Genomic DNA, 68,425 nt, shown 5'->3' with positions numbered 1-68,425 from the left:
CCAGCACCATGTCATCATTTCACCCCGGGAGCCACTTACCCTGCGAGTAGTGGCCGGAACTCGTCTTCAGGTTTTTCCGTTCCCACGTGGCCTCCCAATCCCGCCCACCCCCAGCTGCTTGTGTTCTCTGATGAGGCCTCAGGGCCCGGCTCCACCCCCCGGCCTCCCGGAGGACGGTTCTGGGGTCCCCAGCACCCTGCAATGTATGGAAGTACTGAGGCCACGGCCCCTGGAGACTCAGCCCTTCCGTTCACGTAGAAGTTGGTTATGGGCGAGGCTGCTCTGTTCCTCCTAAAAAGCCTTCCAGCGAGACCGCCATCCCTCCTTCCTCAATGTCTGCTCCTGGTCTAAGGGGATCCAGGTTGGATGGCCGCCCTAAAGAGGCGTCTCTGGCGGTTACTGCAGAGGCTCTTCAAGTCACATCTGGAGGAGGTTGGAGGCATCTCCCAGAGCCAGTTTCTCCTCCACCGTCCCCCTGCCCTCCACCCTCCCCGCTCCAAGTTCCAGGACCAGGATTTAAACCAGGCTTTGCTCCGGCCGCTGTGGCCGCCCCGGCCGCCTTCATTCCGGGGAAAACTCTGCTGTGGGCGCGGAGGCCGGCACCGCCCTTAAGCAGAAATAGCAAAGGGCCTCGGAGCCTGCGGATCCGCCTCCCTGGCCAGGGGCGACAGGGCCATCTTCTCGCAGCGGAAGAAGCAGCCTATGTCGGCCTGCCGCGCCCAGCTCTCCCCGCGCCGCCCGGCTGAGAACCCCGCGACGTTCTACACGCGCTCGCGAGCGCGCAGGGTCTCGGCTGGAGACCCGTCGTAGAACCTGAAGCCGTTCGCTACGCGACCGCGCCCGCGCCCGCGCAGGGACTCGGCGCAGACCTCGCGGAGTCGGTCGAGACTCACTTGCGCGAGCACGGAGCCTAGGGTGTAGACCTCGCGGGGACCACGCCCCGGAGGTCTCTCCTGAGCCCGAGAGGCTCTCCAGCCAGCGGGACTGTATTTTCATTTATTTTTAGCTAGTTAGTTTAATAGTTGTTTAATTTTGTAGTTTTCAGTTTATTTTCACAGTTACTTTTTTCAAAGTTCGTTTTTAGTTATTCCAGTTGTTTTTTGAATTAGTTTTGAGAATTATTTACTTAAAATTATTTTTAGATTTAGCGTCTGAGTTTAGTTTTCTATTATTGTAATTTTGATTTATTTATTTTTGGTTTTGTTTTTGTCTATTTTTGTTATTTAACTTTTGACTTAATTTTGAGTCATTTTCAGTGTGACTCTTAGTTATTGTAGTTTTAGCTATATAGTTTTACATTTATTTAGTTTTTGAATTATTTAGTTTTTAGTTATTTATTTTTTGAACTATATTTTCAGACTTATTTAATTTTTTGTTTTTATTTTCTGAAAATTTTGTCATAGGTTTTCACCTATTTAGTTTTAAGCTATCTTCACAGCTATTTATTGTATTTATTGTCAGTTATTCCCTCTTTTTTAAATTTTTTAACTTACTAAGTTTTAAAGTTTATTTTCAAGATTACTTAGTTACAGAATAACTTTCAGGGTCCAATCACTGATAGAGACCCCATATCGATTAGCACAGAGAAAGTATATATTGGAATATAATGGAGGTTTTAACTACAGGAAGCAGCTACCAGCTCAAGGGCTGAGGGAACAAAGGGAAGAGATTGATGTGGCCCCACATAGCTGGGGGTAGCCCTCTGAGAAGGAGGGCTTTTCATTAGGACAGGTGCCCCAGGAAGTCAAAGATGGACTTGGGAAATGGCTGCAGAACTCTAGGGAGGCGGCACTGCCAGCTGGTGCTGGAGGAAGGGGAGTGATGAGTCTGGTTGTGGAAGTGTTGGGGAAATGGCAGACTGCAGCTACTGGAACCAACTGTGACTCTCAGGATGAAGGCCAGTTGCTAGGGGAATGCTGACACCCAGGGAGGAGCATAACTCCCTCCCTTCCTTCAGCCTCTGGTCTTTTGCCCTGGCTGAGCCTGACACTACGAATCTGACAAAGGAGGTAAATGCCCCAACCACAAAGCAGAGGGCACAAGAGTGGGTGGGGAGCTGAGAGATCATGGCTAATAACCGGCACCCTGAGCTCTGGCGTTGTTTAGTCTTAGAGTTAGTTTTGGATTTAGTTCATCTGGGAATTGATTTGAGTTTAACTTTTCACTGGTTGAGGGATCTGGCTGAGTCCTGGGGTCCCTGATTCGTTCCTGGAATGGAGTGGGTCAGCAAACACCTGGGGAGATTTCCCTTGAGTCTCAAGAACATCACTGAAGAATTCAGGAAAACAAAATAGTGTGTCCACAAAGAAGCCCTTTGCTGTGTGGCTATTTGATTAGATGAGAAAGAATATAGAACAATGAGATCAAAATCCCCTAAAATTTTTGGAAGAATTTTTCATATTCTTTATGGTTTTATAATATTGCCTCTTGTCCCCTAGAGATAACATGCTCCAACTGAAGTAGTTGGACTAAAGACAGCCTTGATTCTGTAAAATTTAGTGGTAATCGGAATGCATCCTGACACTAGCCATGCATTATGCAATACTTAGAGGAAATAGAAATCATCTCAATCAGCATTTTCCAGATGTGTTTTTCAGAACCAGAAAGAGAATAGCAGAGATCAGCAATTTTCTCCCTCAAGTTGCAATATAGGAAAAAAGAAAGCATTTATCCAGGTGCAGAGAAGTCCTGTAGTAAGGAAACCTGCATACTTTTATCACCCTTTTCATTTCCCAGACTCTTTACAGAACTATTTCCTTTGTGGGATACCATGTGCTATGTAGAATAGTAAGCTGCTGCAACAAAAGCCCCAACAATATAATGGCTTAAACAATAGGTTTATTTTTATCTCAGGTACCAGTCCAGGGCCAATAGGAAAACTACTCTGCTCCACACGGTCATTCAGGACTCCCAGGTTTCTTTTGTCTGATTTTTCCGCCATCTGCTAAAACATCATCTTTGTTTGTATGATCAAAACAGTGTCCCAGGCCTATAGTTAATGATATGTGTTGTGTACTTGGAAGTTGCTGAGAGTGGATCTTAAATATTCTCACCACACACAAATAAAGAGAGTTACTTGTGTTTGGTGATGGAGGTGTTAATTATCTTAATCTTGGTAATCATTTCACAATGTGTATGTATGTATATATATGTATATGTGTATATATATATAATCATCACATTGTCTACTTTGAGTGTATACAATTATGTTTGTCAATAATTCTTGTAAAGTTGGGGGGAAAATGATATATAGTTCTAAAAAATAAACCCTTCCCCCACAAAACTTGGTCACAAGCATATCTGTGTCCTTGTTTACAGACAGGGAATAAATTGAAGGATCACATGTGTAATATTTTAAGATGCATCCGGAGTAGCATATATCACCTTCTCTCATATTCTACAGGGCAAAAGTTTGTCATATGGTAACTCCTATCTTCAAGAAAGGGTAGGAATTAAAGTTCGTATAATGGAGGCCATTTCTCAACTACCAGGCCATTCATATGTATCATGGTCACCCCACCAGCCTGCAGCGAAGCAGACACTAGAATCCATGTCTTGCAACTCCTGGTCCAGAGTTCTCATTGCCACACTAGCATTTCTGGACTCAGCCATTATATATGGAGTCCTCCTGTATGCCAAGCTCCATGTCAGAGTCCAAGGTTGGAAAGTTTTTTTTTTTTCCAAGGTTGGAAAGTTTTATTAAACACACTCTCCCAGTTACATATCTATGGTATTATGAAGCTTTATAAATGGATAAACTTTCAGGTATGACTTTAATAGTTATAACTTAGAGCTTTGCATCATGCTGCTTTCATTGGTCATGAGGATACATACTCCTGTTGAGGAATAAACACATGCAATGAACAGAATAGAGAATTATGAAATAGATACCCCCAATGCATTTGAAAAGTGAATGTATGAAAAAGACATTTAAAATTAGAATTAAAAAGATAAATGTGTATTAAAACGGGTGTTGAGTTCACTAAGAATACAGAAAAAAATTAAGCTGGATTTTACCTTATTTTTTAAAGTACGAAGAATTACTTATGCAAGAATCCAAAGCTCAGTTCTCTCAGTTGAATCAGGAAAACTCACATGACCCTACCCAGCCTTGAAAGCCCCCACTTACGTACAGGTAGATTGTGGACCAAAGACTGCCAAATGTACTTGAAAGCCATTCAGATAGCTTTCTGCACTTCCAAAAAAATCCCACCCTACTAGAAATAGAAAATCCCAGCCTAAAAGAACACTCACCAAAGACTGTCTTAGGATTTCCTCCTTTCAGTCTATAAAATTCACCCTCCTTTCAGTCCCCTTCCAGTGTCTACTAGAATGAAAATGATGGTGGTGAATTCGTTATAATAGAAAGCTTTGAATAAACATCCCTTGATTAACTCTATGGGTGGTCTTTCTCCTTTTGACAAAATTATTACAGGTTAATCAAATAGTGAATTGAAAGGAAAAGAAATCATGAGCATCTAGAAGAAAACATATTTTAAAGAATAACTTTAAAATGGGAGATATCTTTTAGGCAACACACAAACTCTAGAGGCAAAAGGAAAATGTTAAAAAGTTAGGCTAAACATGGGGGAAGGGTATAGCTCAGTGGTAGAATGTATGCTTAGGGTGCATAAGGTCATGGGTTCAATCCGCAGTACCTCCATTTAAAAAAAATGATAATAAACCTAATTACCTTCCCTCCAAAAAAATTTTTTTAATTAAAAAAAATACCTAACTACCAATTATATAGTTTTCTAACAGGAAACCAACATTTTTGTATAAAATATATTTTAAAAAGCAAGAGATATATAAAATTTCAAACCATATAACAAAGGATTAATTTCTTTGATATACAAAGAACTTTAAAAATTACTAAAAATAACTCAGTAGGAAAAATGGATAAATAGAAATAAACACACAATTCATAGGAACATAAATACAGATAACCAATAAATGTATAAAAATATACCCTCCTCACACACAATCAAAGAGATACTTTAAAAAAGATTTATTAGAATGTCAAATATTTAGGTGTTTGACAGTATCCAATATTGGTGAGGGTACAGGGAAACAGGTGTTCTCATACCATGTTGGAAGCAGTATAAATTGTTATTGAATTTTTGAAAGTCAATTTACAACAACTATCAAAATTTAAGACATGCACACCCCTTGATTCTGCAATTCCACTTCTAGAAATTTACCTTAAATATTGACTCATGCAAATGAACAAAGATTACATGTACAGAAATCTTCAGGTTTTTATGTATAGGTTTTTGTTTGGACATAGTTTCCATTTCTTTGGAATAAATGTTCAGTAATGGGACTGCTGCTTAATTTTTTAAGAAACTGCCAAACAATTTTCCAGAATGGCTGTACCATTTTCCATTCCCACTGGCAAATCATGAGTGATCCATTTTCATTGTGTCCTTTCCCAAATTTAGTATTCTTGCTATTTTTTTTGATCTTTAAAAAATTTTCCCCACCTTAAAAAATTATCATCCAAAGTCCATAGTTTATACTAGGATTCACTCTTGGTGTTATACATTCTGTGGATTTTGACAAATGTATAGTGACCAGTATAATGGCATGTACCCCCTATCATGGTGTTTCTTACTGTTTTTAATTTTAGCCATTCTAGTAGGTGTGTAGTGATCTCACTGCAGTTTTAATTTGCCTTTCCCTAATGGCTAATAATGTTGAAAACTTTTTTCATATGTTTGCCATTCGTATATAATAGGAAATAGGATATTCATGAAATATCCTTCATGTTTGTTGCCCATTTTCTAATTGGATTTTTGTTTGTTTTACTGTTTCATTTTGAGAGTTTGTTGAATAATCTAAACATAAATTCTTCATCAGATGTGTGGTTTGCTAATATTTTCTCCCGGTCTGTTGGGGGACTCATGGAGGGCCGGTGTCACGGGTTGGTAAAAGAATTTACCAAAGGCACGGAGAAATTTAAGAACAAAGGAAAGTTTAATAGGTTCTCTGCTACAGGCAGCTGTAGCAGAGGCTACACTGTAGGCACTTCTTGTCTGTGTGTCCACCGAGTGTGAACGTGCAGGGTCTTTTATTGAGGATGGGGCTGGGAACACAAAGGGCTAGGGGAACAGCTTTCTGATTGGCTATATGTGAGGTAAGGGGCTTTGGTACATGGGAGGATAGTGGATTTATGACTCCAGTAAGATGGAGACATGGGCTGACACAGACAAGGTAATGGAATTTATGATTTGGATAAGGGGGAGACGTGGGCTTGGACAAGTCAGCCTGAGCTACGGTGAGGCTAGCCATTCCCCAGGGCTGTTAATTCTGCGAAGGCAGACACCCGTCAGGACTTTATCTTCCAAAGAGGAGCAATCAGATGCCTAAGGGCTGGAAGTTTGGGGGACCGCAGGGCCTCAGCAGGCACCAGTTGGCACTGCACAGTCTCTAGCTCTGAACAGGGTCTTTGGCAGAGCAAAAGTTTTCATTGTGGTGAGGTCTCATTTACCATCCTTTTCTGGAATGGCTCAGGCCTTTGGTGTCATGTGTAAGAAATCTTTGCCTGGCTCTCAGTCCCTGTATTAGTTTCCCAGGGTTGCCATAACAATGCACCACAAGCTCGATGACTTAAAGAAGAAAAACTTATTTTTACCTCCTACTGTGGCAGAATATTTAATTTTCAGGTATGTTCTTTCCTGTTATCTCTCTAAATATAATAATTATACTTATATTTTTAAGTTTTACCCCCTCTCCTTTTTTTTTTTTTTTATGCTATTAGTTGGGTGTAAATTGGGTGTAAATTCTTCTGTTCATTAAAGTTGTGGCTTATGTCAGATCCCATCTGTTGGTACTTAGCCTTATATCCACTTTTCTGTATCCCCTTTGTATTCCTGAAGCTGGGTGTCTCAAATGACCTATCCTAGACTCCCTTGCTGGATCAGTTCCAGTTAGACTCCACAAATGGGAGGCAAACATGCAAGACTGAAGGGGGAGAAAGGGAGAAGCTATGGTGTTTCAGGCTGTGCCCCTGGGCAGTGTCAGTGGCCAGGCTCCTTCTCAGGGCAGTTGTGGAGGCTCCAGCAGCACAGGCAGGGTGTGCAGGTGCACAGCCCAGGGGCAGCAGCCACTTCCTGATCTCTGGGCAATGTCATCTCCCTCCCTTTGCATCTCCAGCCTTTCCAAAGTGATTGTGGGAAATTCCTTGACTAGTTACAGTATTTTGATATGACGAGTGGTCCAACATCACAGGCTCTCAAAGATACAAGTCTAGGGTTGCTTATCTGAACAGGCCTCCCTCCCAGTGGAAGCGGATTATTGTTAGTTCAAAGTACGATACTTAAAATTAGTATCTGAGTTTGCCTTGGATGGAGTACAATTTTAGCCAAGACTTTGGAAGAAATAAAAGAATTTTTTTTTCCATTTCTAGGGGTTTTGGGACGGAGTGGAAGGCTGCAGCATGTGCTTCCTCTCTTGTCTTGCTCCGATCTTCTGGATTATTTTTCAAAAACAGTGATTATGTGTAGTTATTTTGATTGAGATTATTTTTTTAAAAAAAATCACAATTAAGCAAGAATATGGCAATACTTAACCATACTTATGGGAACCAAATCACGTGACCTACTGTGTCAATATCCCAGTTCACATGCTGACAGGGGAGTGAACAGTAGCCATGATACCCTGGAGGAAATGATCACATTTGATTATTCCACTCGAGGTAGTAACAGTTCTGTTTTGGGAAAAAGACTAGCCTCAGGGCATCACTGGCTGAATGTTTTTCAGTTGTAGTCTCTAAACCAGTATGCCGCTGAATTGCCTCTCTCCACAAGACGGCCTTTGTGGTGAATGGCGATTTTCCTGAGGCCTCAGAATGACAGGCCTTCCCAATGTCACTGGCTGACAGTCAGACCAGCACAGTGTTAGTGTGATTTGGGGGCTAAAGTCATTCTATCTTGTGCAATAGTTAAAGCCTGCTGTAACCAGCTGTATTCCCATAAGATCAGAAATATTGGAATAAGATACTTTTTATGCCAACCCCAAAGCTGCCCTGAAGTATGTGCATGAATCTTAGGGTCTTATTAGGAGGGGTGAGGGACATAACATTCTAGAAAGCATATGTGTTTTGTTGTTGAACAGACTAGGTTCAAATCTTGGATCTCTGTCCTGGATAAGTCACTTACTTCACTGAACTCCAGACACTTGATTTGTAAAAGAGGAGACATCCGTAGCTGTCTCCAAGGGAAGATTAAATATGATCACTCCCTTATTTTTGATTCAGCATTTATCGTTGCCCATCTTGTCCCAGATCTTATTTTGGGGCTTGGGGATAAAACATGGAATAGGCAAGGCATGGCTCTCATGAAATTTATGTTCTAGAAAGGAGAGATAGCAACACAAACCCCAAATAATTAAGAAATGCTGCAGTAAAAATAAAGCAATGATGTAATTGAGAGTTGCTGCAGTTTCTCTGTCTTTTGTCCTCAGTCCAGTCTGTCCAGTAAACTATCTAGAACGTCATTTTCATAAGTCCCTCACCTAAGCCATTGAGCCCTTGGAAAGAGACTCATGATGGCTCCAATCTCAAAGGCCTACCTACTGTGACTTCTCTAGAAATACTTGCATAATAACAGGAGACCAAGACCTTTGCTTAGACTTTTACTTTACTTTGCTGGTAGATTTTTAGGCTCTGTGTGGCCAGTAGAGGTGGTATTCAGGGATAGGCAGACACTTGCTCAGCCTGAGAACATTCTGTTTCTGAATGTCTTGTAGGAGTTGGTGCCAGCATCCGGAGCCCTTGCTGGGGTCATGATTTAATGCATCAGAATTCGTGGCTTGCAGAAACTGGCTGTGATCCTGCCCTTCAAAAACAGAATGTGGGTTTGCTATGAAAGAGTCCAAGGTGTGAATATTGCCATTTTAAGCCTAAGCCTTCTAGGAACACCCATGTGGGTTACAGCCTCTGGTCCTCCATGCTGCTCCCAGCCCAGAGCAGGGTTCACCAATAGGTGGATCAGGCATATATTTAAGGTGCTGGCAAAATGAGGACTCATACATACATACAAAGGTAGTTTTCAAAAACTTATCCAAAATTTTGGAAACAGAAAAACCTTGAAAGATGGTATTCTATTATCCTATTTAATATGTTTTCTGATATATTGACTCTGAATCACACACAGGTGGGGACTCCAAACTCATTTGGAATACAGGGCCTTTAAAGGTCTTAATCTGGCCCTGACCCCAGAAACATCCCCTCACCTCAGTTCTCAAAATTAACATACAAACTCTTTCTCTAATCTGGGGTTCAGGCCAGAAAGCAGAGGATGTGTTGTAGTTCTTTTTTTAAATTGAAGTACAGTTTACAGTATTGTGTCAATTTCTGGTGTACAGCATAGTGTTTCAGTCATACATATACATATATATGTTCCTTTTCATGTTCTTTTTCATTATAGGTTACTACAGGATATTGAATATAGTTCCCTGTGCTATACAGTATAAACTTGTTGTTTACCTATTTTATATATAGTAGTTAGTATCTGCAAATCTCAAACTCCTAGTCCCTGGGATTTGGATTTATCCCTTGCTGTTGTATTTCTTGCTATATTGCAGCTCCCACTGACTGTTCCCCCTTCTGAAAGGCCAGTGGCTAAACCACACCATATCACATTTCATCATGCACAGTGAGCAGGAGTGTGATGGTGGTAATTGGTGCCCCAGACTTATTAGCGCAAATGAGGAGGGGGAGGCCTCTTGGACCAGTGGGCAATTCATTTTACATAAGGAAATATCTTGTTTTCCTCCTTCTGGTCTTGACCCTCGGCCTTGTCTTCTGTTGCTGTTGTAAGAGGCAAAAATAAGGGCCAAGGTCTGGAAACATGAGTGTTGTGACTGAAGCCCCACTTGGCTTCCCAAGACCAAACTGGGTTGCACCAGGTTACGCGGGGCGGAGACCTGAGGCATCTGCCAGGGGCCGGGGCCCGCCCATTGGTCTCTGGCTCTCATTGTGCTGGCCAATCAGAAGGGACAACTGTGGGGCGGGGACTGCCTGTCTCCATGAGTACCAGCTGCTGAGGCTGGGCCATCTCCTCCTTGCCTCCATTCCTGACGGCAGTCTGGGGCTCCGAGTCCACAACTGAGGGTAAGGACAATTGATTCAAATTCTAGGCTGGAGGTGAAGATGGCTGCCCTGCAACGGAGCCTCTGGCTGGGGTGTGCCCGCGCTTTCCCGTTGTAGCGGGGTGGGGAGGGATACAGTCAAAACCCTGGTGGGGGCAGCACTGGCGGAGGCAGACAGGCCTCCGGCTTCTTCCTTGATGCTCCCACAGCTCCAACAGAAAAGGGACTGTCCCTTCTGGTCAGAATGCCTGGGACCATCCTGAACTTTGCCCAGTTCACGTGTATTAAGAAGACTCACCAAAGAAAAGGTTGAGGTCAGTGAAGTGAGAGGGATGGCCCAGCAGTAAAGTCCAATTAAATAAGAGGAGAAGGGGACAAGTCACTTCTCAGCTTGACCGCAGAGGGCAGAGAAAGTAAAGCTCACGAAGAGGCAGCCTGAGGGAAGCCCGAGCGCCGACCTCAGACTGAGTTTGGAATCTAGCTCTACCCCTGATTCTACTCAGGAACGTTTATTGAGCAGATTCTACGGACCAGACACTGGGTAGAGTGGGTGAGATACAAAGGTGGGTGAGGCACGGTCGCGCTCTGTGGGCGTGGGGGTATCTGTAGATACGTGCGTGTCTACACCCATGCGGGGATATCTCCCAGGGTGCTTGAGGAGTTCTGGCGAGGTGAAGTGAGCGAGGGACCTGGTATATGCTGGGAGCTTATGAAAAATCTTATTTGTAGCAGACATCTTCTGACAAAAACAACTGACTCTGTCTTGCTTTTGCAAAGCCCAGTCCTGCTCGCCCTAGCGGCATTTGAGGCATCCTGGCTGTTTTCAGTTACAGTCGCAGAGGCCGGAGTGGGAGGGGTTTTAGAGATCAGGCCTGCCCTCAGGTGTCAGAGGACCCCGGCCCCTGGTCTGGGGATCAAGCCTCGCCAGGAGTACAGCCGCCTTACTCCTGGTGACTCCTCCCATTAGGGGTAAAGCAGGCTCCTCCCGACAGTGCTGGGGAGCAGGAGGGCCTTCATGCTGGCATGATATGCCTAGAGGAGCATGAGGGTGTCAGCCTTGTCCTTGAAGCAGAGCAGTGTAAAGGGAGCCCCACAGCTTAGTGGGCAGTCCATGTTGCCCCCTTCCCTCAATTCTCAAGGAGTTGTAAAGAGAGACACAGGACTTGCTTCTTGTCCTTTCTGAGGTGGCTGTAGGCCACCTTCCTCCTTCTCCTTGTCAAGCCGGGAGATCAATAGCCCCAGACACCTGGCTGAGGTCAGGAAGCAGAAGTAGAAGCTTTGAAGACTAGAAGCTTTCTTTCTTTCCTTTAAACAAGCAAAAAAAAAAAAAAAAAAAAAAGGCTTTTTTTAAAAAAGATTGAAATATAGTTAATTTACAATGTGTCAATTTCTGGTGTACAGCATAATGTTTCAGTCATACATATACATACATATATTCCTTTTCATGTTCTTTTTCACTATAGGTTACTACAAGATATTGAATATAGTTCCCTGTGCTGTACAGTAGAAACTTGTTTGTCTATTTTAAATATAGTAGTATCTGCAAATCTCGAACTACCAATTTATCCCTTCCTACCTCCTTCCTCCATGGTCACCGCTGAGTTTTAGACTAGAAGCTTTCTATCAGGAATTCTTTCACATGGAGAGAGACTGATCCCAAAAATGTGGTGGAGGAGTACTCTGATTTACCAGTTCCTTGGGAATACAAGTGAGAGAGAGAGAGAGAGAGAGAGAGAGGGAGAGGGAGAGGGAGAGAGTGTGTGTGTGTGTGTGTGTGTGTGTGTGTGTGTGTGTGTGTGTGTGTGTGTGTTGGGACCCAGGCATGCTGAGTGAAAGCCTTCAGGAAATCCTCCTGGGAGCCAGGCTGAACCTAGCTGATTCCTGGTTCTGCCATCTGTTATTAGGTTGTATCAGGTGAAACTGCTGATATTCTACCATTTTTGACCTTTAAAAATGGCAGTTTCATTTAATTCAATCCAAAAATTACAAGATCTTAAGTCAGCATCTTGGGGTTTCTGAATCTCAGATTCTTCTCTATAGTGGACTCAAAAGCAGGGCTATCAGGAGGATTAAACGAAATATGGTTTGAAACTGCTTTATGCAATTTATACTTCCAAGTACCCTTACCAACTTCAAGTCTTCTCGTGTCCCTCCTCTTAAACATGATCTCATGGAGCAGACTAAGAAGCTGAGTCTGAGAAGCCCATTTAGCAGCAGGGTAATGTGACAGGAAGCTCACTGGTTTGGAAGTCAGGTTGGGAATCTCTCAGGGATCATCTCCTTAATCTCTCAGTTTCCCCCTCTCTAGAGTTGGGGTTATTTTCCTTGCTTCTTGGAGTTCTTGTAAAGACTGAAATAAATAATAAATAGTGTAAGTAATGTGTGAAAGCTCCTAGTGTGAGAGCTAGTTTCAATGAGGCTCTAATAAATATATCCCTTTCTTTCCCCTTAGCCTCCCTTTGTAAAAGCAGGGCAGGGGTGAGATGATTTCTGGGGTCCCTTTCAGTTCTTGGGGACTCTAGGATCTGGGCTTTAGTGCCCTTTCCTGCTGGAGGAGTTGGCACTGGCTTTGGTGACCTCTTTCCCCCATCCCACTCTGTCTCCTGCCAGTCCCAAGGGAGACCTCATCCTTGCATTTCACAAGATTCTGCTATTGTTACTGAAATTCCAGCAGGTCAAAGTGGAATTTCTCATAAACTTAACATATGAAAATGAGAGATCATAATATGGCCCCTTAGGATCCAGAGTGGAACACTTCGTAAGTTTATAAAATACATCTTCATACTTTTAGTCAACTGATTCTCACAACAATACTGTGAAATAGGCTGGGTAACAATTCATTAATAATCACCTTTGCCTGCAAAGAGCATTGAGGTCTGGGAGGTGGCTTAGGGACAGGTAAGTCACCCAGTGAGTTAATGGTGGAGCCTGGACTAGAAGCCAGGCCACTTGCATCATAATCTGGAGGATTTTTTACACTATTTTCTCTTTTACGCCCCATCCTGTGGAGTGGAATAGGCAGATATGTGACCTTGATGCTGTTTTCCTCCTTTGGGTTATGTCTAAGGATCCATTGTTGAGCTTTGGAAGCCGATAGTTTGAGTTCCTCTACATTTAGCTCTGGAATCTTGGACAAGTCACTTAACCTCCCTGAAACCCACTTTTCTCATCTCTAGAATGGATACAGTCATAGACAGCATTTATTGAGCACTGACACATGTCAGGACTGTTCTAAGTACTTTACGTGGATTGTGCCTTTTAATCCTCCAACAAATGTATGGCTGAAACATGTTACAAGTGAGAACAAATTCTCCCTTATTCTGTCTCTCAAAATTGTTGTGAGAATTAAATGAGATATCGAGTGAGGTGAGGACTTACAAATGGCATTCTACAAAGACAAAGAATTGTAAGTGGTACTTGGGATTTAGCTTCATGGTTCATGTAAATGGTCTCTTTATAGGCATAACTGAGTCTTAGATTATAGTCTTAGATTACAGTTTCATTTAATAATGTTTTTCCCTATGGAAAAAGAGGTCTTTCAAAAATCGAAATATAATAATTGCTATATCTAAACAGAGAGCACAAATAATTTTGTAATAAATTTTTTCAAGAATTCAGCATCTCTGCACTGACCTTCAATTGTTATCAATTGCTGATTTTTCCATCCAGAACTCGGTTAGATGACAACCTTCTTCTTCAGTCAGAATCTGTTCTTAGCATCAGAAACATCCTAGGATTGAGTGTCCATCTACCCCAATCCCTCTTTCCAGTACCTCCACCCTATGTCACTGTCATGGAACCCAGACTGGTTGCCCCTGTGAGTGGAGAAATCTGTCCATACCACTGAAGTGTTTGAGGACCGAATGACTTTCCTTGGGCTGGGAGAATAGAATCTTGATTTTAAAAGAGGAGGAGGAACCAGAGAACTCTAGAGACCTAAAATTATACTCCTTCCAATGGTTGGAGGAAGCCCCCAGTCACCCTTTATCTTTGAGGCCCTTGGTAGCTGCCTCCACCAATTCTCGTGTTCTGGATTCTCTCCTCCTGTCTCCCTGTGGAAAAGAACACAGTCTATACATTCTTCCCTGCTCATTTCTGGAGAAAGCAAGCACAAAGCCTCTCTGTGGTCCTAGGAGTTTTATTGCTAACCCCATAAGGGGAAAGGATGGAGGTGACAAATCGTGGGAAATTTGAATGACATATGCAGCCTTAAAAGTCTCAGAACAAGTATACTCCTTAAATACAAAAGGGGCTTGACTGGTCTTTTCTTGGCTTCTCGTCTAACTTCCCTCTTTCTTTTTATCTTAGAACAAGCCAAGCCTAAACTCTCTCTCACTTCATTTCCAGCAGCTGTTGAGAATGCCCCTTGAGCCCTCCAAAGCCAGTAGGGGGCGACAAAGGTACATGTTGATGGCGAGAGAGTGCCTTGAGCAGCATCCAATCAATACGCACGTGTCTCAGTTGCTGTGCTGCCCCTGTTCTCTGCTCAGTTCTCACGTTATGAATAAGATGATATTAGAACCTGACATGTGATAAGCGATGCGTCAGATCAATAGAGACAGGAATGATTAACTTAATTAAAGGTGTCTTTTAGACAGCACGTCTTCAAATAGGAAGAAGTCACTTGTTGTCTTAGATCACAGCTCACACCAAAACAAAATATCAGAGATGAATTAAAGAGTGAAATTTAAAATATACCAAACAATAGAAGAAAATAAAATATTTACCAAAACTCTACTATGGATAAGAACAGTTTAACACTTAGAAGCAAAACAAACAAAAAAAAGAATCAACAGAGTTGACTATATAAAAACTAAAACTTCTGTCACCTAAAAATCAGGACAAACAAAACAAAAGAATAATCTTTACATTAGAGGTAGTTGTCATAGCACATATGACAAAGTGTTGATATAAATTAATTCAAAAAGCACATTGTGTCCCTAATAAAATGAGAAAGAACACTAACAGAGCTACCATAAATGAGGAAATTAAATTAGGAAATAGGCCTTTAATAAAATGTACAACTCACTAATGGTCAAAGCAGTGAGGTACCATTTCTTTTGCTCACTAAACTAAGAACAACAAAATGTTTGTGATGATTCTGTCCGAAGCTGGTGAGGGTGCAGTTCAGAAAGGCTGTCTTACACATGCGTTACTGTACTGCCGAGTGACAGAGGGACAAACCATAACTTGGGGACATGCATCAAGAGTCTTAAAATGTTCGTCCCTTTTGGTCCAGAAATTTTTCTTCTGGGAACATGTCATAGCAGAAAAATAATTTGGGGACAAGCTATATGCCTAAGGATGTTTCTTATAGATTTTAAAATAATGTTTTGAAATGGAAATATGTTCAAAGTTCAACAAAATGGAAATGTTGAAGTATATTTTGGCTATATCCACTTGCTGGACTAGCACGTGCACATTTACAATGATGGTTATAAAAACTGGAAAATGGCAAGGCAAAAATAGGGGAGTAAAATTTCTATGTAAAGTATGATTTCCACCATGTTTCAGAATAAAAAGAAAGATTCTTGGGAATGGGGATTGTTTTGTTTTCTGTAGTTCCCAAAGTATTTATCTTACTATTTTTAATGAACACACAAGTATATGTTTATATGAAAGATGAGCATATATATAAACATGTTATTTCTATATAACATTTATGTATATATATAAATGTATACATAAACTTACCATGTATGTGATGAGTTTCATATATCTGTATGTATGAAAGAGAAGCTGGTTGTGTCCCATGGAGAGGGCATTATAGGGCCCCCGGTAATGGGCATGTAAGAGTGGGATTCCAAGCACCACGCATGTCTTTGGGGGTAAGATTGCCAATCAGGGTCTTTTCTCTCAGAGGAACTGTCTCCTGAAGCCAAACTCAATTCTGGAGGCTTTGTGAAATCTATAAGAGACAAGCAAATGATGAAAAATAGCGAGTCTTTAGGATAAAAAAAGTACACATGGACTGTGTTTTGTTTAGAGTCAGGTTCTTGGGGCTAACTAACTACCTTTCAAACTCCACAGAGGGTCTTAGTGATGCCTGTTATCCAGGATCCTAGGACCCATTTCCCTCTGTGCTTTCTCTCAAGTCCTTGGTGAGAAAGGGATGAGGAGACCAAGACTCTGGCAATCAGACGTGGGGGGCTAAGGTCACCTGATAACAGGGGCAGAGATGGGTGGGGACCAGAGCCCTTATGCACGTGAAGGACTGTCTTCCAGGAGTAGGGTATGGAGAGCTGGTTCTGAGACAGGGAGCCCCTTGGCCCCCTGTGCCCCTTGAGCTTTTTGCTGGAGCTCCCAGAATACACTTTCTAAACATACTCCACCCTCCCCCTCCTCTTTCTCTCCTCCTTTCTCCTTTCCTTTCTCCTTCCCTCCTCTCTCTGGCTCTCTTGCTCTTTTTTTTTTTTTTTTTCCTATAAAAATATTTATTTAGTCCCTACTCTGTGCTGGTAGTGGGTTAGGCTTTGCCTCCCAGTGCTTGTAGTTTAATGGGGGAAATGGGTGAGCAAATTGGGAACTACAGTACAATGCAAGAAGTGCCATGCTAGAGGTAAGAGAGGGCGCTGGGGAGCGGAGATAAGGAATAGCACCCTGGAGTGGGGGAAGGAGGACCCGGAGGACTTCCTAAAAGACGACAGCCCATCATGTTCTGAAGGCTGTGTAAGGATCAGGCAGGTGAGGAGGTGCAGCTAAGAGTGGCCCAGGCAGAGGGTCAGTGGATATTCTCGTGGGATAATGTGTCTCTGCTGATGAAGGCTGTGTGTGTATATGCATGTGCATTGTGTGCGTATGTGTGTAAGGTGAATACGTGTGTGTGAGCGAATATGTGTGCACATGTGTAATATACCAAATGGCCTTACATGCGACCCAGGAGAGGAAGAAAAGAGAATGGGAGAGAAAGGAGGAGGAACAGGCATAGAAAATGAAGCAAAGGGAAGTAGAGAAGAAAGAGGAAGGAGCCGGAGAGCGGGAAGTTGGTTAGAGTTGAATGGGATCATCTGAGTCATCATTCTTGGAAAATTCAAGGGTGAATTCCTGACAAGCGGACTCTTGGAGCTTTCCCTGTGCGTAGTACTAAGCTCAGATATGAAGAAATTGGAGGAGTCCTGTCTCACCATCGCCGACGGTGGAGGAAGGATTACACACAAAGAATTATGCTAAATATTACAAATTTCAGGGCAGAGAGAGCTCAAGGTGGGCTGAAAGAGCCAGGAAAGTCTTCCTGGAAGAGGTGAGTATTGAGAGAGCAGGTCTCAGAGGTGGACCCTGCAGAGCTGGCCGGAGTCCTGCTTGGGTCTGTCTAGGTGAGCTGGGTGGGATCCGCTCTTTCAAGGCTGATGGTGCAGATCTGAATTCCAGGGCCCAGGATGCTGTTGCTGGGAGCTGTTCTACTACTGCTGGCCCTGCCTGGTCACGGCCTGGAAACCACTGAAGGGCCCGGAGTCCCGCACCCCCTGCCCAAGGGGGCCTGCGCAGGTTGGATGGTGGGCATCCCGGGGCATCCTGGCCACAATGGGATCCCTGGCCGAGATGGCAGAGATGGCGCCCATGGTGAGAAGGGCGAGAAAGGAGATCCAGGTAAGAGTAGAGTCTTGGGCCTCCTCCATCACAGACTTCTCCTGAGTGGAGGAGGGGGAGGGCTCCTAGAACAGCACGAGGGCAGCAGTGATTGACAGTCCTACGCTCGGGGAAGAAGCGAGCTTTTTGATGTGGCCTGACATGGAGTAAAAAAATACACATAGAATGTGTTTTGTTTAGAGTCAGGTTCTTGGGACTAACTACGTTTCAGACTCCACAGAGGGCCTGTGATCTGGGATCCTAGGACCCACTTCCCTCTGTGCTTTCTCTCAAGTCCCTGGTGAGAAAGGGATGGGGAGACCAAGACTCTGGCAATCAGACGTGGGGGGCTAAGGTCACCTGATAACAGGGGCAGAGATGGGTGGGGACCAGAGCCCTTATGCACGTGAAGGACTGTCTTCCAGGAGTAGGGTATGGAGAGCTGGTTCTGAGACAGGGAGCCCCTTGGCCCCCTGTGCCCCTTGAGCTTTTTGCTGGAGCTCCCAGAATACACTTTCTAAACATACTTCACCTTCCCCCTCCTCTTTCTCTCCTCCTTTCTCCTTTCTTTCCTCCTTCCTTCTTCTCTCTGGCTCTCTTGCTCTCTCTTTCTCTCTTTTTTTCCTTCCTGTTCTCTAGGTCTTGCTGGTCTTAAGGGTGACACTGGTGAAACTGGAGTGACTGGGATTGAAGGTCCCCGAGGCTTTCCAGGAATCCCAGGCAGAAAAGGAGAACCTGGAGAAAGTGCCTATGTATACCGCTCAGCATTCAGTGTAGGACTAGAGACCCGGAGCACCGTCCCCAACGTTCCCATTCGCTTTACCAAGATCTTCTACAATCAGCAAAACCACTATGACAGCACCACTGGCAAATTCCACTGCAACATTCCCGGGCTGTACTACTTCTCCTACCACATCACAGTCTACCTGCAGGACGTGAAGGTCAGCCTCTACAAGAGGGACAAGGCCGTGCTCTTCACCTATGACAAGTACCAGGACAAGAACGTGGACCAGGCCTCTGGCTCTGTGCTTCTCCATCTGGAGAAGGGTGAAGAGGTCTGGCTCCAAGTGTACGGGGATGGAGAGAATAACGGGGTCTATGCAGACAATATCAACGACTCCACCTTCACCGGCTTCCTTCTCTACCACGACACCGAGTGAGCACCACTAACTCATAATCTCCACCATGCCAAACGGCCCTAAGTCAAAGGAGAGCCCACAGGTCTTCAATTCATTAGGAGACTGATTTTGTTATCTAGTTGGAGGGCTCTGATCATCTTGCATTCATTCATTCATTCATTCATTTATCAAGTACCTTTATTAAAAAATCATACACTGTGTTCCCAGGACAGTCCTGAAGAAGGCACGTCCCTTGGCCTCAAGGAGCTATTATGAAGTGGTCATAGAGGGATAAAAACATTTACTGGGGAGTTTCACATACATGACAAGAAAGTAGCTGACAGTGCTATTCTGTGCCCACTGTTTTCCCTCATGTTCATGCCAGTCCTGTGAAGTGCACAGGAAAGATACTATTCACCTCTTGAGGATGAGAGAGTTAAGTGAATGCCTAAGGTCACACAGGCATTAAGTGGCAGAGTTAGAACTCAGACCCAGGGCCATGGACTTTTTCCAGTATACTGTGCCCTTTTTAACGAGTATATGGCTTTTTAGGGGATGTTGGTAGGGGCCTCCCACCCAGCTCACCCAGGGGCCTTTGAATTAGGCTTCACCATGCATTAACCCTTTCCCCGGCAGAGCTTCCTCAGGGAAGGTGCCTCTTTGACTAGGTCCCAGTCCAGGTGGACTATGCAGTGGCCCCTGCACTACCCTGAACTTCCTCTTCTCTGTCTTTCCTCATGCTCTTCTGTCTGGCCCTGAACGTCAGCCCCATCTCCACATGCTAAAATCTTCCCTGTTCCTCAAGACCACCTGGTCAAGAAGCTTCTCTAATGTGATGTCTCTTTTCTGCAAGCCTTCCTCGCACTCTGTGCCCCTCCACGTGTTACCTGGATGAGAGTCCTGGGTCTGGGAGACATCCACCCCCAGGCCAGGGCCAACTGTCCAGAAAGAACGGTGCTTGCTTCATCCCGAGTCCCCTGGCAGGTCCTTGATAAATGCCAGAGACCAGACTCTCGAACCTGACATCTACCCAGAATTTACTTCATTTCAGTCTCTCCATATAACCAATCCTTCTCTACAAAAACATTTTCATTTTAGGAACTTCTTGATTTTAAACATCCAGTCTTTGTTCCACTGGATAACTTGAATCTTTGCCACTGAGGTTAGGAGTGACTGTGCTTTCCAGAACACTTAGAGGATTTTCCCTCAAGGAAGTAGCTTGAGCTTGCAACACAAAACCCATGAAGGAATTTGGAAACTGTTTTTACTTTGAGTACCAGCAGGGTCTGGGAAGACTTGGGCCTCTTAAATCTACTCTTATTCTTTTAAGTACAAAAAAAAAAAAAAAAAAAAGAGAGAGAAGAAAGAAAAAAGAAAATGATAACCGTTTGAGGTGATGGATATGTTAATTAACTTGATTATGGTGATTATTTCACAATGTATATCATATTAAATCATCAAATTGTACACCTTAAATATATACATTTTTAATTGTCAAATAGTCCTCAAAAAAAGAAGCTGGTTGATGGTGGTAAACATCCCCTCAGGAGACAACAGCTTGAATGATGCTTTTCAAATTTTTTTGCAAAAGCAGCAAATAGTGTTCTGTATAAGTATGGAAATGAAAAACCTAGTTTTTTGCTTACAGTTTTAAAGTCTGAATGATTTCCTTTTATATATGTATTGCTGTTCATTAGGGATTACTATTTCTACATATAAGCTTTGTCTTTTAAAATGCTTGCATGTCATTATTTTCTATAAGTAAAGATACTCTCCAGCATTAAAAGTAGAAGCATTTGTATCATGCGGCTTTTGTTTTCATTTTTGCAGAAAGACATGGGGTTTAGAAAGGGTTGACAGAGTAAGCCTTGTGGTAATCAAGAATCTATTTTGTGAATGACAAAGAACCCAACTCAAATAAACTTGAGCAAAAACAAAACAAAACAAAACAAACAAAAAACCGTGTCCTCTTGCATAATGGAAAAATATCTCACACCACACCAGCTGGCCAAAAGGATATCCTCTTTCCTGGTTGTTCCCCAGGAGAAGAGAGGAAGCTCTGTCTTCCAGAAGCCCCACCAACTGTGTCCTTGCATCCCACTGGCTCCGGCTGAGTTGTGTACTCGTCTCTGACCAATCACTGGACTTAGGATGGAATATACTTATTGACTTAATTGATTATGGCTCAAGCTAGAGAAGTGATATTTTCCTTAAAGCAAACCCTCTGGACACAGCAGAGTGGGAGAATGGATGGTGAATGCAAAAACAACAACTTCCACAACAAACTCTTAATGTTATGTTTGAATTTTCTCAGGTTTCTCAAAGAGATACCACTGGAAAATTACTATTGATTTTTTCTAAAACTTCCACAAGTAGCCATGCTCACAGTCCCACATCTGCTGAGGGTGGGATCCTCACAGCACTGGACACGGTGTCACACACACTCGAATCTCTCTGGACCAGGGTTTGCTCTTTGTGGAAACACAGAGCGCCAATCTACATAAACCCCCCTGAGACAAATTGTGATAAAGGTTTTAGGATTAATGTTCACATGATGTCTTCAAGTATAATCATGGAGTCGTCTATTTCTCTTTGATTCTGTCAACTTTTGCTTCATTTTTGGAGCTCTCTTGTTAGATACATACACACTTAGTATTATGTCTTCTTGGTGAATTTACCCTTTTATCATTATATAACGTCTTTCTTCTTCTCTGGCAATTTTCCCTATTATGAAGTCTACTTTGTCTGAAATTATTATTATAGGCACTCTACCTTTCTTTTGATCACTGTTTACATAGTGTATCTTTTTCCATCAGGTAACTTTAACTCTGTATTATTCTATTTAAAATGTGTATTCTTACAGACTGTGTGTGGTGGGATCTTTTTATTTTATGCAGTCTGAAAATGTCTCTCTTTTATTGCTGTTTAGACAATTTAAATTTAACAAAATTTCAATGGTTAAATTTAAGGCTACCATTCTGTTTGTTTTCTATATGCCCCCTCTGCTGTATTGTCTTTCTTGACTTCTTTTGGATCATCGAATATTTACTTACTGGCTCTTTGGCATGTATGTCTTTGTGATACTTTTTAGTAGTTACTCTAGGGATGACAGCATATATACCTAATTTTTCGCAGTATACTTGGAAGCACTATTTTACCACTTCAAGTAAAATATAGACACTTATAACCATACAGAGTCCTTTATCCTACTCCCTTTATATTATAGTCATTTTATATGTTACATCTGTATGCAATGAAATATTACAATGTTGTATTTTTTCAAAATTATTCATATTTTAAAAATCATACGTATTTTAAAGAATTTAAGAGGACAAAAATACTCTATTTATCCAGATATGTGTATTCATTATTTCTTTTGTTTTTTCTTCATTCCTTAAGTTCTATGTTTCCCTCTGGTATAATTTCCCCCCATCCTAAAGAATTTTCTTAGGCATTTCTTTTAGAGCAATTCTGCTGGTGGTGAATTCTCTTAGTTTTCTTTCATTTGAGAATGTCTTTATTTTGCCTACATTCCTGAAGGGTATTTTTGCTGTATATGGAATTCTGAGTTGGCAGTTTTTTTCCTTACAACACTTTATTTATTTACTTACTTATTTTTCTCCCAGCACCTTAAAGATGTCTCAGTGTCTTCTGAGCGCCATGGTTTCTGACGCGATACCTACAGTCATAGCTTTCCTTGTGTGTAATTTATCCGTTTTTCTTCTGGGTGCTTTCAAGATATTTTCTTTACCTTTGATTTTCAACAGTTTAATTATGATGTGTCTGGGTGTGGTTTTCTTTGCACTTAACCTGTTTAGGATTCATTGAGCTTCTTAAATCTATAAACATATCTGTCACCAAATTTGGAAAGTTTTCTGCCATTATTTCTTCAAATATATTTTGTTTTTCTCTTTTCTTTCAGAGATTCCAATAACGTGAATGTTACATTGGCAAACCTCTAGGGTTGTGCTTTCAATCTTTTCCTCTCTGTTCTTCTTGTATAATTTCTATTGATTTATCTTCAAGTTCTCTTTCCTGTGTCATCTCCGTTCTACAATTAAGCCTATCTGATGAATTGTTAATTTCAGATATGTGTCTTCCAGTTAAAATTTTTTCATTTAGCTTTTTTTTTTTTTTAAATTCTCTTTCTCTGATGAGAACTTTTATCATTCCATTTATTTCAAGAATGTTCATGTTTCCATTTGAGGTCATACTGGGGTTGGCATCTGGTGACTATCTTTTCTCTTGAATATTAGTCAGATTTTCCTGGTTCTTTATGCATTGAGTAATTTTGGATAGTATCCAGAATATTTTGGATATTATGGAATTCCAAGTTCTGTTAAAATCCTTTAGGGGATGTTGGATTTTTGCTTGCTTGTGTTAGCACATGACTGATTGGCCTAGGTTCAGAGACCAAGCTGTGTCTCACCTTCTAAGGGTGGTGATTCCAATGCTAATTCGGGTCTCAAGCCTTTGCTGTGCTATTTGTATCTATCTGTCACAGGCACCACTCAAAGTTTAGTCTGAGACTTTAGTCATTTAGTTTTTGAAGGCTTTGCTATGCTTCTTTGGGTCTGTACTGTATGTCTATTCTGGGGGTTGAGTCTGGGACTTATGTGGGATCCCAAACAGAATTAGAAGATGTCCTTTTCCAGCTCCTTCCTCTCTAGCATGTCCCTGTATTCTCCAGCCCCCAGGGACCCTCCTTTTCCTGGTTCTTATTGGCAAGAAGCTAAGGTTTCCTCTGAGTTTTAGTTTCTTGGACTATTGTGTTGTCCTGTGTGACTGAGGCTGTCTTTTGGGTTAAAGCAGCAAGAGAAAAGAAAGAAAGTAGCAAGAATTATCCCACACTATTTGAACAGCTTGGTCCATTTCACTGGTTTCTTGGCCAGAGAGAGACTATGATTTTAGGGGGCAAATTTTAGCTCATGTTGCCACTGCTGCTGTGGCAATGCAGCCCAGTGGTTGGGGCTGATCTCAGGGCAGAGCTAGGAGAGAAAAGAGAAATGTGAATGTGAAAAAAAGTGGGATTTCTCTTCTACTCTGTGTCATGCAGGAGTTGCTTTCCCTGGTCTTCTGGTTAGTAAGAGGTGATTTCCCCTGGAGTTTTTCCAACAGTGTCTAATACACAATTCCAGGACTTGGCCTGCCTTCAGGTCAAATCCATGAGACAAAGAGAAAAAAAACCAAAATCATGTAAAGCTCACTCAGGCTATGAGTTGTTATTCAAGTTTTGACTTTAGTCTTTAATCTGCCTGCTATTATTTACTTTTTAGGCTGTTCAGGTATTTGTTTTTGCATTTTGTCTAGAGTTTTTGGTTGTCATCTGTGGGAAAGGTAGACTACAGTTGGCTTACTCTGCCTTGGCTAATACCAGACATCCCTGTCCCATGATACTTCTGAAGAAGAAAAAAGGGAAGGGACTGAGACATAGCAGGAGCCCCAAGAAGGCATATAAATTACCCTGAAGTTAATGGAAATCAAAGAAAATAAGCCCAATCTTGAGACAGACCACTGTTGAACAAAGAAATTGGTGGGTATCAAGAACTCCTTGATCAAGGGAGTCTGGGACCAAGTAAATTCTTGATTATAACCCTAGTCTCTGATTTTTCCTGTGCCTGGAGTGACTGATGAGAATACATCAGTTGCTGTGCAGAGAATAAAGCAGTCGGCATGACTCCACCACAGGCATCAAAGCAGAAATATTTACCTTCAAATTCAGAAATTTTACTCATACAGTGCTTTGCTTAGGAATGTTTGGAAATATACTGGTGTTTAGTAAGATTTGGAAAGAATTAGATTTCTTTCTTTTGATCTTTTTAGTGTTCACTCAGGTATTTTACAGCAAGTAAACATGATTTTGAATGAAATTCACTATGTAAAGACCACATCTCCCCCCTAAATAAGTGAAGCAATGAAAATGCAGAGACCACTTCACTTTATTAGTTATACGTGTTTCACAAGATCAGTGTAAGTGGAATTCCAGGGCTAGGATTAAGATTTATGTGCAGCTCAGTTTGTGGTTAGACTTAGGGCCGTAAACAGGTTAAGGGTCAGTCTGTGACTGGGTGAAGCAGACAACTTCTGGCTGCTCTTCCATTTCTCCATTCGTTGCGGGCCACCCCTTCAGGCAGCCCTGTGGTCCAATCTGATCCCTTTCTCCTAGAAGCCATTGAATGGATCCAGGCGTGTGCTTGATCCAAGCTGGGCCATCCAGAGTTCCTCCAGGAATATGAATTGGGATGGAAGCAAAATATGTAGCTTTGAGTTTCAGGGGTGGCCACCTACTGCCCTGTAGTCTAGAGATAGAGGAAGCCCAATTGTGGAGAAAAAAACAAGATTAGAGAGAAACAAAACTGTAAGTCTGAGAGAGAGAGAAATCTGTTTCTCAGAAGCTTTCCACTTTTTGGTTCCAGTCCTTCTTGGCATTCAGTTGCCCACGGGTCACATGAAACACCAGTTCCCAGATTTTTGTACAATTTTCTCTTTTAACTTAAGCTGGCTTGAGTTGATTTCTACTATTCGTATCCAAAGGGAACAAGAAGTCAGAAATTAGTCTACAACTGTGCCCAGGTACCAGACTGAGTTCTTGTTAGGAAGAATACTTATTAATAAGATAACAGAATTAAGTCATTATACCCCATGAAATCAAACCTAGGATTCAAGTTTCATTTATATTTATTTTATTGACACTTAATTTCTTAGCTTGGAAATCTCTTATGGGCAGAAACTTCCTATTCCATCTTTGGATTAGTTCTAGAGATCATTCATTCATTCAGTAAATTTTTATTGAGTATATATTATGTGCCAGACACAATACTTTTTAAAAATCATGATAATAATAATAATTATCATTTTGAAGTACCTGCTTGAAATACATTATTTCATTTAATCCTTATAACACCCTGTAAGTTAAATAGCATAGACCCAATTTCAGATAAGAAGAATACTGGTGCTTACAGAAATGAAGTTATGATCCAAAGCTACAACTAGTACATTGTAGAGCAAAGATTCATCCTCAGAGCTGCCTGACTCTACAGCTCATGCTTGTAGAAAAAATGAACCCCAACTCCCTGGCCCTTTATTCTTTCTAGTTTCAAGACATTTGAAGAATAATGTATTAATACAACCTGTAGCCCTAATGGCAGCAATCCTGTGAATAACAGTAGTGGAAAAACTTACGTTTGAAAAACTGAGTCATTGAATTTGCTATATGACAGAAAGTCTGGTTGTTAAAAGGAAGTATGATGAAACGTCTCACTCATCACTCATGTGGACAAGTTTGGAGGACTGCACTGAGGTTCTTTGTAAGTGTGATGCAAGGAAAAATAAAGATCTTACAAAATAGCTTGTTTATGCCAGCTGAAATAGGTTGAGTCAATGTTCAACCATTTGCTATTAAAAATACTTTATGGATTAGAAATAGAATGCAATTTCCTTAACATAATAAAGTATAACACATTCAAAACAACATCCAGCATTACAGTAAAGAGTAGAACATAAAAATGCATCCTCATCAAAATTGGGTACAAAACAAGTCTGACTGCTTTCATTAATCTTACTTAACAATGTCCTGGATGTTCTGTTGCTTTACCTCTTATCTTTGAGATGCGCCTTATTTTATTCATGTTCTTGTCAGTCTTCCACAGAAGAGGCACTTGCAGGAAGTATTTTTAAAAATGTTTGCTTGGTGTATATCTTTTTTCCTCCCAGACTGTGTTCTTGGCTCTTCTTTGGCATGTTGTGTTTCTCTTTTTCTTTCCTGTGGTCTACCCGACTGATTCTAACTTGCTTGTATTGAATGTGAGCAGGTCTTTCAAGATCTTCAGTTCTCACTAAGACAGTGAGAATGAATTCTCCATTATTTCCATCCCTGACACTTACAGGTCTCACCTCCAAGCAACAGGATGGAGCTAAAGTCATGTTTTCTATTCACTCTTCTGAGACGGAGGGCAGAAAGAGTAGGAGCAGACCTCCCCGGGGGCTGTGTGGCCTTCGTTGAGTAACCTGAGTTTTTACTCTCTTTTCTGAAATGATGTTAACTGTCTCGTACCAGGAATTAATCCACCTTGTTGGCCATACATCCTGTTCTATGGTGGGATACCTCCGGATTCCTCACACAACCCTGGGGCTCTTCCTGTTTCTACTGAGACCTTGAAGATGGGGCCCATACTCAGAGGAGTGTTTCCTTGGGCTGCTTGCTTACTTCTTGAGTCTGTTTAACCGCAGGTTGGGGAGTATTAGTGAGCGATCTCAGGAATCTGTCCAATCCACTTCTTTCCTGGGTTTGGTCATGGTGGGCAGGAGGGGGCAATGGGATTAGAAGCTGTGCCTTGCTCTGTCAGAATCTTTTGTCTCCTTCCTCAACAGCCACACTTTGAAGTTTATAACTTGTTGTTACACTCCTTTTCTTATTCTGTTGCTGCTGGTGAATTTTCAGAGGTATTAGCTTTTCCTGCTTGTGTGATGATCATCTAAAAGAGCAAACAAGCGAGACAAAACAAGAACAAATTAAAAAAAAATAGTAAGTTATTGGTGGGATTGACAGCTAGCATTACCAGATGATGAAACATATTATAAAATTATAGTAATTAGGGGGAGGGTATAGCTCAGCCGTAGAGTGCGTGCCTAGCATGCACAGGGTCCTGGGTTCAATCCCCAGTACCTCCATTCAATAAATAAATAAATAAACCTAATTACCACCCCCCCCAAAGAAAAATAGATTTTAAAAATTATGGTAATTAAAACAGAGTGTTCCTGGCATAAGAACAGGCAGATTAAAAAGTTTAATAAGTGATAAAAGAAGCTTTATGCATTTCAATTATTTAGAGCAAAGGTGAGACCAGAGAAGATGGCTGAAAAAGACGTCTACTTCCATGATTCTTACAGCTCTCTAAACCAGAGCTAAATTTATTTTTTGCTTTTCTGATGGATATTTATCAAACCCCTCTGTAGGTCTGTGATTATCTTGTTTGTGTCACATGCCCACCTTGGTCTAATGGACATATACTCTCCTTTGTTCTTAACAATGGAAGGATCAGAGAAAATCTGTGCTTGGAATTAGTTCCACCTGAATCACTTTTGATACATGATCCACAGGAAAGATTGCTTCCAATATGTGAAGAAAGATGGATGGTTAGAGAAAAATACACTTTTTTAAAATAACGAACAAATATCACTTATATAAACTGAAAAAAAAAAAGGTTTTTAGGAGCAAACTATTACTACCCACCCATTTCCACCCCGACTCTCTCCTCAATGAAGGAAAAAAAGGCATTGTTCAGATTTGACTAGTGAGACCAGTATGAATATGTCATTTCTTGCACCTAATCTCAAGAACCAAATCCAGTGAATTAAATAACTAACAAAAAAGCAGTAATTCCCATAAATGGAAATGATACATAGTTTTAAAGATTGGAAGTGTAAAACCTAGCAGTAAGGTAAAAAGCTAGTTAGAGGTAAAGCTCATACTAGTGGATAAAAATACTAAGTCCTGAGTTATGACAGGAAAAAATCAAGTTTTGAGTTAAATTGCTGACCCATCCTCAAAAACAAACAAACAAAAGTCCAAATCAAAGTAAAGCAAAACAAAACAAAAACGTGAGAGTGGGCATCTCTGCAGCAGCACAGTGTTAGGTGTGATGATGGGGATCTGGTGACCATTACACCCACAAGGCTTTCTGTGTAACATTTTCCCTCAAAGGGAACTGCTAGTCTAATGTGTGCAGCAGCTGAAGGCTTCTTAGGTAAGTAGGTATTGCTGGAGGCCAAGACTCAGGACAGTCTTAGCCCATGCAAGCATTCATGTTGCTTGCTGCATCAGTAGCTTGTTTCTTTTCATTGCTTAGTAATATTCCATTCTAAGGATATAACACAATTTATTTATCCAGCTATTTGTTGGTGACCACTTGAGACTTTTCCAGTATTTGACTATTATGAATAAATCTGTTATGAACATTGTGTACATTAACATTGTGTATCTTTTTTGGACATATATGGCTATTTTTCTTGAGTAAATACCTAGAAGTAGAATTTATGGGCCAAGTGGTAAGGGAAAATTTAACTTTTTAAGAAAATGTTCAACTACTTTTCCAAAGTAGTTGAACCATTTCATATTTCCACAAGCAGCATATGAGAGTTCCAGGTACTCCACGTCCTTGCCAATACTTATTTTCAGTCTTTTTCCTTTTGCTATTTTAGTGTGTGTGAAGTGAGATTTCATCTTGGTTTTGATTTACGTTTTCCTAATTGGCCAATGAGGTTGAACTTCTTAAGTGTGCATAATGGCTCTTTGTATATATTCTTTTGTGAAGTCCCTAATCTTTTGCTCATTAAAAAAAAAATGACTTAATCTTTTTAAGCAAAATTAAGGAGGAAAGTACAGAGATTTCTCATATACCCTCTGTTCCCACATATGCATAGCCTTCTCCATTATCAACACCACCACTAGTGTGATACATTTGTTACAATTAGTGAAACAAACTGACACATCAGAATCATCCAACGTCCATAGTTTCCATGATGGTTCACTCTTGGTGCTGTACATTCTATGGATTTGGACAAATGTACAATAATGTACAGGGCATCCTTTCTATAGTATCATACAGTGTGTTTTCATTGCCCTAAAAATCCTCTCTGCTCCACCTAGTAATACCCTACCCCAGCCCCTTGGAATCTCTGATCTTTTTACTGTCTCTGTAGTTTTGTTTTCTCCAGAATGTCATATAGTTGGAATCATACAGCATGTAGCATTTTCAGAGTGGCTTCTTTCACTTAGTAGTATGCATTTATGATTCCACCATGGCTTTTCATGATTTGATCATTATTTCTTTTTAAGGCTGAATAATGTTCCATTATCTGGTTGTAACACAGTATCCGTTTCTACTGAAGAGTATCTTAGTTGCTTCCAAATTTCGGAAATTATGAATAAAGCTGTTATAAATGTCTGTGTGTTTTGCTTGTTTTTAAATTGGGTTGTTTGTCTTATTATTGAGTTGTAAGAGTTCTTTATACATAACAAATACAAGTCATTTTTCAGATATATGCATCATAAATATTTTCTCCGAACCTCTGGCTTGCCACTTTATTTTCTCAATGGTGTCTTTTGAAGAGCAAAACTTAAAACTTTTGATGGAGTCCAATTTATAACTTTTTCTTTTGTAGTTTCTTTATATGTTCTGTAACCTTTTAAGAATTTTTTTGCCTATCCCAATGTTAAGAAAAAAATTTCTCCTGTGATTTTTAAATAGCTTTACTGAGATATAATTTATATACCATACAATTCACTGATTGTAGAGTGCTAGTCAATGATATTCTAGTGCAAATATCACCACAATCTAATTTTAGAATATTTTCATTCTTCCTAAAAGAAACCTGTAATCATTAGCAGTCACTCTCTACTCTCAGTTCAGCCTTATCTCTTACACCTCCCTTCTAGGCAAACAATAATCCACTTTCTCTTTATAGATTTGCATATTATGAACATTTCATGTAAATGGACTCATAACCTGTGACCTTTTGTGACTGGCTTATTTTCCCTAGCGTAATGTTTTCAATCTTCACCAATATTGTAGCATATATCAGTACTTCATCCATTTTTATTGTGGGATAATATTCCATTGTATGGATAGAAACCCATTTTATTCACCCACTTATCAATTGAAAGGCATTTGGGTTATTCCCACTTTTTGACTATTATAAATAATGCTGCTATGTTTGAATGCTTATGTACACTTTTTGGTGTGGGTATGTTCTCATTTCTCTTGGGTATATATCTAGAAGTAGAATTGCTGGATCAAATGGTATTGAATTTTCAGGACATCTTATAGAGATTTTGTTATATTTATTCTTCAGTATTTCATGTTTTAAATATTATAATTGGCATTTTTTTAAATTGGCATTTTTTTAAATAAATTCCAATATCCAGTTATTTGTTGCTAGTATATGAAAATATAATTGATTTTTGTTTATTTTGTGTATTGGTTTTGTATTCTGTGACCTTGATAGACTCACTTACTAGTTCTAATTGCTTTTATTGTAGACTATCAGGGATTTTTTGTCTACAGAATCATGATCAATTTTATTTTTTCCTTTCTGATGTATGCCTTTCATTTATTTTTTCTTTTCTTCCTTTATTGCATTAGTACAATGTTGAATAGAACTTGGAAGAGTGGATTTCTTTGTCTTGTGCTTGATTTTAGTTGGAAAGCATTCACTCTTCCATTTACAGTTTTCTGAGAGTTATTATTTTTTAATTATGAATGAGTGTTGTGTTTTTGCAGATTTTTTTTAGGGGACAGGAGATCTTTTAAGATAGTCATATTATTTCCCTTCCTTTCTCTGTGGATGTGCTAAATTGCATTGATTGATTTCCAAATGTTAAACCAATCTTTCTTCCCTGGAATAAATTTCATTTGATCATGTATATACTTTGTATATTGCTGAATTTAGTTTTGTTCCCGAACCAAACTTAGGTCTGCTTGCCTGTGTTCAGTAAAGCTGGACTACTAACACTGGGTTGTGGTGGAGGAAAGTGCAGCATTTATTGCAAGACCCAGCAAGGAGCAAACATAGCAGCCGGGGTTGCTATAACAGAATGCCACAGACCAGGTGACTAAAACAATAGAAATTTATCTCTCACAGTTCTGGAAGCTGGGAAGTCTGAGATCAGGGTGCGATCATGGTCTTCAGATCTGGGGAGGGTCCTCTTCCTTGTTTGCAGATGGCTGTCTTCTCACTGGGTCCTTATATGATGAAGAGAGAGTAATCACCTCCCTTCTGTCTCTTCTTATAATGTCGCTAATCCTATTCATGAGAACTCCACCCTCACGACCTAATTAATTCCCAAAAGGCCTCACTTCTAAATACTGTTAGATTGAGGATTTAGGCTTCAATATACGAATTTTTAGGGGGACACAAACATACAGTCTATAACAGGGTGTCACAGGAACTTATTTGGATAAATATTATACCTAGAAATGAAACGTATTGGCAGATGTGGATAGAAATTGGGCAAAATGCCTGCTTATTTGGGAGAATGGTGTCAGGGCCCAAGTAATTTGGAAACCTCAACTCTGGGCTGGTGTGTCTGTATTAATTACAGCCAGAAAATGGAGATGAGAAGAATGCCTCACAGATTCATGAATGTGTTTCAATGATGTTACTAACAGTAAACTTCATAAAATCCAGGCTTATGAAAGCTTAACTGTTTTCTATAATTTGAGCTTGTAGAAAACTTCCTTAATATTCTGCTGCTGCACACACACAGCTGTTGACCAACTGAGGTCTGGCAACGGGTGAGTCAGTATTCAGTTGAGAGTTGAAGTAGCAGCTGTTTCTCAGATTCACACATTCCCTTTGACTTACTGGCAGCATGATATTATCTGGTTCATAGTCTCGCTTGCTTGGCAGACACACTGATTTTTAGTAAATATGAATACGATAAATTTGATCCTGCATAACAAAGACCTTACTGTCTTCCTTAGTCATGACAAAATTACAGCCACAAAAAAGGAAGCAAGAATTCTGGTATTCAAATGAAGAAAAAGTTCTATTGAGTTGTTTTTCCACACTGGAAAACTTTCTCTCAGAGAATTATTTCATGATGGATGATTCTATGAGGAATGATTTACAATGCTGTTCATGTCTGCATGCCAAACTGCTTTCAATGAGGGAGTGTTTTCTCTGGAAAATGGAAATTGTGACCCAGTCCAGGCAACAGCATACTCCCTGTCTTCAGTAATAAAGGGAAGGGACATTGGAATGCAAGTGTAGTAGAGATTTAAGATATTTTAAAGTAGTAACCTGATCAGTTAAGAGACAAAAATGTCCCTGATGTCCCAGCTACAACAAAAGAAGGTACCATTGCACCTCATCTATTCCTATTATAGTGCAGTGTCATTAAAAATGCACATTTATTGAGAGAGATATGTAGGGAGTTATGACCCTCCCAGTGAACATGAGAACCAAGATGTGAATCTGTTGTATCCTTTGCTGGTCTTCAGTTATCTCTCTGAGACATGAGCTTCTCCCCTGGCTAAGTATTATCCATTGTCTAAAGATGGATATTATTTCTTCAATATAGCCACTGACACAAGCCAACTATTTCAGATCTACTCAAAATTCTTAAAAAAAGATTGTAAAGGGTAATTTTGATGAATTTGGCTATTGCCTTAAGCACTGTGACAGAGACCACTGGAACTCACTAATACCTGCATGCTTCTCCCTATCTCCCAGTCTCCTTGTAGTTACCTTGGACCCATGATTAGGTCTGGCCAGTGGAATGTAAGCACAAAAGGGGGCCACTTCCAGGCTGAAGTAATTAAGTATCTCATGTGCCTTCCCACACACTGTGTTCCCCTCCATAGTGAGAGCAGAGGCCAAAGTGTTAATGATGAATGATGATAGTCACAGGATGGAGGATTCTGTATTCCAGAGCCACCTTTTGGAAGAGAGCCTCTATGGAGAGATCCCCAACTTACATCAGACTATGACATGAGTAAGTGATAAAGCTTTATTAAGATTTATCATGCTATGAAATTTTAGGGGTGATTTATTACTGCTGCTGACATTTCTTATTCCTTTATTCTCCAACTTCCCACCTCCACCGTCACTCGCAGGTAAACTCAATACTCCAACCACGTTTCCTCAAGATGAAACACAGCAGGACCCTGAGTGCAGTCCTGGAAACAAACATGTAATCATCAAATATCTGATACCAAGGTTTTTTGTTCAAACGATCAGTTTCAACTTTCTCATTAATTTGGTAAAAAGATTTATCCTGATAAAATGTGATCTTTAAAATACTCTATGTATTATTTGGGGGATATAATATGGTAACATTTTCTGATTCCTGATTTATAAACCTAAATTAAATATATCAATTTCATTGTGTTCTGAAATTAGCACTATGGTTTTTGGATGTCTCTTAGATACATTTGAGAAACCTTGTGTTCTTCCTAGGCTAGAAGACGTATATAACAACTATATATGTTACAAAGTCCTGAAGTATAAAACAGTGACATTATGTCCACTCATCCATTTATCCATTCAACAAAAATGTATTGACCATCAACTATTATGCAGGAACTGTGCTGTCCAATTTAGCAGCCACTAGCCATGTGTGGCTTCAAATTTTTTTTAATTTAAATTACTCTAAATAAAATAAAAATAAATTAAAAATTCAGTTCTTTAGTAATATTAATCACATTTCAAGTGCTTAATAGCTACATGTAACTAGTAGCTATCTTATTGGACAACACAGAAGAACATTACCATCATCCAGAAAACATTTATCTAGAAAAAAGGTAGACACAACACACATAATTTTCCTTAATGTAATAATTGTTCCCATAAAATTAATAAAATATGCTTTAGGTTGCCAGAGAGCTAAGGAATTTTGTGTTTTGGAGATAACATTTGAACTTGGTCTTAAAAGATAAGAAGGAACTTGCTACATTCCAGTAAGAGTTTAGAGCAGGTACAAAGTCGAAAAAGGATAAATGGGCTGAAAAGGCAAGGTTTAACATGATTGGGGAGAAACATATGTAAGAGAAAAGAGCAGAGATGAGGTTGGATATGGCAAGAGCTGGTGGAGTGTTTGAATGTCTTCTTTTGGTGATGGGAGGCCAAAAAATCTTCTAAGCAGGTAGAATAACATCAGCCTGGCACTGTATGAAGGTCACTTGCTGGCAATTTTGATGTTGAAAGACCAGACTGGAGATCATGAGTCCCGGAAGGTGAAGACAAAAGCAGTAGTAATTGAGTTGAGGAAGAAAGATTCAGTTTTAGAGATATTTTTGTATTAGATTTGTTAAGTTAGGCTCTACCTAATTATAGACTAACTTCTCCTGCTTAGCCATCTGGAACGTTGGAAGGAGCCAGGTGAAAGGCGAAGTATGAGTGTGTGTTGGGTGCGGGTGGGGGTCTCACCTCTATTCACAGAGGATAAACAATCACTGGGTTTGGCACACTTATCTATCCTGTCACATTCAGGCTGTGCTCTTGAGGGAGTGGTGTGTATATCAGTTCATTCAGGGAAATCCTCTGTGTCCTCCTTAACATTGGGACGTTTGAAGTTGCAGCAAGGCCACTTCCTCCTAGGAATTCTGTTTTACTAAAGAGAATCTTCGGATGTCACCTCTGTGTTGTGAATTATTACCTCTTGATGCATTTATTTGTTTATCTTAAATTTCCATAGTGTACTCTGAGTTATTTTAACACAGGGCTATCTATATGTCGAGGGATGATGATATGAGTAGTAGCGGGTGAGGAATTTAGAATTTATGGGCACATGAGCCTGATGAAAATGTCTTCTAAGGCTGATGGGTGCTGGTTGGTGAAGCGCTTTGGGGGTAGATCACTGCTGCTAAGAGCCTTGATCCCCAATTGTGATGAGATTTCTGATTCACTTTTCAGTCTATCCAAGTAAATTTTCAGGTTAATTATGGTTTCTCAGAAAAGGGCAGGAAGTGTTTACGGCAGAGTCAGTTGGCCAGATTAACCAGAGGCACCATTTCCCTTTGTCAGTTTATCACTGAGCCTGGTTTCCTCCTCTACTGGGTAAACATCCTTTTCTTATCCCCGTTTTCCTTCCAAGTCAGCACTTTCCTAATGGTTTCCTTTTTCTGAGCAAAACCCTCAGAGATCAATATGAAATCAAGCAGCAGGAGAAATCAGTAAGGTCTGCTGTGACGAGAGATTTTGAAGTTTTGGGATATGTGTGGGTTATGGGAGGTTCAAGATTTGAAGAAGGGGGACCAACCCGAGCCATCGGTCTGCTCTCCATCCACTCCCTGCAAGACTGCCCGTAGTAAAAGGAGACACTGAGTTCTCCATATAAAGTTTCTGCATACAGCCTTGTGGAAAAACAGCACGTTACCCTCTCTTCTTAAATGGAGGAGGATTAAAATCAGAAATAAACATTTCTCATTTCAGAATGTTAGGCAGCTCCTAACTAGTATAGTGATCATCTCCAAGATTGAAGACTAAAAATGCTCCGAAGTGAATACACTTCTGTTGCCTCCTTTATGTTGTAATTTTTCCTAAGCCATTAACAGTTTTAATAGGGGGAGAGCGTTCTCTTAAGTGATCACACATTTGACAGCTCCTTTTTCTGATGTGCAGATTGTATGGGTATTTTTGTTTGTTTGTTTTTTTTAATGCTTTTGTTACATTGTTCATGTCATAAACCAGAGTCTAGTAGGAAAATTCATGAGTTCAAACTATTTGTTGACACAAAATGTTAAGCAGTAAGTTTACTAATCCGTTCTTAAAGCTTCACTGTATTAAAACCTGTAAAAACTCAATTTGTCATGGGGTTAAGGTGAACACTTTACTTGGTTACCTTCTCACCAGAGTACAAATAAAAGTGATTCTATCAGTTTTCCTGAATATTAATCACAGTGGAAGACTTCCACTTTGTTTAAAATGGTTTTGACAGTACCCCCTCCCCCACCATCATCCTTTCCTCTGTTAATATTAAACACACCGTGATTGAACTGGTTGTGCCTGCTGAGACGGGTTGTGCTCCATAGATAACGCACAAAGCCCAGCTGGGGGTAGTCAACAAACGCTGTATTGCAACAAACTTCTGTGGGCATCACCTGGAAACCCTTACCCTCGCCTTTCCTCCTGCCTTGTGTCTGTTCTCTGGGTCACTAAATCCCTGTTAGGAAATCTTGGAGATATTTCATTGCAAATAAGACTGCCTGGTAGCAATGCAGTGGCAAAGAGCTCCCAGAGGTGCCTAGGTAGGTTTACCCCACTCAACAATTAATCAAGCCATTCAACAAAATATGTTGAATTTCTCCTCTGGGCCTGATGATTTGCTTGATGAAGATCAGAAGATGAGATTGAAAATAAGACATGGTTAATGGACAGAAAGGCTCACTCTTATAAAGAAGTCAATTATTCCCAAAATAATCTATAAAGTCAATGTTATTCCAGTCAAATCCCAACAAGGTTTTCATGGAACTTGACAGGCTGATTCTAACATTTTTATGGAAGAGCAAAGAGCTGAGAAGAGCTAAGATTCTTTGAAAGAAGAACATGGTTAGAAAAGTTGTTCTAGATAATAAGACTTATTATAAAGCTATAGTAATTAAGACAATGTAGTTTAGTTCAGGAATAAAAAAACAAATACAATCAGATATGAATCCATGAATACAGGAAAATTTTATTCACAATGAAGTCTACTTCACAGATCAGTGGGACAACAGTGGCTAATTCAATAAATGATGCTGGAATAATTGGTTATACAGATTTTTAAAACTATGAAATTGAATTCTTTCTTTGTACCATATGCATGAGTTAATTCCAAGAAAGTTAAGGACTTAAATATGAAAGAGAAAACATAAACATTTTAGGAGAAAATACAAGGAAAGGAAGAATTTTATAAACAAGACTCAAAAGGCATAAACAATAAAGGAAAGATATTTATATCATATTATAATGACATTAAAAACTTCTATTAACCAGATAATACCCCCAAAGAAAGTGAAAGGAAGAAGCCACAGATTGGAAGATATTATTTGTAACACATATCACTGATGATAAAAAATTAGTATTCAGAAAATAGAAAGAACTAAAATAGCTCTATAAAAATTGATCAAAATATGAAAGAATACATAATTGGTCAAAAACATATTAAAAGGTGGTTATTCTTATTAGCAATCTAGGAAATTAAAACTAAAATCACAATGAGATGTCATTTAAAAAATAGAATGTGTAATAACATCAAACTATTTAAAATCTCCATATTGAAAATGACAAAACAAACAAACAAACAAAACATAAATACAAAACAGAAACAGATTCATAGACATAGAATACAAACTTATGGTTGCCAAGGGGGCGGGGGGTGGGAAGGGACAGACTGGGATTTCAAAATGTAGAACAGATAAACAGGATTATACTGCATAGCATAGGGAAATATATACAAGATCTTATGGTAGCTCACAGAGAAAAAAATGTGACAATGAATATATATATGTTCATGTACAACTGAAAAATTGTGCTCTACACTGGAACTTGACACAACATTGTAAAATGATTATAACTCAATAAAAAATGTTTAAAAAAATGACAAAACATGCTGATAAATTAGAAAAAAAAATCGGAGTTCATGGACAGGAAGTTTCATTATTATTAAGATGGCAGTTCTTCCCAAATTTATCTATAGACTTGATTCAACCACAGTCAAAACCCCACCAGGCCATTTTGTGGAGTTTGACAAGCTGTTTCTAAAGTTTATTTGGAAATATAAAAGACCTTGAATAGCCAAAGCAATTTTGGCAAAAAAAGAACAAAATTGGAGACTTAAACTACTTGATTTCAAGACATATTTGGCTATAAAAATCAAGGCAGTGTGGTCTTGGCAGGAGGTTAGTCATATGAGTCAGTAGGTCAGAATAGAAAATGCAGAATTAGATCCACACGTCAGTACACTAACAACTCAAGATTAAGAAGACAAATAATCTTATTTTGTTTAAAGGGAGAAATATGAATAGATACTTCACAAAGGTATATGAATGTTCAATCAACTCATGAAATTATACTCAGCATCATTAATAATAAGGGAAATAAAAATTAAATCATGGAGAACACCACTTCATAGACACCAGAATGGCTACATGGCGTGAGAACATTCCTACTTTGTTGTTAGAGATGGAAAATGGCACAACTACATTAGAAAAGCAGTGGTTTCTTATCAAGTAAAACATACGTTTACCATATAACTTAGAGAAATGAAAACAGCTGTCTACAAAAAGTTCTGTATATGAACATTCTTAGCTATTTTATTCACAATTCATAAGAGCCACAAACTGAAAACAGCCCAAATCTTTATCTACAGATAAATGGATAAACAAATTGTTGTATATTCATTCATGCAGTAGATGACCACTCAGCAAGTAAAAGGAACAAATTTCTGATACTTGCAACAGCATAGACCAATCTAAAAAAAGGTTGAGTGAATAAAAGGGTACACTCAGAATTGTAAATACTATGTGATTCCATTTATTTTGAGGTGTAGATCTGTGCTATAGTAATAGAAATAAGGTCAGTGATCGCTGCATAAGGTGGTGGTAAGGAGTGACTGACTGCAAAGGGACATGAAGAAAATTTACATTTTGATGCATTGGTGGTTACATGGGAGTATATATTTTTCAAAACTAATTCCATCATACATGTATGTACAATTTACATACAAAAAAGTGCATTTTTTTGTATATTAATTTTACCTTAATATAAATTCGATTAAGAACACAATGAGATATACAACACAGTGGATGTACTTAATGCCACTTAACTGTACACTTTAAAATAGTTAAATCATCAATTTTATGTTATGCATATTTTACTACAATAAAAAATGCAATGAGGTACATTTTTTACAAATTAATTACAAATTTTAAGCTCACACAAAAATGGAAAGAAGACTGTAATTATTCCTTCTATATTCTCCACACATGATCTAGATATAACCATTACTAAAGCAAATGTGGTAAAATGATTATGTACATACAAGCACACTGGAAAAAATTATTAAATTATAAATTATACTTATTATGATGATGATTACATTTATTATTTTTCATTTCTAAATGAGCAATAATTCATTAATATTGGCTTTTATTCAATGTTCAAACTTTCCCAATCATCCTCAAATTTCTCTTTTATATTCTTTTATTCCAATTAAGAGTTAATCAAGATGTATGTCTCAATAAACCATCTTATGTTTACCAGAGGAAAGGGAGTGCAAAGGGATAAATTTGGGAGTTTGAGATTTGCAAATGTTAACCTCTATATATAAAAATAGATAAAAAACAAATTTCTTCTGTATAGCACAGGGAACTATATTCAGTATCTTGCAACAACCTTTAATAAAAAAGAATATGAAAGCAAATATGTGTGTTTGTGTGTGTGTGTGTGTATGACTGGGACATTATGCTGTACACCAGAAACTGACACATTAAACTCACTATATAATAATAATAATAATAATAATAATAATAATAATAATAATAATAAGTGTATGTCTTATTATGTCCTTTTAGTCTTATTTAATCAAAAACAGTTATCTTCCTCCCACATGATATTGACTTGCAATAGCACCAAGCCAGATGTGGAGAGTTTCCCATTCTGGATTCATCTACATCCTCAGAGCAAAATTTCCCTTGTTACTCAATCCCCTGGCATTGCCATGCTGGAGAATGTAGGTGTAGGCACTCTGGTAGACAGTGCCAGCAGAGCCCAGCTTTCCAGCCATCCCAGCCAAGAGGTCAGGCATATTAATTGAGAAATCATCTTGCAAGTGGGTTCTTCAGCCCAACCTGTTGCAGCCCTCAGCCATTTGAGTCATTCCCAGACATCTGAGTCATCTCAACTGAGACCCCAGACATCATGGAGCAGAGCAGAGCCATTCTGTACCCTTTGTTAAACTCATAACCCACAGAATCTGTGAGCATAATAAAATGTTTTATGCCACTAAGTTTTAGGGAAGTGTGTTATACAGCATTAGCTAACTGGAACAGCCATCAGGCTTGTCAGGATGTGATACAACTTGTCAACAAAGGACAGCCAAAGTTCAAGTCAGGACTACATGCAAAACTAGTGGAGACCAGGTCCCATGAGAGAGGTAGGTAGTGAAAGCAAATGGAAGAGTCTGAGGGAGCAGGGAAATCAAGCCCTGGCAGAATCAACCTTTTGTTTCTTGCAAGTCAGAACTGGCTTTTAGTTTTGTAAAGTGACTGACACTTTGAGAAGGGTGGTGGCATATGAAATCTTGAGAATCAGAATTCCATATCCTTTGTAATTTATAACTTTACTCTAAGCTCTCCTTCCTGGAGCCTTCATTTCTGAGTGTACTGTACGCTTTTTAACACGAAGTATGGTAACATCAATATAAACACCCATCATCTCCTGTCAGATCTGTCTCTTCCTGTTGGGCACTGCCGTATCCAGGTTCCTCTGTGGGAGGAACTTCATTTGTGTGACTGCATTCTAGCCCAATCATGCAGGGGAGTCCGCTGAGTAGGGGGCAGGATGGAAAGAGACTGACAATTCAAATATAGCCAGGGTGATCTGGGGACAGAGTACCGAAGCGAAGAGCCCAGGGAACCTGAAACCTTGCAGATGTAACTGGAGACAGGATACAGGGTAAAATTTCTTCTTTGTAAATAGGCTGAGGCTGACATTTCCTCGCCACCTCTTACCTCTTCAATACCTGTCTCCTCAGAGCTTCCTTCAGCTGTGCTATTGTCATAATTACTCCAGATGTCCTTGCGACACTTCTCTCTCTGTGGTCCTGAGCTGTTAGTGAGGTCACACCAATTTATAGCTCTGATTTCCAATTAAGCCATAAGAAGTTTGCCCTCAAGTAACGTGCTCATCCGTTTGTTTAGCTGAGTCCATTCAGTTTTATGGCCTTAAGTGTAATAGGGACTTCAGGAATCATCTTGCCCAAACTTCTTCATGTACAGATGAGGAAATTGAGGCTCAACTGCAATGACATACAATAGGATCTACAGGGGGAGATCTTGGTACCCAGCAAAATGCCAATTACTGATGACGTTGAATGGACTTGACACTCTCAGTGACTAGATGACACATTCGATGTTACCTTCTTCAATGACAAGAATCCACTGTACGACACAGTAACCTCAATATGTATATGCAGTCGGTTACGCGGAGTGGCGGGTGAAAGGGGCTACAAGCCTCAGGTGTTTGGGAGCTCAGGGTGAAATGTCTGTGTTTCTAAGAAACAGCCCAGGGAGAATATTTCAGGTCGTAACAACATCACAAAAGCTCAGAGAGGGAAGGAAAAGGTACCAGTTATAATTTCAACGATATCCCCGTTGTTACCCACTGAGAGGGTGATGTTGCCCAGTCGGCCCAGGACAAACCTGGGAGACTTGGGGATGAGGACGAGACGAGGGAAAAATTTCTTATGTTGAAAACTGTGCCAGGACAGAGGGAGGAAAATGGGTCTAATAGGCAATGACTACATGTCCTTTCTCAGGAAGAGCTTGTCACCCTGAGGTTAGTTCAACAGCCAACTGATTAATCAAAATGTATCATTCCACTAAAAATATGTTAACCTTGATGTACATAAATATGCAAGGTTGTTCACTGTAGCAATGATTGGATAATAGCCTAAATGCCCAAAATAGAGAATTAGTTCATAATTTCTAGTAGCTCTAACAAAACAGAGTACGATGTAAGCAGTAATCAGGATAATGTGGTTCTATAGTCACTGACATGAAAAATTTCTGTATTTTTAGTGAAAATGTTATATCATTTACATGAAATATATAGATATTACACTTATATGGAGTATGTGCATATTCTCTCTATATACACATGTAAAATTTTAATATGTATATTATAAAATTAACATTATGTGCATGTGTTTAGGGAGATATTTATAAAGATTTCCAACAAAATATTAGCAGTGGTTAATATTTTTTCTTTTTGCTTTCTTTTTTTTTTAACATTTTTTATTGATTTATAATCATTTTACAATGTTGTGTCAAATTCCAGTGTTCAGCACAATTTTTCAGTCATTCATGGACATATACACACTCATTGTCACATTTTTTTCTCTGTGAGTTATCATAACATTTTGTGTATATTTCCCTGTGCTATACAGTATAATCTTGTTTATCTATTCTATAATTTTGAAATCTCAGTCTATCCCTTCCCACCCTCCACCCCCCTGGCAACCACAAGTCTGTATTCTCTGTCTATGAGTCTATTTCTGTCCTGTATTTACGCTTTGTTTTTGTTTGTTTGTTTGTTTGTTTTTGTTTTTTAGATTCCACATATGAGCGATCTCATATGGTATTTTTCTTTCTCTTTCTGGCTTACTTCACTTAGAATGACATTCTCCAGGAGCATCCATGTTGCTGCAAACTGCACCAGGAGGCTCCAAGCTGAGGGCTGTCCTGTAGCTCTGGGGCTGCGCTCTCCCAGATGTCTAGTGATCTTCACCTTTGAGATTTTCTCCAACTCCCTTCTTCAAGGACACCTACCTACCTTGGCCATTGTATGTACATTTGCACCTGCCTCCCTCCCTCTACCCCACTTCACCCCCTCAGTCCTGATCCTCTTAATGCTCCACTTTTTGTTCTTTTTCTTTAGCAACTCATCATCTCTTCATATACTGAATATAACGAACTCAGGGTCATCCACAATTAAACAAGAGCCCTGGGCTTTTCCATAAGACTTTCTGTCATAAACTGAAATCAGAAACTATCTTTCTGGAAATGCCTCAGTCCTCCCCTCCTCCTCTCTCTCTCACTAGCTGCCTGCCTAGCCACTTTTCTAAAAATAAAATCTGCTTTCCCCTTTAACAGGAATTGAATGAGCAGGGGTGGGGTGGTTAACTGAATACTGTGATCATCACCAATAAGTTTTGTCAGATTTGTGCAGAAGTTTCATTCAACAAACATTTACAGAGCTCCTGCTGACACCTGGCCACATGCTGGTCTCTGGATTCTTAAGATGATCCTCCAGGAGTCTTGAAAATAATCATATATACTATTCCTCAAACCCTACCTCTAATTTAATTCGAGTTTTCCTGGGCAAGGGCAAACCTGGTCAGATTTAGCCCAAAATCTGAATAAGCAAGGGGATGTCCAAGACGAACCTATCTTCTTGATGGTCAGCTCTCTTGATTTTAGATTATTTCAAGTGGGGGTAGGAGTCAGATACCACGGAGCACAGTAGAAAATCTTTAAAACGTCTCTTCCTGGAGAAGGTGTTATGCAATTTCTTTAGAAGTAAATTAACCTTCCTAATTATGGATGCCTGGAGCTACAATTACAGATAAACAGCATTTCTAAAGTCTAAAGACCTTCCTGCTTCCTTCTCCAAAGCCCTGCTGGCAAGCCTCCTGGGCTGTCAGATTGTACGGAAGTGGGAGAGGCAGGCTAGAAAGAGCAGATTTGACCACAAAGCCCCCAAAGCTGAAGCTAGGGGGCGGCTGGAGGGGAGCACGGGATGGTAGTCATGGAAATGCGTGGTCTAGATCCCCCTCCAAGGGGAGCCTGGCTGTCTGGCTGCAGGATTGTTCAGTGGACAGGCTCCAGTGGTCAGTGCTGTCAGCCTCGGCCTCAGCTGTAGAGTAACCTCATGGGTAGCCGTTCCCTTCCAGGGCAGCCTGTGTCCAGCGACTAAGTGAAGGGAGGTACAGAGCCCTGGACATCTGTGCCTGATCTGAGACAGAGACAGACAGTCCTGGACCCAGAGCTTCCCACCTTGGCGAGCAGGATACTCTGCTGTTTGCCTTTGACAGTTCAACAATCCTCCATTGCAGTTTAACTGGATTCTGCATCCTCCCTCTTTCTTTCATAGGTGTCAATCCCCCCAGACATAGTGCATACCCAAATTCCATGTCAGTGTCTACTTCTGGAACACCCAGCCTGTGATGATGGGTCGGGGATGGGGAGGAACTTGAGATCTGGCCTGTTTACCTATCTAAGCTCATCTCTTGCAGCTCTGAGCTCAGCCAACACCTTTCCCACTTCCTACCAGGTATTTAACAGGTGGAGGGAGGCTTTTCCTGTTGCTTCAGGCACCAGGGACCACAGCTGAGAACAACAGGTGGTGGAAATCCCCCTTTCTAAAGAGAGCTGGGGATTTAGGTACAGCTGTCTTTCCAGGGCTTATTAAGAGGTGGGAGAACCAACCCTGCTGCCCCAGCACCCACCACAAACACCCCCTCCCCCTACCAAGCCTGAGGAGGAGAGAGGGTGGTGGAGAGATGGGGGATTGTCAAAGGGAGACAGCAGAGTATCCTGCTTGAGTTGGTGAAGGTCAAGTGGACATGCCCGGCTGGCACCTTGCCTTGGAGGGCTGTGAGATGGGCCAGGTTACCTAACAGAGGAGTTGGCTGCTGGATGAGAGCAGTGGTGGGATGGATTAGTTGAGCCAAGCTGGGTCTCCCATCTGGGGGCCCTTGGAAGAGTTCCCACCTGAGCCCATGGCCGCCTGGCCCCAGACACCTGCCACACAGAGGACAGGTGGGCCAGTCAGTGTCAGCCAGAGAGGCAGTGACCACACCAAGGATGACCCAAAAGCTGGTTACAGAGAGTGACCTTCTCCTTTCTCGCCCTCCCTCCTGGCCACCCCTCACTGGAAGTATCTGTCATCATCAGAATCCCAGTTCTGATACAGGTGAGTTTGAAGTTTTAAACTACCTTTTAATACACCAGAAAAAAGGACTTCAAAGAATGTGGTTGCAGAGAATAATTGAAAAAGAAAACAATTTTGTGTTTAAGTCCCACTGAATCATAATTTAGAATTACGCCAACCTCCTTAAATTTCAGCTGGACCATTCACCACCTTGTATGTACTCCAGAGAAAGTTGGGGACAACAGGCAGGAGCCAGCTCCACTCTGTCCCTCCAGCCCTTCTAGGAACTTTGCTGGACTGTGGATGCCAGCATTTCCCCTTTCTTCAGTCTCAGCAGTGACGGTCACGGGTCAAGCATTTCCCATTTGGCAGGCAGCACAGTAAATCCTGGATGTGTATTAACTCGTGCTGGCTTCATAAACAACTCTTGAAGGTAGATGCTATTGCTGTCTGTATTTTGAGAAGAGGAAATTAGGGCACAGAGAACTTGAGCAGCTTGTCCAGTCCCTTTTCTAGAGCCTCAGTTAGCTCCTGCTGTGATAACAAAACGCCATAGACTGGGTGGCTTCAGCAGCACAGGTATGCGTCTCACAGTTCTGGGGCTAGGAAGTCCCAGGGCAGGGCTCTGGCACATTTGGCATCTGTGAGGACCTGTTTCCTGGTTTGCCGACAGCCGTCTCCTCCTTGTGTCTTCACACGATGGAGGGAGGGAGCAGAGCAACCTCTATTTCCTTAAAAAGGTGCTAATCCTATCATAAGGGCTCTACCCTCATTCATCATCTAATTATCTCCCCAAAGCCCTACCATCACATCGGGGATTAGAGGGGATTAGAGTTCCGAAATATAAATTTGGGGAGGACACAAACATTCAGTCTCTTGCACTTAGCAAATGGCAACAGCAAGACTGAATCAGATAGTTTGGTTCCAAAGCCCTTACCGGCTGGCCTTCTACACCCCACTGTCTCCTGAGCACTGGAAAATCCTACCCTCTGGCCTTCTTGGGGGATCTTGTCCTATGGTTTATATGTCACTTCCCTGGATTTTGAATTTCTGCTTCTCCTCTGGCCGTCCTCCCACACACATATGACTCTCCTAACTTCCACCTGACCTCAAGCTCGTTAAAGAGCAGCCCATCCCTGCTGCTCCACGACTTCTATTTCCTAGAACTGCTCCTAGCTGGTCAGTAACGACCCGGTGGGTATCTTTATACATTTGCTGCCATTGACCCCTTTCTTCTTGAAAATTCTGTCTTGCTCTCTTTCTCTGACATCCCTTCCTGCGAGGTTTCTCTCGCCCTTGGATGCTCTTTCTGACTCAGATTGGTTTCGAGCTGGCACTCTCGCTGTGTCTCAAATTGGGGTCAGCTTGGACTCCATCCTGGGCCCTCTTCTCAGGGCAATTCTTTCCTTTCGGAACACTGTTCTTGCCTGGGCCTTCAATTACGGCAGCTGTATGAACTCACTATATTCAGACAGCTGTATTCCAACCCACAGATCTTTGCTTAATGGTCTGTCCCACCACAGCACCCCTCAGGCAACTTAAACTCAGCATTTCCAAGACTGAACACACCATCGCTCCTTAAAAGCCTGCTCTTTTCTCCCCATCGGGAGAAAACTCTTCTCTCTCAATCCCCACCAATCATTTGCCAAATCCTATTGTTTCTACCTCTTAAACTAGTGACATTTTGGGGTCTCCAAATCCTTTTACAATCTTAAAAATCATTGAGGACCCCCAAAGTTTCTATGTCTATGAGCTGTATTTAGAGATAGTTAGTGTATTAGAAATTAAAACTGAGAAATTTTGAAATATTTATTTAAAATAACAGTAGTCCCATCACATTAACATGAATAAAACATTTTTATGAAAATAATTCCATTTTCCAAAACAAACAAACAAAAAAACTAATGAGAAGAGTTGCATTGTTTTAGATTTTTGCAAATCTCTTTAATGTCTGGCGTAACAGAAGAGAGCTGGATTCCCGTATCTGCTTTTGTATTCAATCTGTTGCAATGTATTATTTTAGTTGAAGTATACGGAGAAAATCCAGCTTCACACTGGTAAGTAGATAGAAAAGTGAGGTTTTTTTGTGGGGGTTGAGGGTCTTAAAACAACATAAATGTACTCTCTCCCAGCTCTGGGGCCTGAATTCTGACATCAGGATGTCACAGGGGCTAGGGGAGGGTCCTTTCTGCCTCTCCCAGCTGCTGGGGGATCCAGACTTTCTTGGGCTTGTGGCCACATCACCCTAACCTCTACCTCCGCTGTCCTGCGGGGTCCTGAGTGTGTATGTGCCTTAATAACTTTTTCAGATAATTGTAGATAGTTTTCTTTGATACTACACCAGAGCACAAGAATTACTTTCTTAAAGCTTCACAGCAGTGTGAATTCTGAAACCTTATAGTAAACTTTTTGTACTGTTTTATTAAAATCTATTGGTTATTTTACACTTCAGATGCGTCTTTCAGCCATCCATGATTTTGTGACATTATACATCGAGCTTTCAGAAATATCGCTTCACTGAGTAATGCACATCTTTCAGATATTGACACATTTCCCTCTGCAATGCCAATAATCACATTTGATGTTAGCACCACTGTATTAGTTTCCTAGGGCTGCTGTAACAAAGCACTGCAACGGCTGCTGAACAGACGTTTCTCGGTTTGTACTTGCATCGCTTCAATCTCTCCCTCCATCTTCATGTGGCCTCCTTTCATGTGTTTGTCTGTGCCTGTTTATCCAAATTCTTTTTACGTAAGGACACCAGTCATCAGACTTAGAGCCCATCTTAATCCAGTATGACCTCCTCTTAACTTCACATCTGCAAAGGCCCTATTTCCAAAAAAGCTCATGTTCACAGGTACCAAGAATAGAACTTTAACATGTTTTTTTGGGGGGCGGGGGAACAGTTCAACCCAGAGCAACAACTGCATCAGAAAAATCTTAAAGAATTGGGAAGCTGTCACATTCACAGTGGTGGAAACAAGTTTTCCAGAGTTCTAATTTTTGCCTGAAAACTCAAATTTCAGCATCAGCAATAAGCACACCTAGTAACAAATACTAAAACAAAAACAAGGAAAAGTTGTTTTCCCTGAAGTGGCAGTTTTACTTTGTTTATTTCAAGAAAATGTCTCCCCAGTATTCAAATCTGAATAACATGAGTTTACTAGTTTTTGTTTTTTTGGGTTTTTTTAGGTGGAAATAGTGTTCCATGAAAAAAGTGGTCAGTCTGGCTTGCAACTCACTTGCAAAAGTAATTTTCTTTGAGGCAACAATTTTATTTCTTACTGCAACTGAAGTGGTTTATGTATGCTTCCTCTTGCATCATATGAGTGTTAATTAGAAAGGGGTGAACGCAAAGGTCAAGAGTTAATGAAATCGGTAATGTTTACTGCTTCATCATGGACATTTTAAAGAGAAATTGACTTGTTCTTCTCTGTGGGTGCATGGTGGTGAAGAATGTGTGACTGTTAGTGGACTTCAGTGAATTTTTGATTGTCCTAACACCAGCAGTTTTACCTATCCTCGCTTTTGTTTTATCAGTGCAAACGTCAACACAGTGAAAAAGCCAAATATTGCCTTAATGTTATTGTGCAAATAGTTTTGATCTCAAAGTTCCCCAGAAAGCGCTTCAGGGACCCCTACTGGTCTGCGGACCACACTTTGAGAAGCACGGCCCTGGACAGCTCTCCACCAACTGCCTCTGCCTTAGGGCCTGTCAGTTCTTCGGACTATTGCAGTTACCATAACCAGCACCCAGTCTCTAGAGTTGTCTCTTCCAACCAGTCCTCCACATGGCAGCCAATTCGGTCTTAGAAAGGCATATGTTACTGAGACATTCCTCTGCTTCGAACCCTTTAGGGGGTTCCCGTGGACTTTAAGCAGTCCGAATTCCTAAGCATAGTGTGGCATAGGAGGTCATCACTGATCTAACAGTGAATTACCTTTCCCACCTATTCTCCAGCCACATTTCCACATGCCATTCAATCCAGCACCACCAGTTATTTTAATCCATCATGCTCTTCCCTTGCCTGGAAGGCCCTGCTCTCCTCACCTCTTACCTGGCTAAGTCTTACTCTTTAAAAGTCACCTTCCATCACCTCTTCCAGGAAGCATTCCTTGACTACATTTTTGGGTTAGCAGGATTTTGCCCTCTACGTTTTCTACCATCATATACTTATTTCATTATAGCATTTCTAATAAGGTACTATAGTAGCAGTGAATGATAATAATAATTACCATTATGATAACCACAAATATTTATTGACTATTTATTATTTGCTGGACACGGTGTCAGGCACTTCAAATACATCATCATTTCTAGCATATTTATCTATTACTCACATTAAGACTTTGAGTTCCTTTACTCCAGGGTGCAGGAGGTAAGAAAACAAAATGATTAACTGTGTGGTTCTTAAAGTGTAGGAGACATGAGTTCACATCCCAACTTCAAGCCATGTGAACTCACACAAGTTCCTCATTTTTTTTTCTCAATTTTTTTTCTTTTTACCCAAGTGCTATATATTCTATAGAAAATTACCAGGAAGAAAGCAAAAAATGACCCAACTCCCACAATTCAGAAAAGTAAATTACTTGTGAGCATGATTTATAGATATTTCCCAGTGGACCTATATGTCAGAATAATACACAAACAAACAAACAAAAATAGCCATCAGGTTATATTCCATAATCTGTTGTTTATAAGTAAAACAACAACAGCAACAACAATAAATTTTTAAAAACCTAGCGTAATCTAAGGGACTACTGATGTTCAGATGAATGTTGCTTCACCACAAGGGATGTTGGGATACTGGCTGCTTCCTTAAACCGCTCTAAAGCAGGGCCCAACCTGGGCCCAGCAGTCTGCGCATTGACCCTCAAAGGGGCTCTGCTTGGCTGCACTAAGTTTATTTAAAGAAATAGAAGCTCAATGCCTTGGTGGAGATAGGGGCGTCCCCACTCTCATTTTCGGGATTTCTGCTCATCCCTTATTATCTTGCCCTGGCCACTTCCCATGCTCATGAACTGTAAGGAAGGGTGGGGTGAAGTACATGAGCTGGGAAGCCAGACAGCCTGGGTTTAAATTCTGATTTCATGACTTGCTGTCTTTGGGGCTTCGGGTAGTTAACTTCTGTGTTTCATTTCCTCTGTAAAATGGGGCTCATAATAGACTCTAGTTTATGGGGTTATGACAGGATTAAATAAATTGATATTTGTATAGAGCTTAGAACAGTAAGCATATGGTAAATATTCAGTAAATGTTTGCTATTATTACTTGCTGTCTGGCTCCCATGTTAAGGTTAAGGAATTATAAAAACCATTAAATTGTAAAAGCCAAAAAAACAAAAAGGATTATAAAACTGAATCAAGAAGAAATAGATAATTTGAACAGACCATTCACTAGAAATGAAATAGATTATGAAGTGAAGAATACTCCCTGCAAACAAAAGTCCAGGACCAGATGGCTTCACTGGGGAATTCTAACAAACATACAAAGAAGAGCTCATACCAGTCCTTCTCAAACTCTTCCAAAAGATGAAAGAGGAGAGAACACTCCTAAAGGCATTCTGTGAAGCCACCACCAGCCTGATATGAAAACCAGACAAAGATAATACCAAAAAAGAAAGCTACAGGCCAGTATCTTTAATGAATATAGATGCAAAAATTCTCAGCAAAAGATTAGCAAACTGAATCCAACAACACATAAAAAAAATCATACACCATGATCAAGTTGGATTCATCCCAAGGTCACAAGGATGGTTCAACATAAGCAAATCAATCAGTGTTGGATATCACATTAACAAAAGAAAGCTTAAAACCACATGATCATTTCAATAGATGCAGAAAAAGCACTTGATAAAATTCAACATCCATTCATGATAAAACCTCTTACCAAAGTGAGTATAGAGGAAACATATCCCAACATAATAAAGGCTATTTATGGGGGAGGGTATAGCTCAGTGGTAGAGTGTGTGCCTCACATGCATGAGGTCCTGGGTTCAATCCCCAATACCTCCCTCAAAAAGTATAAATAAACCTAATTACCTCGCCCACCAAAAAAAAAAAAAACCTAAAAAAAAAAAAAAAAAAAAGAAAAAAAGAAAAAAAAGGCTATATATGAAAAACCCAGAGCCTGGCTGCTAAAATCTGGAACAAGACAAGGATGCCCACTCTCACCACTTCTATTCAACATAGTATTGCAAGTCCTAACCATAGAAATCAGACAAGAAAAAGAAGTAAAAGGTATCCAAATCAAAAGGGGTATATGCAGATGATTGATACTATATATAGAAAACTACTAGGACTGAGAAATGAATTCAGTAGGTAGCAGGATACAATTAACATGCAGAAATCTGTTGTATTTCTTTACACTAACAATGAAATATCAGAAAGGGAAGGTAAATAAATAATCTCTTTTTAAAATCACATTAAAAAATACTTAGGAATGAACCTGACCAAAGAGGTAAAAGAATTTTATGCTAAGAATTATAAAACATTTATAAAGAAAATTGGAGTTGATTTTAAAAAATGGAAAGATATCCCATGCCCTTGGATTGGAAGAATTAATATTGTTTAAATGGCCATACTACCCAAAGCAATCTGCAGATTTAATGTGATCCCTATCAAGTTATCCAGGACATTTTTCACAGAACTAGAATAATTCTAAAATTCATATGGAACCATGAAAGACCCAGAATTGCCAAAGCAATCCTGAGGAAAAAGAACAAAGCTGGAGGCATAACCCTTCCAGACATCAAACAATACTATAAAGCTGCAGTAATCAAAACAGCATGGTGTTGGCATAAAAACAGATATATTGTTCAATGGAACAGAATAGACCAGAAATAAACCCACACATCTATGGTCAATTAATCTTTGACAAAGGAGGCAAGAATATACAATGGAGAAAAGACAATCTCTTCAGCAAGTGGTGTTAGGAAAGCTGCACAGCTGCATGTAAGTCATTGAAGTTAGAACACTCCCTTACACCATACACAAAAATAAACTCAAAATGGCTTAAAGACTTAAACATAAGTCAAGACACCATAAAAATCCTAGAGGAGATCAAAGGCAAAACATTCTCTGACGTAAATCACAGCACTGTTTTCTTAGGTCAGTCTCCTTAGGTAATAGAAATAAAAGCAAAAATAAACAAATGGGACCTAATCAAATGTATAAGCTTTTGCCAGCAAAGGAAACCATAAACAAAAGAAGAGACAGCCTACAGACTGGGAGAAAATATTTGCAAACAATGTGACCAACAAGGGCTTAATTTCCAGAATACACAAGAGCATGGATATAAGAAATGGTAGAATCACAGGAAAACTGAAGGGCCACCTCAAGGCTGGCATTTCCCCCTTGGACCTGGGCATGCAGCAGACACACAGGCCTGTGGCCAGGTAGCTCTTCCCTCTGGCCAGGCTTCTGTTACACAAGGTGTTCTCTCTCCTTTGTGCGGTGATTCATTATGCAAGCTGCAGCATGAGGCAAAGCCTTCAGAACTAGGTGAAGAGTCTCCACATTCCTGCTTTTTATACTTTCCAGGAGGCACAAAGGAATTCCGGTCAGGGAAGGGGGTTCTGGAGCCCAAGAGGGACTCCACAGATTGGAGAGCTTTGGAAGCAATGCCTGAAAACCGTATTTGGTGGAGCAGTGTCACAGACAAAATGAAGAGGATGGGGAATGGGGGAGGCCCCTCACTGTCCAGACACGACAAGCCAGTTCACACCCTGACTTTAGGGAAGAAAGATTCCCCACACTGGAGGACGAAAGTGCCAACCCTCAGCAGGCAGCTACATGCTCCAAAATCATGATGGTGTTTACCAGGGCAGAGGGGCTGGATGTTTGGGCACAACAGAGGCCATGTTTCCATCCATGGTATTGATTGGGCTACCCTGAGAGGATGACTCTGTGGATAGGGTCCCAGGCCTGGGGACCTTCTTCACCCGAGAAAAATACCAGAAGACATAAAAAAAAAAATTATTAATTGAACTGTACATAGCTCAGTGGTAGAGTGCATGCCTAGCATGCACAAAGTCCTGGGTTCAATCCCCACTACCTCTGTTTAAAATAAATAGATGAACAAACAAATAAATCCTAAAATTACCTCCCTCCCATTAAAAAAACATTAAGAGAAACAAACTATAGACCTGAAAATGGTCAAAATGGTCGATTTTATATTCTCCATTACCACAGTTAAAAACAAAGTATTAAAATAATACATGCCCAGTGTAGACAATTTGAAAAATTAAAAAAGATTGAAAGAAACAAAATGATCCATAGTCCTTCCTTCTAACATTTTGGTAATTTCCTTTTCTTCTTTTTATATGCAAATTGCCTATAATGTGTGTGGTTTGGGGGGGTAACATTATTATTTGAGCATATTCGTCATTAAGTATTGTTTGAAAGTATCATTTTAATGGAGTCAAAGTGGTTCATTTTATGAATTCATCAAATTGTATTTGATTGTCTTAGTGGCTATTTAGGCTGTTTCCAATATTTTGCAGACAAAAATAATAATCAGCGTTAAACATGTTTTTGTTTAATAGATCTTTTGAAAGTGTAAACATTTTTGTTTCTTCCTCTTTCATCCTAGTCAGAGCCTATACTTCCTTAAATGCTAGCTCAGGTCTGGCCTCTACTCTGAAACCTTCCCTGAGCTCATCAGCCTGCAAAACTCCCTTTATTCTCTCATTTCAGTTGCATTAATTCATCCATCCATTCATTCATTAAATATCATTTAATGGCATCAAGTAGGTATACATAAATGTTCATCAAATAATAATTTTTCTCTCATAGTGTGATTACTTATATAATAATTATGGCTAACGTCCATTGAGTACTTACTCTGTGCTGACATTTAAAAATATTAGTTTACACTGGGTTATCTGATTTCATCTTTTGCAATACTATTGATGTTTTACCTTTGGGAAGGTTGTGACTGGCACAGAGACACTAAGTAACTTGCCCAAGCTTGCTCAGCTATTCCTTGGGTGACCTGTGATTCAATTCCAGTTACTGTGGCTCCAGAGTCCATTAATTGTATTAAGAATTATATATGTTTCTCAGCCAGACTGTTGTAGGGGCTAGAGATGGAAGAGTGAGCAAAGCAAATACACCTCCTGTAGTATAGAGCTTACTTACAGCCTGGGTGCCCCTCTAAGTTTTGGATCATAAAGGTCTTGAGCTGCTCCTTCATGGCTGTCTGTGGGTAACTCTTGCTTCTGCATCCTGTGAGCCCCTGCAGGGCTGGGGCCCTGTCTCCTGCCTTCCACCCTCAAGAAGCACATAGCTAGTGCCCAAGGGTTGCTCAGTAATGCCTTTAAACTGGTGGATGGGAGGTAGCAAAAAGAGATCTGAGCATCTAGAGTCCAGATTTTCTTTGTGCTCCATCACTGTGCCACGCAGGGGTGGTTTCTCTGGTGTCTCGTGAGGGAAAAAAGATCATCTTTGACATCCTACAAGTGTAGTAAAATCTCCCAGGAATACCTTAGGTTTTTCTCACATGATGGAGAGCAACCACTAGCACAAGACCTCCTGTGCCCTCCAGCTCTCTGATTCAGCCCGAGATTTATAATTTCAGGGCTAAACATGAGAAAGTTGTCTTCATGTTGCTTCTCTTTCAACATGCCTGGATGTGAGCAGGTGTCTTTAGAAGCTAAACAGCAGTGCTGATTTTCTCGCAGACCTGTGTCTTTTTTATAAAGTAGGTATCTGAGTCTGTTTGGGCTCCTGTAACAAAATACCATAGATTGGATGGCTTATTGAGAACAGAAATTTCTCATAGTTCTGGAGGCTGAGGTCCGTGATCAAGGCACTGGCAGATTCAGTGTCTGATGTGGGCCCGCTGTCTGGTCCAACAATGTTCATCTTTTTGCTGTGTCTTTGTGTGGTAGAAAGGCCAAGGGAGCTTTTCAAGCAGGTTTCTTAGGTGCACTGATCCCATTCATGATGACTGTACCCTCATGACCTAATCACCCTCCTCCCCAAGACCTCCTAATATCATCCCTTTGGGCATTAATAGGCTTTTTTTCAACATACGAATTTGGGCAGGGGACTCAAGCATTCAAGCTGTAACAGTAGATAATCATAATTACAATGTTTACTTCTTAAAGGGATTAAAAGAAGAAAAAGAAGAAAATGAAGGAAGAGGAGGAGGCCTCTTACATAAGACCATAAACATTTGTGTGTGTTTTTAAAATTGGCCATACGTTAAAAAAAAGTGTTGGTTTTTCATGTTTTTTGATTGGGTTCACGTCTAATAATTATAATAGCTTCCATCTTTTGAGTACCCATTAGATGCCTGGCATAACAGCATTATTGCTGATCCTTCAAGGACCCCCGTTTCATAGGCTCAGAGGGCTTAATGGCCTTTCTAAATGCCACCTGCCTAGCAAAAGGCAGCAAACTCTACTTTGCTCAGTCTCAAAGCCTGTTGAAGTGCCTCCACAGTGGAGTTAGCTACTGTTTTAATAGTTATTTAGGGAATGAGCTGCCTCATCAACACGGTGGAGAGGCACACCGCAGAGGCACGGCCCTTTTGGAATTTTATTAAAGACCTCAGAGGGGATCAGAGAGGAAAATGTCAGCTAAGAGGAGCACGTCTATTTCCTGCCATGGATGGAGCCAGGAGGGACCCCCACTGCTTTATCCCTGTGATCTTGGATCCAAGTTTGGGAAATGGCTAAGTGAGGAGAAAGCTATCTGAACTGATTCAGATCACCTCTCTGAATCCATTACAGGAAAATTTGTTCTGATCTGTGGATTTATTTTTTTAAGACAAAGAGGGTTTCTACGAAATACTGAATACATTTAATTTGAAAGGGTATTCAGCTATACATTTAATGAGTGAAAAAAAACATGGTTCAGGAAATTCTCCAAGTGTAATAAGACTTTAGAGAAGGAAGAGACTTTTTTTTTTATTTTGTGGGATGGGGGTGGCAGGTAATTAGGTTTCTTTCTTTCTTCCTTTAAATGGAGGTACTGGGGATTGAACCCAGGACCTCAGCACCCACTCTACCACTAAGCTATATCCTCCCCCTCAGGAAGAGATCGTTTTGGACTCAAAGTTTCCTGGAGAAGCTCAGGATTGAATGAGACCTTAGAGGAGATATTGTGTTCATGCAGGCAGAGCGAGATGAATGGGGCATTTTGAAGGAATGAAAAGGTATAAGCAAGTCCTAGTGGAAAGATAATGGGGAGATGAGTCAGGTCACCCTCACATCACTTTGCCTCCAAGGAAAAACTGATGAGCATAGTGGTTAAAGAGTGGCTTTGAAGTCATATACGTGTTGGTTCAATTCCCTGCTCTGCCAGTTACGAGACACATGGCCTTTGGCCAATTATTCAAACTCCTTAAGCCTCTGTTATCTCCTTTCCAAATACATTTAATGGTGCACACTGCACCAGGTCTTTGTGAGGATTTACTACCATATGGTTTAGTTCCTGATTCAGTAATTTGAGGAAGTCACTATTATCTCCCAGATCATTCTGGAATACCCAGATCCTAATCTTAACATGCTCTATTTCACCTCAGTAATCAAGTGGTAAGAACTACCATCTCTTCTATCTCCTGAGATGCAAGAAGCAGTAAAGCCTCCTCGTTAGAAAAAAAGAAAAAAAAAGAAAAAAAAAGAAGCAGTAAAGCCACCTCCCCCTCTTGGCCAAAACCCTGGGGTGAAGGAAATGTATTATCAGAGGTCTAGCTTCACACAAATCTATCTCAAAAGAGGGACTTCCTTCTTCCCAACCACAATAACAACATGCCACAGGCTTCTGGCCATTCTCTACAATCTCCATTTATCACTTTATATGTTTTGCTTAGCCCTTTGAAGAGACAGGCTGAAAAGCCAGCCTAATGGTCCCTGACCACTGAGGGAAGGCGGGCGATAATGAGCGGCCCCGATCCCTCCCAGGGGCCTCCTTACGGGAGGCTGGACTACAGCCGTTTCTGCTTTTTCTCAAGTCTCTGGTTCTCTCTATGCTTTCTGGGCTGCCCTGTGTCCCCTTACTGGCATTTACAACAGAGTCAGAAGATGTGGATGTAGTCCAGCCCCTGCCACTTACTATCTAGGTGCTCCTGGGCAGGACATTTGGGTCTCCAGGTCTCAGTTGATTTATTTGTAAAATAGAGATCAATTGAAAGACGTATTAGGAAAGTGCCTTGGAAGTTCTCTAAGTGCGAAACGCCTATTTCAGTGGGTAGGTTAAAATCAAACAGGTGCGCTGTGCCCCTTTCTCCTAACCCAACCACCAGATGAGTCCCAGATTCTGCAAATAAAAATCCCTCCTGAATGTGGACTTGTGACTTTGCATCTCTTTTGGGCAAGGAAATGCGCTTCCTAGTATTCATACTTCCTGTAAGTTTGAGGAAGGCATCCCAGAGGAGCTGCCAAAGAGAGATGATAGATGCTGTCCCTTGCCTCCCTGGAATTACAGTCCATTTGACGGGATCCCAAGCCAATGCTGATACAACACTTTGAATACAATAATGTGTACTTAATACAAGTGCCTGTGTTCCCCATCCCCAAATGCTCACACACAAACACACACACACACACACATCTTCTGCCTAGGTGGGCCTGCCCTGGCGTTGTTGCCTTCTGGATGGAGTCATTCTGAGTCCTTCAAGGTCATGGCCTTGTGATGCTCTAAGCCATTTAGGTTAGACAGGTGCAGGCTGTTATTAGCTTTATTGACCACCTGCTTGCTAATTAATGAACTAGATAGTCGAGAGCTTTATGACAGCCCCCAAGGCTGTGATGGCTAATGCTGCATCATTCAGAGGCTACTCCCCGCACTGAACTTTGTCAGTGTTCCCAACTGATTATTAATTGCCCACACACTTAGACCTTAGCAGAGGTAGTTACTGGTTAATTCAGATCACCAATCTCCCCACCAGCTCCCGGTAGGGGAATGCTACAGCTCTACACTTAGGTTTCTCATGGGAAGCTGCTGAAGGTTTTGCACTGAACCCTATACAAAGAGGGGTTGGAAAATTGAAGGAGGTTCCCAGGAGGCATCTGAACATTAGGAACTACCCTAGCCATGGGGAAATATGACCTGGGAAAGGTTATTGCCCAGCTAGTAATGATCAGTTAACTATTGGTGATGATGGTCAATGAGATAGTGGCTGAGGCTACACCAAGTCTCAGCAGTCTAAAGCTCATAATCCTTTGGCAAAGGGTTCCTTGCTTGAGGCTCCACCGGTCGTGGAGTGTTACATGCTCAGGCATGGTTGGCGGCTTTTTACCTGTGAAGGAGCTTCTCTGGGACAACCTAGAAAAAGCCCGAGAAGTAACCCAGTGATTTGTCGGCAAATCCTACTGATCATCAACATTGCCTGGGGAGCGTGCTAACAATTACAGATACCCAGGATCCAACCCCAGCACCACTAGGGGGAGAATAGAATTTGTACTTTAAATGATTTCTGTAGGTGATTCCAAAGGTCAGCCAAGTTTGGAAACAACTTATTTAGTCCAATTGCCCTCATGTCATAAAAATAGTAAAGGTAAGTGTGCTGGCTGAGGTCTAGAAGCTAAATCGTGAGAACTGGGAGTAGAGTTCAGTCCGTTGATTCCTAGATTGGTGCCCTGTGTGATGTGTAGCTTTTCTTTCATTGAATATCAGCTGTCTTTGGGGGAGAGATGCATAAAATAAACGTGGCTGAATCACAACAAACAGTGGCATAACCCTTTGGGTGTCCGAGTCACCAGGACCTAACACTGGCCACTAGCCTGCTGTCAGGAATTAGATGCCTCTGTTCAGAATCCATCTTCACCACTTATTGTTTGTGTGACCCTGGTTGTTCCTTACTTCTTAGTTTCCTTGTCTATAAAATATGAATAATAAAATTAATAGTATCACCCTAGTAGGGTTACTGCACAAGTTCAATGACAATATTTGAAAAGTGCTTGATGTAACACCTGGCAGGTAAGTGCTCAGTAACCGTTAGCTTTATTTTCTGAGCATTTACAGTGTGCTGACACTATACGCAGAGCTCAGTGGCTCAGTGGCCGCCATTCCTAAGGTCCCACCCTTCTGTGGGGCAGGCATTCTTTTTTAATGGAAGTACTGGAGATTGAACCCAGGACCTTGTGCATGCTAAGCACGCATGAAGCAGGCATTCTTGATCAAAGCCTTCCCAAGGAGGAGGTGAGGGAGGACCGACCGAGCTTGGACCTTCTGCTGCATTGGTCATTTGAAATTAGGCATTCTGGAACCTCTGTCCACACGGGTGATAGGTAGAAATATATCGTGGTGAAAGCATCCTCTCAGTGGTAACAATTGTGAAATTTTTGTAAATCTGACTAAAGCTCCTTGAGGGTGGAACCTGTCCTTTTTTCATCTTGGTGTCTTCTATTCGTCTGGGTGTTCCCTGACCTAGTCTAGACACTTTCTCGGCCCACAGGGCTCAATAAATGTTCGTCAAGTAGAATTAAATATCATCTCTTGAAGTTCATCAGATGCTACTTCCCAAGAAACATTTTTCTCCTGGATCATTTATCCTGACTTTCTTAATTCTTCATGCCTTATTTTGGCATTCAAGTCCCTTCACAATGGACTTTCAATCCACTTTTTCTTCTGTTATGCATGCAGTAAATGGTTTATTGCAAGACTATTTATCAGAGTGGAAAAATTGAAAATGACCTTAATGTCCAGTGGCAGAAGAATGGTTGAATAATTCATGCTGCACTCATATATTGCTAATAGCTATCGTTTACCTTGTGCTTACCATGTATTGTCCTAAGCATTTTTCATGCAATTAATTCGTTTAATCTTTAGAACCACTTTGTGAAGTAGATACTACTATTCTTATTTTACAAGTAAGGTAACAGAGCCAGAGAGGTTAATTAATTTGTCCAAGGTCACACAGTTAGGAGCTAGCAGAGTCAGGATTCAAACAGGCAGCCTGACTCCAGAGTCAGTACTCTCAAGCCACTAAACTGTCTTTCAGCCAACAAACAGTACAATAAGCCACTAATAACTTGCCTAAGAATGTTTGCCTTGCACCTAGTAAGGGCTGAAGTGAATGAATACATTTATTGTTCGATCTACATAGGAACTGCATATGATCTACTGTAAATAGGATACAAAAGCCGGATATCCCTTATATGCATTATGATCTCAACTCAATGGAAAGAAAATTGTACAGGAAACAACTGGGAGAAAACAGGTCAAAAGGTTAATTCTGCTTGTGGCTGATGGGATGACAATTTCCGCCCTGTCCCCGACCCTACCATCCCCACCTTTTGCCTCTTTATACTTGTCTGACTTTTCTAAATTTCCTAGAGCAAATTTTATCTTTAAAATCAGAAAAAAAAAAAGCAACTATTAAAAATAGATGTTTAAAAACATGAGGCTGTACAGAGGCAGGTTTGGGACAAATCACCAATAGGCATCAATCACTGTTCCCCCCACCCCCAAACGACTTGTTAATTTCAAACATTTCAGTGGCCCACAAGCTCTCTTGTGCAAAGTCTGATCATTCCTGTAGGTTATTCTGAAGGTCATTCTCAGGTCTTAAACACACAGGAAGCAGCTTCCACTTTGGTTCCGGTACAAGTCCCTTGGGAAAAACCAATTTCCTGGACCTTTTTGAGGGAATTCATTGCAAGCATCTTTGAGTCCTCAGAGTTCCTTTGCTCCTGTATTTCCTGCCATTGCCGGTGCATCTGGCTTTCTGGGCATAGTTTTTGAGTTTTGCCCTCAGGGCAGCAAGAGCAACAGTTTGGGCAGCTGCAGCCTATGAAGTGTCACCAATAGTTTGACAGGCTTGGCCAGTCTTTTGCAGCCTTGGGGACAGATGCAGTATGAAGGAAAGAGGCCTTGGTTTCAAGGCACAGCTCAACACTCACTAGTGGGCTTTAAGCATCTCATTTATCTCTGCGCCTCAGAGTTTTCATCTGTAAATGAGGATAATAAAGAGGCACACCGACCTCACAGGTCATTGGGAGCCTGAAGAGGGCTCAAGTCGGCGAATGCATATGCAAGCCATTTGCAAAAGTAAAGGTCTATCGTCCTGTGAATTTTTCCTTCCTCCCTCCCTCCCTCCCTTCCTCTCTTTCTTTCTGGAGCTTCCTTCCCACTTTCTTATATCTTTTGGAGTCACTGAGAAAGGCTAATTAAAATTAATTACAGGTTAAATTAATTAACATTAAAATTAAGGGTGGCATCTACAGAGGAGGACCTGGGAAGGGGGTAAGGGCTGGAAGAGCATCACAGGAGGGCGAGGGGTGTTGAGGAGGAGAGGATGACTGGCAGGAGCAGAACTTTGGGGAGAGGGGTGTTGTAAGCAAGTATCTAGAAAGTCTTGCCTCAAGATGTTTGGGTTACCATTTTGTCTCCTTAAGAAAACTTCTTTAAAGACGTCTCTCACTTTTTAATGTTCTTCGAGTGAGATTTGTAGACATTCCCTTAGCTCCCAAGCATTAATCTCCTGCTAAGACTGGCCTTAAGGCAGGAACAGGAGAAGGAGCTCAAGATGACTTAGGCACTCTAGGGTTCTAGAATGATACTCCTTCCTAAAGTGAGGATTAAATGAGAACATGCACAGGGACTGCCTTGCACACAGGAAATGGTCAGTACATGGCAATTATAATTATTATGAACCAAGAGATAATTTGCTAAAATAAAACATAGGCAATTTAGAATAGAGACTTGGTTTCTCTTTTTATCTTCTAGGACAGAGCCAGACAGAAGCTGACAGGGTAATGTACAGTCCAACCACCCATGCGCCCACACGTGTCCATTTCTCCCCTGTCCTGATCACACCAGGCCCGTTCCCCACTCTGAGGTCATAGAGCCACCAGGCCACTGCTTGCTGTACCAGCCGTTTCCTCGTCTTGTGGCTGTGGTCCTCTCACGAGGCCTGTCTCTAGTGTCCAGCCTCTGCCCTCTAGTGTTCTTTCCCCTGGCCCCATTCCCTGCTCCACTGGCCCATCCATGTAGGGACAGCAGGAGCAGTCCCTGGTGCTTAAAGTAGAGATGCTGTTACTCTATTTCTATTTTCTGACTTGGGTTCTACAGACTTAGATGTGTCTGAGTATCTTCATCTTTGAAATTGGCAGCACTGAGGCCCAAGTCAGGGGATGCAGATAGACCACAGAGCAGTTCCTTTAACCTTGAGCGCCTTTATAATGAACAATAGGTGCTGAAAGGTGCAGAGAAGAACTGGGAAGGCTAAGGGTCTTTTTTTTTAATTGAAATATAGGCGATTTACAAGGTTGTGTTCATTTCTGGTGTACAGCACAGACATTCAATTACATATATATATATATATATATTTTCTTTTCAATATGTTATTACAAGGTATTGAAATAGTTCTCTGTGCTCCACAGTAGGACTTTGTTATTTATCTATTTTATATATAGTATTTAGTACCTGCAAACCCCAAACTCCCAATTTATCCCTCCTCTCTCCTCCCCCTGGTAACCATACGTTTGCTTTCTATGTCTGTAAGTCTGCTTCTGTTTTGTAAATAAGTTCACTTGTGTTTCCTTCCTTCCTTTCTTTCAAGGTTTCACATTAAGGGTATCTAAGGGTTTTGGTGAGCGTCTACAGCGGGGTGATGAATGGTTTAGAAGGGCATTTCCAACTGTGTGCATCTCTTTTCTTCCTCCCACCAGATTCTGTAATAACCTCCACTTCAAGAGTGCTATGAAAATATTCTTTGCAAGTGGATTGTTGTAAATGAACATTAAAAAGTAGGGCATTATTTGTATTAGCCAGTAAACTGCCTAAAGTGATGCGTGAGAAAGGCATCACCTAAAATATTATTCATGGGCAAAGGCTGAGGTCAGCGCAGGGCAGGGGGAGTTAGTATTCATACTGCTAAGGAAAACCAGCTGTCAAGGCAGAGGCCTCAGAGACAATGGGTGAAGGAGGCTCATAAACAGGCTGGGGAGGACAGGATGGTCCCCCACACTGTGGTCCAGCCTCCTGCCTCTGACTTCTCGGGTAGGAGGCCCCAACTGAAGACATAGCCACCTTGAGCGAATAATCCACAGCTGCTCCCCATCTAGAAACTGGCCAGGGGTGCCCCTGCTTACCTGCTCATCTGCCTCGGAGCCCCAGGAACTTCTTGGGCTTATGTCATCCATGGTCACCTTGGTCCTGTGAGCCAAGAATCCAGAGTGAGCCTGTCCGTTGTCTTTCCCATCATTTGGCTGGAGTTCTTCTGGGGAAAAGAACTGTGGAGTGGGGACTAGACCACCTTCTAGAAAAGCCTCTCCTCTGTTTCTTATTCTCGGTTCTTAAGTAGTGTTGACACACAAGTGATGCTGAGGACAGAAACGATTAAGGCTTTCAATGAATGCAGAAGAGGGTTCAAATTCTAGCTCTTCCATTTCCTAGGTGACTTCAAATTCCTCATCCATAAAGTGGGGTAAAGGCGACCATCTGTCTTATGACGAGGAGAGACAATAGAGTAAGCAAAGTGCTTCTGCTCCCCAGATGGTAGCCCTGGTTTGGACATTCTGCTTTCATTCCCTCTGGCCTTGCCACAGCACCTGCTGTACTTTCACTGATGTCAGTGTCCATACTGGTCTCTGCTCCTGTCATCCATTTTCCAGGATGCTCGCTGTCAGAGGAATTGGTGTAAAACATAAAGAGGTCTGTCATGCCCCTGCGCAAGATCTTAAGTTTCCAGTTTTCTCAGGATAAAGTCTGTGCAGCACCCTCCCGGAAACAGTCTTGTAAGAGTCTGTCTGCTTCTCCTCGTTAACTCACACATTTTACTGTTCTGAGCACCTTCTATTTGCCAGATCTACAGTGTGAGGCACTTACACAAGAACAGACAGCTAGGTGGTCATGGAGATGTGAATTCACTCTGCTTTTCATCCTTTCCAATTGGAGCTCTTTGTACTGAGATTTCTTTGTACCATATATATTAACTGTAATGCAACAGATAACCTTTCATTTATTTTTTTTTAATGCTTGTTCTCATAGGGGTTTAGAGAGACTATTTTCAAACTAGTACAAATATTTAATAAATACCATCTGGCAATTTCCTAATCAATAGACTATATTGCACAACAAATCACCTCACATCTTTCAGAAAGAAAAAACCATGAAATTCGATTAATAAAGACATCACTCTCTGAATTAGGACACAATTAAAATTTGTTTTGAATATTTCTTTTAGGGGAGGGGACACACTTCTACTCAATCCTCAGCAGCTGCAAAGGGCCAGCAGTGGGAGCAAGAGGGGTCCAGGACTTGGAGTCGGGGGGGAAGCAGTGTTTGGAAGAAGGATGTTGGGGATGAGATGAGGAATGCCACCTCCCCTTTCCCAGGATGGTGGTGGGGAGAGGCCACCTCGATTTGGAAAGAAAGCCCTGGTCCTGGGTTTGGAGCACTCCAGTGTGTACAGAACTTTGTGTTCCCAGGGGACTCAGACTACTTTCCACTCTCCCTGTCTCCCCTCCCCTACCACAGAGCCAGATGCCAAGTGGGCCCTCGATAGACCTTTGGGAGATGATTATTGTCTCTGGTAATCATATACTCTCTAAGGAGGACTGCAATGGTGACCAAGGCACCTTCTGGCCCTACTACAGGGCGGTTTTCTGTCTTAGGAAAGTGGTTCTGGGGCCACCAGCAATGGTCAGTGTGGGCGAGGGCTCTTGCTCAAAAAGTGGCTTCCTCTCACCTTTTCCTGGGAGCCTCAGATCGGCCCCAGTGAAGGAAGCAACCTCGCTCCCTTTACCACCCTACTTGAGACCTCCCACCCACCAACCTGCAGACTGCTTGCTCTGGAAATCTCCATCGGTAGGGACTCTCCGACCCTCCTTCCCTTTTGTATCTGCGGTTTTTGAGCACGCCCAACTTTGGGAGGTTCTTACCATACCCTGTGAAATAGATTTTTTTTTTTTTTTTTTTTGGTTTCATATTCTACACGAGAATTCGGGGCTTCAGAGAGGTTAAGCTACTTGCTCATGGTCACACAGCCAGTCAGTAGCAGAGGCAGGATTTATAGTCTCCGCTCGCTAGGATGAAAAGCCGGAGAGTGCTGGATTCAACCCTCCGGGACCTGTGCGGCTTAGGTGGAGCCAGCATTTGAGGACCCTTGCTCCACTGCTTTGCCCCTCCCTCTTGCCCCTCGGCCAGCTCTCCTGGGGGGTGGGGAGCAGGATCCCAGCATCACGCGGGGGTTAGGTGCACCACCTAACCAGGCACCGCTAATCCCGAGGCCCGCTTGTTAGCGACCTCCAGAGGACTGGGGCGGTTTGGGGCACCGTGTGGCGGGGGTTGTAGGGGGGGACCCACTTAGCCTTCCCGACTATTTGCATAACGGAGATGGTTAGGTTCCCCCGCCCCTCCGCCACACTCTTCTTTCCTCTTTCCCGCGTCCCCTCCACCCCCCGTCCCCCGTCCCCAGCTCCTCCCCAGCAGACCCACCTTCAGTTCAGGGACTCCCGCGTGGGACTCCCAGCTCCCGGGCTCCCCGGCCGCTGCCGAACGCGGAGTCTGGAGGCATTCGGGGGAGGGGAGTCCTGGGCCGGGCCAAGCTGAGGAAGACGCCTGGGGCACTGCCTGGAGCTAACAAAGGGAACCCGCTGCCTGACGGCTGGGGCGCGGAGCGGGCGGAGCAGCCGCTTTCGGCGGCCGAGAATGCTGCGAGTGAGTAGGGTTGCGGCCGGCGGCGGCGCGGCGCGGGCCCCGGGGAGGAGCGGAGCGAAGGGGCGCAGGAGGGGAGCGGCGCGGCCCAGGGCGCGCCTAGGGTGCAGGGAATCCGCGTTAAGCACCCCTCAGCAGCCTTAGCCGCGTGGACCCGCCACCTTTTGACAGAGGGTATCTGTGGATTAATCTGGGTCGAGGGGTCGCCCTGGCTTCTCTCCGGCTCAGCCAGCCTGCGAACCACAACAAACCCACGTGCTGGCGGCCCCCGGGAACCCCACTTTCTCCACCCCATCGTCAACAGGGGAGGGAGGTGCTTTGCAGAGTCCAGGTTCCTTCAGATCTTGCCTGCTGGATTTCAGACAGACAAACGGAGGCCCGCGGCAGGGGTGGGGGCACAGGCACCATAACAAACGCACGTGCGCCCAGCCCTGGCATCTGGGCTCACCGCAAGCCCTTAGGAGCCGCCCTGCGGAACCCGGCCATTGTCTCAACTGCCGGGGAGGGAGCGGTGCTGGGGGCGCCACTTGCTGGAGGAGGACGACAGAGACATTTAAAAGGTACCACTTGGGCATCAGACCAAACTGCACGACTTAAAAAGGGAAATGTGAAACGAGAAGGAAGCTACAAAAAGATTACCTCAAGCTAAGAGTGTGTCCTCGGTGCATGATTTGATGTGACCTGGACAACCTCTCGCGTCCACCTCCCGGAGGTTTCTTAGAGATGGAGGTTGAATTAAGGGTCTGTGGGTCCTCCTCCAAAAAAAGACCGTGCCTAGCGCACCATTGTCCCTGCACCGCCTCTGCTGGGGACGGCGAGCGCCTCCTCAGCCTGCAGAAAGAACAGTCTGATTTAAACAGCGCCCAGCGCGGTCTTGGGTTTCGCTTGAGCTTTTGCCCTGTAGGTCCCCGCGTCTAGCCTGCCCTGGTGTCATTGGCCCCTTTTGGCTTGCTGTGCGTTTTTACAAAAAAGGCCAGCCTAGGCCTCTTGTTCTAGGTGGGGACGCTATTATTTTTAGTTCTATCCGAGTTCATTTGAGAGAAATTCCTAGGTCCGGAGAGGCCTCTTGTTTGTTTTGCTTTTCCTTTGCTTACGTATGCTCAGCTCAGCTTTTCGTTCATCAGACCTGTTCAGGCAGCAGTGAGATTGGGGGTGGGGTGCGGTGGGCGGGTCATGAATTGGCCTCTTAGGTGATGGTGTGGGTGCAGAAGGAAGCCGGTCAGGTGGTGGGAGTGGGTGGTGTGCGCGAAAGCCGAGGAACCGCCGCCTAAGTGTGCTTGCGGAGAGGTCGGGCTGCGGCCAGCATATTAACCTGCCCCTGGGGGTCCTCCAGCCCTGCACCTCGGTTGTTGAGGCTCTCAAGAGCATCCAGTGAGCCCCCTTATTTTACAGGCAGGGAAAGGGAGGCCAAGAGAGTTCAGCTACTTGTCCAAGTTTAAACCAAGTGAAATCAGCAACCGAGAGAGGATTGAATATGGGTCTCCAAACTCCCACACTGCACGCAGCCCTGCCGACAACCAAAGTCGGAACCCGGATTCCGTGGTTGGCTGGAAAGGCAGTGGCCTTAGGCAGAATAGAGTTAAACAAAGGAAGTAATTCAGATTGAAAGCTGCACCCTTCCATTATCCCTTTCAAGAGTTCTTTATTCATTTGAGAAAAGCTAGATTTAGTAATTCCTTACTCTCCCAGCCTTTCATAATCCTCGTTATTTCTCTTTCCTGGCTGCCGGGTCCCCTCAAGATGGACCGGGGCCAGCTGTGGAGACTTAAATGTTCTGCGTCTCATCCCGGTGCCAGGAGGCCTTTGTTTGAGCCTAAGCAGGAGGGGAAGAAAGTGTCTGCCAGGGAGCTACTCCTGAGCCGCTTGCGGCAGAACAAAGCATTGTTTTCATTGATTTTGTTTAATTAAATTTTTAAAACGAGAGTGCCTCAGAAGTAGCTACTTATTTTTGTATTTGGCAGAGGAAAAGTTGGAAAATCAAGAAAACACTTTGAGTCTTGTGTTTCCCCAAAGTCAACGTGCTGTTTCACTCTCTCCCTCTTATCTCCTAGTTACACTTGTTTCTTTTCTTAACGGTTTCCAGGGTGTTTTGTTTTTGTGATAATTACACTTGGCGCTTGGGTATAGTTCTCATCAGGATGCTAGTCCTGTAAGGAATTTCCGAAATCATCTGGCCAGATCCTTTGATTTTCTGAATGGAAAAAACTGAAGCTCAAAAAGAAATTACTTGCTTAAGGACACACAGCCAGGTGACTGCTTTCAGTGCCTTTCTTTTCATGAAAGGGAAACTGTTGCATCAAAAGAGTTTTTGTCTTTTGTCGGTACCCCAGAGTAAAGTCAAAGTTATGATGGTTGTTATAACAACGCCCTTTAAGTCAGGGAATGAATTCCTTAAGGATTTAAATAAGTTTTGGTTACTAAACAAATCTGTGGATCCCAGTGGTAGATATAGTGAGGAATATTATTGTTATTGGGGGTGGGTTTTCCCTCCTGCCCAGTCTCTGCCCACGATGTTCTGGTGGAGTGGGAGCTGCTCGAGCTTTAGAGGCAAAGGAGCATGTTTGGTTGACTCTCCTCTCTCCTATGTTCCATGAAAGCCAGCAGGCTGCATCCACACTGACATAAGGGGAGGAACCTGTAAGCATCTCCTGGGGTTGAGATGGGTATTAAGTCACATGACACAGGCTTCTGCCTGTTTGGACCTCTTGACAGGGTTGGGTGCTCACCAGGTTTTTAGTGGTAGAGAATGATGGCGGGAGAATAACCCCATAGGGGAAGCCCTGTGCTCAAATGCAGAGACCCATCCTCGTCACAAAGAGGTGTGAATGTCTGCCTGACTGGAAAGGGGAGGTCTTTGGTGGTTGTGAAGTGTGTGTGACTCCAAGGAAAATAAATCTAGT

At 41.7% G+C, this 68,425-nt stretch overlaps 1 protein-coding gene, 1 long non-coding RNA gene and 1 other non-coding gene across 5 annotated transcripts; 2 read left to right on the top strand and 1 right to left on the bottom strand.

Annotated features, from left to right (window-relative positions):
* Nucleotides 1–9,985: 9,985 nt before the first annotated feature.
* On the top strand, nt 9,986–20,582 carry ADIPOQ (adiponectin, C1Q and collagen domain containing). Its single transcript, XM_010959216.3, has 3 exons — nt 9,986–10,114; nt 17,461–17,679; nt 18,298–20,582. The coding sequence occupies exons 2-3, from the start codon at nt 17,469–17,471 to the stop codon at nt 18,816–18,818; spliced, it is 732 nt and encodes a 243-aa protein (XP_010957518.1). The 5' UTR covers nt 9,986–10,114; nt 17,461–17,468; the 3' UTR covers nt 18,819–20,582.
* A 4,115-nt stretch (nt 20,583–24,697) lies between these two features.
* LOC105072337 (uncharacterized) lies at nt 24,698–66,561 on the bottom strand. 3 transcript variants are annotated; one of them, XR_835618.3, is made up of 3 exons: nt 66,165–66,561; nt 62,960–63,190; nt 24,698–27,250 (listed from the first exon to the last, which is right to left on the bottom strand). It is a non-coding gene; the product is annotated as an uncharacterized LOC105072337 (long non-coding RNA). The 3 variants fall into 3 exon arrangements; XR_012507732.1 differs by lacking the exon at nt 66,165–66,561 and adding an exon at nt 65,307–66,004; XR_012507735.1 differs by lacking the exon at nt 66,165–66,561 and adding an exon at nt 65,307–66,004 and having other exon boundaries at nt 62,960–63,023.
* TRNAV-CAC (transfer RNA valine (anticodon CAC)) lies at nt 50,855–50,927 on the top strand. Its single transcript has one exon. It is a non-coding gene; the product is annotated as a tRNA-Val (tRNA).
* Nucleotides 66,562–68,425: the final 1,864 nt, after the last annotated feature.

This window comes from Camelus bactrianus, chromosome 1 (genome assembly GCF_048773025.1).
Source record: "Camelus bactrianus isolate YW-2024 breed Bactrian camel chromosome 1, ASM4877302v1, whole genome shotgun sequence".
Taxonomy (NCBI): Eukaryota; Metazoa; Chordata; class Mammalia; order Artiodactyla; family Camelidae; genus Camelus; species Camelus bactrianus.
This window is presented reverse-complemented; position numbering and strand designations above follow the sequence as displayed.

Excerpts from the sequence above, each read along its gene's own strand:
- ADIPOQ (XM_010959216.3), top strand. The coding sequence starts at position 17,469 with ATGCTGTTGCTGGGAGCTGTTCTACTACTGCTGGCCCTGCCTGGTCAC. Across the intron at positions 17,680-18,297 it reads GGGCGAGAAAGGAGATCCAG|GTCTTGCTGGTCTTAAGGGT; the intron begins GTAAGAGTAGAG and ends CCTGTTCTCTAG.